This window comes from Cynocephalus volans, chromosome 12 (assembly GCF_027409185.1).
Source record: "Cynocephalus volans isolate mCynVol1 chromosome 12, mCynVol1.pri, whole genome shotgun sequence".
Taxonomy (NCBI): Eukaryota; Metazoa; Chordata; class Mammalia; order Dermoptera; family Cynocephalidae; genus Cynocephalus; species Cynocephalus volans.
The window spans coordinates 107,887,451-107,959,539 of record NC_084471.1 but is presented as its reverse complement, the minus strand read 5'-3'; the positions used below and the strand labels follow the sequence as shown (position 1 = coordinate 107,959,539).

The 72,089-nt window shown below is 42.9% G+C and overlaps 1 long non-coding RNA gene and 1 pseudogene across 2 annotated transcripts; one reads left to right on the top strand and one right to left on the bottom strand.

Annotated features, from left to right (window-relative positions):
* The first annotated feature begins 24,241 nt into the window (after positions 1-24,241).
* Positions 24,242-32,833, top strand: LOC134391866 (annexin A1-like; annotated as a pseudogene).
* A 2,008-nt stretch (positions 32,834-34,841) lies between these two features.
* Positions 34,842-57,829, bottom strand: LOC134361203 (uncharacterized). 2 transcript variants are annotated; one of them, XR_010021394.1, is made up of 5 exons: positions 57,745-57,829; positions 56,995-57,102; positions 54,703-54,849; positions 50,759-50,909; positions 47,310-47,764 (listed from the first exon to the last, which is right to left on the bottom strand). It is a non-coding gene; the product is annotated as an uncharacterized LOC134361203 (long non-coding RNA). The 2 variants fall into 2 exon arrangements; XR_010021393.1 differs by lacking the exons at positions 47,310-47,764; positions 50,759-50,909 and adding an exon at positions 34,842-34,985.
* Between the last annotated feature and the right edge of the window lie 14,260 nt (positions 57,830-72,089).

Here is a 72,089-nt window from a genome sequence, read left to right as displayed (position 1 = left end):
AAAGCGCCTGTCTCCTCACCCCCACCGCCACCCCAAGGTCCCTAATTCTTTGGGATTCTTTTGTTTGAGGTGCCCCCTACACCTGTGCTGATCCACCTGACGTTCTTCCTGCGTGCCGTGCCATGGGAAAAATGGAACGGGGCAGCCGCACTTTCTCCAGTTTTAGGCTCTTGCTTATATTATTGCAGCGAGTGATTAAAGGCTTAACTCTATCATCTTTGGCTTGTTGCTTTAATTGGCTACTCCAACACCTGGCAGCCTAGCTCTCTATTCCAGCTCATCTGAGCTCCTGATAGTTCCCAAGAGCTAAATAATAATACAGTTAACCCTTCAACAGCATGAGTTTGAACTCCACAGGTCCACTTACACGCAGATTTTTTCCAATAAACATACGTACAGTTCTGTAAATGTATTTTCTCTTCCTTATGATTTTCTTAATAACATTTTCTTTTCTGTAGCTTACTTTATTGTAACAATGCAGTTTATAATATATATAACACAGAAAATATTTGTTAATTGACAATTTATTTTATTGGTAAGGCTTCCAGTCAACAGTACAGAATCAGTAGTTAAGTTTTGGGGGAGTCAAAAGTCATACACAAATTTTCGACTGTGCAGGGGGTTGGCACCCCTAACCCCATGTTGTTCAGGAGTAAACTGTACTGACATTGCAGGAAAATTGAAAAGTGTAAGCCCCATATTCTGTAATTCAGCCTTGGCTGATATCTGTAGCAGAAGCCTGAGGAAATAAGGCTTCATTAGTAATTTCACACTGTGAAGTTTGGGGCTAATAAGACTCTCAGGCCCAAAGGTTTCCTACTTGTACACCAGAAGGTAACGTGTGTTTTAATAAAGCTCTCTTGTATTTGTTAATTTGCTTATTTAAAGTCTTATAAGTGTCTAAAATTAAATCAAGTTTACATAAGTATTTATTATTTTTCCCTTTAATACACTGCTGAATTTGGTTTGCTGATATTCTGTTCATAACGTTCACCTCTCTATTAACAGACTATTGGACTGTAGTTTCCTTTTTCTTTGTTTTAGGATAATTTAAACAATATGGGAATTGGCTGGTGCCCTACCGTCCCCACCCTTCTTGACGGCCTGCCTGCCTGCCAGATTTGGGGTATGACTACCCAGCCCCACATGGGCATAAACCAATTTCTTGCAATGAATCTGTTAATGTAGATCTCCCACTGGTCCTGTCTGTCTGGCAGACCCCGATCAACATACTTGTTCTCTTTTAACATTTGTTCCTCGCCCTGCATTTCTCAAGTCTGCTTTGTTTTCCTAGCCTATCGAGATGAATGCTGAATTCAGATATTCCAAAATGGGCCGGGGAATGAGAATGTTCTGCAGCTACAGAGGAAGACAGACAGACAGACAGACAGACATACAGACATACAGACAGACCAAGGCATGCTGCGCTTGGGCTCGAGGGCAGGCGGGGTGCACTCACTTGCTGTGCTTGGCCCTGAGGGGAGCCACTTGGCCAGCGGCGGAGGTCGTGCTCCTGTGCTCCCTTCTCCGTTTTCCGTGCTCCACGCTCCGGGCTCCGGGCTCCGTGCTCCCGTCTCCGGGCTCTGGGCTCCATGCTCCGTGTTCCAGGCTCCGCACTCCACGCTCAGGGCTCTATGCTCCAAGGTCACAGCTCTGTGCTTTGGTCTCCAGGCTCCGTGCTCCATGCTCAGGGCTCTGGGCTCAGGGCTCCGTGTTCCTGGCTCCGGACTCTGGGCTTCAGGCTCCAGCCTCTGCGCTCCGTGCTCTGCGCTCCAGGTTCTCGGCTCTGGGCTTCAGTCTCTGTGTTCCTGGCTCCAGACACCGGGCTCTGGGCTCTGGGCTCTGGGCTCTGGGCTCTGGACTCCACGCTCCATGCTCCAGGCTCCGTGCTTTGGGCTCTGGGCTCTGGGCTCCGGGTTCAGTGCTCTGGGCTCCAGGCTCTGGGCTCCAGGCTCCATGTTCCTGGCTCCGGACTCTGCGCTCTGTGCTCCGGGCTCCAGGCTCTGGGATCCAGGATCCTTGTTCCTGGCTCCAGACTCTGTGCTCCATGCTCTGTGCTTCAGGCTCCTGGCTCCGGGCTCTGTGCTCCTAGCTCCATGCTCTGTACTCCCGGCTCTGAGCTCCGTGCTTCATGCTCTGAGCACCAGGCTCCATGCTCCGGGCTCCAGGCTCCAGGCTCTGTGCTCCTGGATCCAGACTCCAGGCTCCGGGCTCCGGGCTCTGGACTCCAGGCTCCGTGCTCCTGGCTCCAAACTCCAGGCTCCGGGCTCTGTGCTCCAGGTTCAGTGCTCAATGCTCCATGCTCTGTGCTCCAGGCTCCGGACTCCGTGCTCCCAGCTCCGGGCTCCGGACTCCACACTCTGCACTCTGGGCTCCATGCTCCATGCTCCCAGCTCCGCACTTCGTGCTCCGGTCTCCGGGCTCCGTGCTCTGTGTTCCATGCTCCTGGCTCTGGGCTCCGGGCTCTGTGCTCTGGGTTCAGTGCTCCAGGCTCTGGGCTACATGTTCCTGGCTCCGTACTCTGGGCTCCAGGCTCCAGACTCCGTGCTCTGTGTTCCATGCTCCAGGCTCTGTGCTTTGGGCTCCATGCTCCGTGCTCCAGGCTCCAGGCTCCATACTCCAGGCTCCATGCTCCAGGCTCTGGGCTCCGGGCTCCAGACTCTGGGCTCCATGCTCCATGTTCTTGGCTCCGGGATCTGTGCTCCATGCTCCAGGCTCCATGCTTTGTGCTTCTTTGTGCTCTGTGCTCTGAGCTCCGAGCTCCATGCTCCAGGCACTGTGCTCTGTGTTCCGCACCCCGGGCTCCAGGTTTGGGCATCATGTTCCTGGCTCTGGAATCCAGGCTCCGGGCTCTGCTCCGGGTTTAGTGCTCCATGCTCCAGGCTCCGTGCTCCAGGGTCTGGGCTATTGGCTTTGTGCTCCATGCTCCAGGCATCTTTGCTGCATGCTCTGGGCTCCAGATTCTGTGCTCCCAGCTCAGGGCTCCAGACACTGTGCACGGCACTCTGAGCTCCATGTTCCATGCTCCCAGCTCAGGGCTTCATGCTCCTGTCTCCGGGCTCTGTGCTCCAGGCTCTGGGCTCGGTGCTCCGGGTTCAGTGCTCCATGCTCCCAGCTCCATGCTCTGTGCTCCACACTCCTGGCTATGTTCTTCAGGCTCTGGTCTCCTGTCTCTGTGCTCCATTCTCCTAGCTGCTTGCACCATGCTCCAGGCTCCATGCTCCAGGCTCCAGGCTCTGTGTTCCACACTCCGGGCTCCAGACTCTGTGCTCTCGGCTCCAGGCTCCGTGCTGCATGCTCCGTGCTCCCAGCTACATGCTCTGTGCTCCGGGCTCCGGGGTCGGTGATCCATGCTACGTGCTCCATGCTGCATGCTGCATGCTCCATGATCCAGACTCCAGGCTCCAGGCTCCGAGCTCCGGGCTCTGTGCTCCAGGCTCAACACTTGTGCTCCGGGCTCCATGCTCTGTGCTCTGGGCTCTGGACTCTGTGCTCCCGCCTCCAGGCTCTGGGCTCCAGGCTCCATGCTCCGTGCTGTGTGCTGCATGCTCCGTGCTCCAGAATCCATACTCTGGGCTCCTGGCTCTGTGCTCAGGGCTCAGTGCTCCATGCTGCATTCTCCGTGCTCCATGCTCCAGGCTCAGTACTCCATGCTCTGTGCTCTGGGCTCTGGGGTCCATGCTGCATGCTCCATGCTCTGGGGTGCATGCTCTGGGTTCCTTTCACCCTACTCCAGGCTCCGGGCTCAATGTTCGTGGCTCCGGACTCCATGCTCCATGCTACGGTCTCTAGGCTCCGTGCTTCTGGCTCCGGGCTACCCACTCTGAGTTCCATTCTCCTGGCTACATGCACGATGTTCCTGGCTCCGGGCTCTGGGCTCCCAGCTCCGTGCTCTGTGCTCCGACACCAGACTACGTGGTTCCGGCTCTGATCTCCTGGTTTAACTGGCTTACACTGGATTAAACCGGATAAAACCGGATTGAACCGGTATAACCTGGATTAAACCGGATAAAACCAGATTGAAGCGATTTAAACTGGTTTAAACTGGATAAAACCGGACTAAACCGGTTTAAAATGGACTAAACAGGATAAAACCAGACAGAAGCAGTTTAAACTGGATAAAACCGGATTGAACCGGTTTAAGCCAGAAAAAACCGGACAACACCAGAATGAACCGGTTTAAATCGGTTTAAACTGGATAAAACCGGATTGAACCAGTTTAGACCGGTTTAAACTGGATAAAACCAGATTGAACTGGTTTAAACTGGATTAAAACGGATAAAACTGGATTGAACCGGTTTAAACAGGATAAAACCGGATTGAACCGGTTTAAACTGGTTTAAACTGGATAAAACCAGATTGAACTGAATAAAACCGGATTGAACCGGTTGAAACTGGTTTAAACTGGATAAAACCGCATTGAGCAAGTATAAACCGGTTTAAACTGGATAAAACAGTATTGAAACGGCTTAAACCGGTATAGACCAGATAAAACCGGATTGAACCAGTTTAAACTGGCGTAAACCAGATAAAACCGGACTGAACCGGTTTAAACTGCTTTAAACCGGATAAAACCTAACTAAACTGGTTTAAACTGCTTTAAACGAGATAAAACCTGACTGAACCGGTTTAAACTGCTTTAAACCGGATAAAACCGGACTGAACCGGTTTAAACTGGATTAAACCAGATAAAACCGGATTGAACCGGTATCAACCAGTTTAAACTGGATAAAACGGGACTGAACCGGCTTAAACCAGTATAAACCAGATAAAACCGGACAGAACCGGTTTAAACCGGATTAAACCGGATAAAACTGGACTGAACCGGTTTAAATTGGATAAAACTGGATTAAACCAGATAAAACCAGACTGAACCGGTTTAAACCGGTTTAAACTGGATAAAACCAGATTGAACTGGTTTAAACTGGTATAAACCGGATAAAACCGAATTGAACCGGTTTAAACTGGATTAAAACGGATAAAACCAGATTGAACCGATTTAAACTGGTTTAAACTGGATAAAACCGGACGGAACGGGTTTAAACTGGATTAAACCTGATAAAACTGGGTAGAACCGGTTTAAACCGGATTAAACCGGATAAAACCGGACTGAACCGGTTTAAACCGGTTTAAACCGGATAAAACCGGATTGAACTGGTTTAAACTGGTATAAACCAGGTAAAAACGGATTGAACCGGTTTAAACTGGATTAAAACTGATAAAACCGGATTGAACCGATTTAAACTGGTTTAAACTGGATAAAACCGGACTGAACCGGTTTAAGCTGGACTAAACAGGATAAAACCGGACAGAACCAGTTTAAAGTGGATAAAACCGGATTGAACCGGTTTAAACCAGAAAAAATCGGATAAAACTGGAATGAACCGGTTTAAACTGCATAAAACCGGATTGAACAGGTTTAAACTGGTAAAAACCGGATAAAACAGGATTGAACCGTTTTAAACCGGATAAAGCCGGATTGAAATGGATAAAACCGGATTGAACCGGTTTAAACTGGTTTAAACTGGATAAATCTGGATTGAACCGGCTTAAACTGGTAAAAACGAGATAAAACCGGATTAAACCAGTTTAAACCGGTATAAACCGGATAAAACCGGATTAAACCAGTTTAAACCGGATAAAACCGGATTGAACCGGTTTAAACCAGATAAAACCGGACTGAACCGGTTTAAACCAGATAAAACCGGACTGAACCAGTTTAAACCAGATTAAACCGGATAAAACCAGACTGAACCGGTTTAAACCGGATAAAACCGGATAAAACTGGACTGAACCGGTTTGAACCGGATTAAGCCGGATGTAACCGGACTGAACCGGATTAAACCGGATTAAACCGGATAAAACCGGACTGAACCGGTTTAAACCGGTTTAAACTGGATAAAACCGGATTGAACCAGATAAAACCGGATTGAAATGGTTTAAATCAGTTTAAACCGGATAAAACTGGATTGAATCAGTTTCAACAGGTTTTAACCGGATAAAACCCGACTGAACCGGTTTAAACCGGTTGAAACTGGAGATAACCGGACTGAACCGGTTTATACCGGTTGAAACCGGAGACAACCGGACTGAACCAGTTTAAACTGGATTAAACCGGATAAAACCGGTTTGAACCGGTTTAAACTGGATAAAACCGGATTGAACCAGATAAAACCGGATTGAATCGTTTTAAACTGGATTAAAACGGATAAAGCCAGATTGAACCGGTTTAAACCAGTTTAAACCGCATAAAACCCGATTGAACCTTAACCGTAACCCTAACCCTAAACTTAACACGAACCCTAATGCTAACCCTAACCCTAACCCTAAACCTAACCCTCTATCCCTAACCCTAAACCTACCCCTCCCCCTACACCTCCCCTCACCTTCACCCTTACTCTAACCTGAACCCTAAACCTAACCCTAAACATATCCCTAACCCTTTCCCTAAGCCACTAATGGTGATGGTGAGGGTTAGCAGGATGGTTAGAGTTAGGTTTAGTTTTAAGGTTAGCCTTAGGGTTAGGGTTCGGGCGACGGTGAGAATGAGGATGAGGACTAGGTTTTGGTTTTGGGTTAGGGTTAGGGTTAGTGTTAGGGTTAGGGTTAGGGTGAGGGTGAAGGTGAGGGAGAGGGTGAGAGTTAGGTTTAGGGTTAGGGCTGGGGTTAGGATTACAGTTAGGGTTAGGGTTGGTGTTAGGGTTATTGTTACGGTTAGGCTTAGGCTTAGGGTTAGGGTGAGGGTGTGGTTTAGGGTGAGGGTGCATGTGAGGTTGGGGGTGGGGGTTAGGGTTAGGGTTAAGTTTAGGGTTAGGGTTTCTGTTAGGGTTACAGTTCGGGATCAGGATAGGTTTAGGGTTAGGGTGATGGTGAGGGTGAGGGTGAGGGTCAGGATTAGGGTTAGCGTTCGGTTTCAGGTTCGGTTTAGGTTTAAGGTTAGGGTTAGTGTTAGCGTTAGCTTTAGGGTTAGGGTTCGGGTTAGGGTTATGGTTGGCATTAGAGGGTTAGGGTACGGATTAGGGTTTGTGTTAGAGTTAGGGTGAGGGTGAGGGTGAGTGTTAGGGTGAGGGTGAGGGTATGGGTTAGGCTTAGCGTTAGGGTGAGGGTTAGGGTTAGGTTTAGCATTCGGGTTCGGGTTCGGGTTAGGGTTAGGGTTCTGCTTCGGTTTCAGGTTAAGGTTAGTGTTAGGTGTAAGGTTAGCATTAGGGTTAACCCTAACTCTCACCCTCACACTCACCCTAACCCTGAACGTAAACCTAACCCTAACCTATCCCTAACCCTAAACCTAACGCTAACCATCCCCCTAAACTTCACCCTCACACTCACCCAAACCGTAACCCTAACAAGAAACTGAACACTAACCCTAACCCTAACACTAACCCTAAACCTAACCCTAACATTAACCCTAAACTGAACCCTAACCTTATACCTAACAATCACCCTCAACCTAACCCTCACTCTCACCATCACCATAACCCTAAACTTAACTCAAACACTCACCCTGACCCTGAACATCACACTGACCCTCACCCTCACCCGCACCCTAACCGTAACACTAACCATAAACCAAAACATAACACTAACCCTAACCATAACCCGAAACGGAACCCGAACCTTAACCTGAACCCTAAAGCTAACCCTAAGCCTAGCCCTAACCCTCAACCTCACCCTCAGTCGAACCCGACCCCGAACCCTATCCCTAACCCTAAGACTCACCCTCATTCTCACCCTTACATTCACCCTCACCATTACCCTAACCCTAAACCTAACCTGAACCATAACCCTAACCGAAAACCTAAACATAACCCTAACCCTAAGTCTAACCTGTATCCAAATCCTAACCCTAACCCTATACCTAAAGTAAACCTCACCCTCACACTCACCATCACCCTAAACATAAACCTAACCCTAATCATAATCCTAACCCTAACCATAACACTAACCGTAACCCAAACCCTAACATTAACCATAACCTGAACCCTAACCCTAACACTAACGATAACCCTAACCCTAACCCTAACCCTCAACCCAACCCTAAACCTAAACCTAGCCCTACCCCTAAAGGGAACACTAACCCTAACCCTAACCTAAACTCTGACCCTAACCCGAACCCTACCCCGAACCTGATCACAAACCCGAACCCTAACACGAACCTGAAACCGAACCCTAACCAGAAAGCTAACCTAACCATAACGCTAACTCTAAACCTCACCCTAACCCTCACCATAACCCTCACCCTAACACTAAACATAACGTAACCCTAACCGTAACCCTCACCCTCACCCTCACCCTAAAAGTAACCCTAACCCAATTCCGAATGTGAAAGCTAATTTTAACTGTAACCCTAACTCTAACCCTAACCCTAACCCTTACCCAAAACCGAACCCAAACCCTAACCTGAATCCTAACCCTAACCCTAGCCCTAGCCCTAACCCTAAACCTTAACCTCACCCAAACCCGAACCTGAACCCGAACCCTATCCCTAACCCTAACCCCAAACTTCACCCAGTCCCTCACCCTCACCCTCACCCTCACACTCACCCTCACCATTACCCTAAGAATAACCCTAAACCGAACCATAAGTTGTACACTACCGCTAACTCTAACCCTAATCTGAACGCTAACAATCACCCTCAACCTGACCCTCACCCGCACTCACCCTAACCCTAACCCTAAACCAAAACCTAACCAAACCCTAACCCCAAGCCTACCCGTAACCTTAACAATAACCGTAACTGTAACCCAAACCCTATCCCTCACACAAACTGTAACCCTAACCCTAACTCTAACCCAAAACCAAACCCTTAACCTAACCCTCTAACACTAACCCTAAACCTCACCCTCACACTCACCCTAAACCTAACCCTAACCCAAACCGGAACCCTAACCCAAACCCTAAACATAACAATTACCCTAACTCGAACCTGTATCCTAACCCTAACACTAATCCTAAACCTAGAACTAACCGTCATCTTCACCCTCAGCCGCACCTTAAACCTAAACCTAACCCTAACCCGAACCTTAACCCGAACCCTAACTCTATTTCTAACCCTAACCCGTAACCTAAACCTAACCCTAAGCCTAACCCTAACCCTAACACTAACACTAGCCCTAACCCTCACCCTCACCCTAACCCTAACCTCAAACACAACCGTAAACCTAACCCTAAGCCTAACCCTAACACTAACCCTAACACTCACCCTCACCCTAACCCTAACCCTAACCTCAAACACAACCCGAAACCTAACCCTAACCCTAAACCTAACTGAAACCATGACCCTAACCCGAAACCTACCTTGTACCCGATCCTGAACCCGATCCCAATCCCGAACCCTAACACGAATCTGAACCCGAACACTAACCAGAAAGCTAACCCTAACCTGAACGCTAACCCAAACCTCACCATAACCCTCACCTTAACCCTAACCCTATCCCTAAACTTAATGCGAACCCTAATGCTAACCTTAACCATAACCATAACTCTAAACCTCACCCTCTCGCTCACCCTCACCCTAACCGTAACTGTAAGAGTAACCCTAACCCTAACGCTAAACCTAACCCTAACCTGAACCCGAACCAGAACCCGAACACAAACCCTAACCCTAACCCTAACCCTCACCATCAAACTAAACCTCACCCTCACCCTAACACTAACCCTAACCCTCACCCTCTCCATCACCCTCACCCTCCTCCTCACCCTCACCCTAAACCTAACCGTAACATTAACCCTAACCCTAATGCTAACCCTAACCCTAAACCTAACCCGAACCTCGAAACCGAACCCTAAACCTAACCGTAACACTAACCCTAAACCTAAGCAGAACCCAAACTGGAACACTAACCGTAACTCTAACCATAACCCTAACCTTACAAATAACCCTAAAAATAACCTTAACCATAACCCGAAACCTAACCCTAACCCTAACCTTAACCCTCACCCTCACACTCACAATTAACGTAACCCTAACCCGAATCAAACCTGAACGCGACGCTAAGCCTAACCCAAAACCTAACCCTAACCCTAAACCTAACACTAAACCTAACCCTAACCTTAACAATAACACTAACATTAACCCTAACTATAACCGGAAAACTAACCCTAACCCTATCCCTAACCATCTACCCCTACCCCTAACCCTAAACTTAACCCTAATGCTAACCCTAACCCTAACCCTAAACCTAACCCTAACCGAAAACCTAACCCTAAACCGAACCCTGAACCTAACCCTTATCCTAACCGTCACCCTAACCCTAAGCCTAACCCTACCCTAACCCTAACCCTAACTCTAACCTTACAAATAACTCTAACTCTAACCCTAACCCTTACACTACCCCTCACCCTCAAACTAAACGTCACCCTCACCCTAACACTAACCGTAACCCTAACCTTCACCCTCTCGCTCACCCTCACACTCATACTCAGCCTCACCCTAACCGTAAACCTAAGAGTAACCCTAACCCTAACGCTAAATCTAACCCTAACCCGAAAACGAACACGAACCCTAACTCTAACCCTAACCCTAACCATAACCCTAACCTTAACAATAACCCAAACAATAACCCTAACCATAACCCAAAGCCTAAACGTAACTGTAACCCTAACACTATCCCTAACCCGAACCCGAACCCGAATGCTAACTGCAACCATAACCCTAACCCTAAGCCTAAGCCTAACATTAACCGAACCCTAACCATAACCCTCACCCCAACCCTGACCCTAACCCTAACCCTAATAGTAAACCTAACCCTAACCCTAAACCAATCCCGAACCCTAACCTGAATCCTAACCCTAACCCTAAGCCTAGCCCTAATCCTCACCCGCACCCTCAGCCGTACCCGAATCCGAACCCTATCCCTAACCCTAACCCTTGCTCTCACCCTCACCCTACCCCTAAGCCAAACCCAAACGATAACCCTAACCCAAACACTAATAATAACCCTAAGCCTAAATCTAACCTTTAACCTAACCCTAACCCTAATCCTAACCCGAACCTTAACCCAAAACCTAAGTCTAACCCTAACCCAAAACGTAAACCTAACCCTAAGCCTAACACTAACCATAAGCATAACACTAACCCTAACCTTGACCCTCACCCTAAACCTAAACCTCACCCTAAACCTAAAACTAACCCTAAGCCTAACCCTAACCTTAACAATAAACCTAACTCTAACCCTAACCATAACCCGAAACCTAACCCTAACCCAAACCCTAACCCTAAACCTATCCCTAAACCGAAACCTAACCCTAACCCTAATCCTAACCTTAACCCTCACCCTCACACTCACCCTTAACGTAACCCTAACCGGAATCAAACCCGAACGCAAACGCTAAACCTAACCCTAAACCTAACCCTAACCCTAAACCTAACACTAACCCTAACCCTAACCATAACCCAAAACCGAACCCGAACCCTAACGTGAACCCTAACCCTAAACCTAAGCCTAGCCCTAACCCTCACCATCACCTTCAGCTGAATCGGAACCCGAACCCTACCCCTAATCCTAACCTTCACACTCATCCTCACCCTTAACCTCACCTTCAACATTACCCTAACCCTAACCCTAACCTGAACCATAACAATAAGCCAAACCCTAACCATAACGCTAACCCTAACTCTAACCTGTATCCTAACCCTAACTCTAAACCTAAACCTAACCCTCACCCTCACCCTAACCCGAACCCTAACTCTAATTCTAACCCTAACCCATAACCTAAACTAACCCTAAGCCTAACCGTAACCCTAACGCTAATACTAACCCTAACACTCACCCTCACCCTGACCCTAACCCTAACCTCAACCAAAACCCTAAACCTAACCCTAAGCCTAACCCTAACTCTAGCACTAACTGTAACCATCACCCTCACCCTAACCTCAAACACAACCCTAAACCTAACCCTAACCCTAAACCTAACCGAAACCGTGACCCTAACCCGAAACCTACCTCGAATCCAAAGCCGAACCTGATCCCAAACCCGAACCCTAAGCAGAAAGCTAACCCTAATCCTAACACTAACCCAAACCTCACCATAACCCTCACTTTAATCCTAACCCTAACCCAAAATTTAACATGAACCCTAATGCTAACCCTAACCCTAACCCTAACCCTAACTCTAACCCTAACCCTTAACCTAATCCTCTAACCCTAACCCTAAACCTCCCCCTTCCCCTCCCCCTCACCGTCACCCTCAGCCTCACTCTGACCCGAACCCTAATCCTAACCCTAAACATATCCCTAAACCTATCCCTAACCATAACCCAACCCTAACCCTAACCCTAACCCTTTCCCTAACCCACTAATGGGTGATGGTGAGGGTTAGCGGGATAGTTAGAGTTAGGTTTATTGTTAGGGTTAGCGTTAGGGTTAGGGTGAGCGTGATGGTGAAGGTGAGGGAGAGGGTGAGAGTTAGGCTTAGGATTAGGCTTAGGGTTAGGTTGATGGTGTGGTTTAGGGTGAGGGTGAGTGTGAGGGTTAGGGTTAGGTTTAGGGTTAGGGTTTCTGTTACGGTTATGGATCATGGTTGGGTTAGGTTTAGGGTTAGGGTGAGGGTTAGGGTGAGGGTGAGGGTCAGGGTGACAGTTAGGGTTAGGTTTAGGGAGAGGGTGAGGGTGTCGGTTGGGGTTAGTGTTAGGCTTGGGGTAAGGGTTACTGTTAGGGTTAGGTTTAGGGTTACTGTTAGGCTTATGTTTAGGGTTAGAGTTAGGGTTAGGGTTAGCATTCGGGTTTTGTTTAGGGTTAGGATTCGGATGAGGGTGAAGATGAGGATGAGGGTGAGGACTAGGTTTAGGTTTTGGATTAGGGTTAGGGTTAGTGTTAGGGTTAGGGTTAGGGTGAGGGTGAAGGTGAGGGAGAGGGTGAGTTAGGTTTAGGGTTAGTGTTGGGGTTAGGATTACGGAAAGGGTTAGGGTTAGGGTTGGTGTTAGGGTTATTGTTACGGTTAGGGTTAGGCTTAGGGTTAGGGTGAGGGTGCGGTTTAGGGTGAGGGTGCGTGTGAGGGTGGGCGTTAGCGTTAGGGTTAGTGTTTGGGTAAAGGTTAGAGTTAGGGTTAGGTTTAGGGTTAGGTTTCCTGTTAGGGTTACAGTTCGGGATTGGGATAGCTTTAGGGTTAGGGTGATGGTGAGCATGAGGGTCAGGGTCAGGGTGAAACTTAGGGTTAGGTTTAGGGTTAGGATGAGGGCTCGGGTTCGGTTTAGGGTTAGGGTTAGGGTTTCGGTTAGGGTTAGTGTTAGGGTGAGGTTAGGGTTAGGGTTACCCTAATCGTAATCCTAACCCTAACCCTAACCATAACTCTAACCCTCACATTAACCATAACCTAAACCCAAACACGAATGCTAACCGTAACCCTACCCCTACCCCTAACCCTAACGATAACCCTAACCCTAACCCCAACCCTCACCCCAACCCTAAACCTAAACCTCGCCCTAACCATAAACCTAACACTAACCCTAACCCTAACCTTAACAATAACATTAACATTAACCCTAACTATAACCGGAAACCTAACCCTAACCCTATCCCTAACCATCTAACCCAAACCCTAACCCTAAACTTAACCCTAATGCTAACCCTAACCCTAACACTAACCTTAACCCGAACCCGAACGCTAACCCTAACCCTAACCCTTAACCAAACCCTAACCGAAAACCTAACCCTAAACCGAACCCTGAACCTAACCCTTATCCTGTCACCCTAACCCTAAGCCTAACCCTACCCTAACCCTAACCCTAACTCTAACCTTACAAATAACCCTAACCCTAAACCTAAACCTAACCCTAGAAGCCTAACCCTAACCCTAAACCTAACTCTAACCCTAACCCTAACCCTTACACTACCCCTCACCCTCAAACTAAACCTCACCCTCACCCTAACACTAACCGTAACCCTAACCTTCACCCTCGCCCTCTCGCTCACCCTCACCCTCATGCTCAGCCTCACCCTCACCCTAACCATAATCCTATGAGTAAACCTAACCCTAACGCTAAATCTAACCCTAACCCAAACCCGAACCCTAACTCTAACCCTAACCCTAACCATAACCCTAACCTTAACAATAACCCAAAAAATAACCCTAACCATAACCCAAAGACTAAACGTAACCATAACCCTAACACTATACCTAACCTGAACCCGAACCCGAATGTTAACCGCAACCCTAACCCTAACCCTAACCTAAGCCTAACATTAACCGTAACCCTAACCCTAACAGGAACCCTAACCCTAACCCTGACCCTAAAACTAACCCTAATCCTAAACCTAACCCTAACCCTAAACCAATCCCGAACCCTAACCTGAATCCTAACCCTAACCCTAAGCCTAGCCCTAATCCTCACCCGCACCCTCAGCCGTACCCGAATCCGAACCCTATCCCTAACCCTAACCCTTGCTCTCACCCTCACCCTACCCCTAAGCCTAACCCAAATGATAACCCTAACCCAAACACTAATAATAACCCTAAGCCTAAATCTAACCTTTAACCTAACCCTAACCCTAACCCTAAACCTAACGCTAACCCTCATCCTCACCCTCACTCACCCTAAACTTAAACCTAAACCTAAACATAACCCTAACTGTAATCCTTACACTATCCCTAACACTAACGGTAACCCTAACCCTAACCTGAACCCGAACCCGAATGCTAACCGTAACCATAACCCTAGCCCTCACCCCAACCCTAACCCTAAACCTAGCCCTCACCCTAACCCTAACCGTAACACTAATCCTAAACCTAACATTAACCGTAACCCTAATCCTAAACCGAACCCTAACCATAACCCTCACCCCAACCCTAACCCTAAACATAGCCCTAACCCTAACCCTAACCCTAATCCTAACCCGAACCTTAACCCAAAACCTAAGTCTAATTCTAAACCTAACCCAAAACCTAAACCTAACCCTAAGCCTAACACTAACCATAAGCATAACACTAACCCGAGCCCTGACCCTCACCCTAAACCTAAACCTCACCCTAAACCTAACACTAACCCTAAGCCTAACCCTAACCTTAACAATAACCCTAACCCTAACCATAGCCCTAACCCGAACCCTAACCCTAAACCTATCCCTAACACTAAACCTAACACTAACCCTAAGCCTAACCTTAACAATAACCCTAATAACCGTAACCATAACCCAAAACCTAACCCTAACCTTAACCCTAACCCTAAACTTAACCTTAACAATAACCCTAACACTAACCCTAACCCTAACCTGAACCTGAAACGTAAATCTAAAACTAACCCAAAACCTAACCCTAACCGTAACCCTAACACAAACCCTAACCCGAACCCTAACCCATGCCCTAATCCTAACCCGAACCTTAAGCCAAACCCTAAGTCTAATTCTAACCCTAACCCAAAACCTAAACCTAACGCTAACCCTAACCCTAACACCAACAGTAACCCTAACCTTCACCCTCACCTTAAACCTAACCCTAATCCTAAACCTAACCCCAACCCTCACCCTAACCCTAACCCTATCCCAACCCTCAACCTAACCCGAAACCAAACCTGAACCCCAATTCTAAACTTAATCCGAAACCTCGCCCTCACCGTCTCCCTCACCCAAACCCTAACCCTAACCCTAACCGTAACCCAAACACTAACCGTAACCCTAACTCTCACCCTCTCCCTCAACCTAACCCTCACCCTAAACCTAACTGTAACCCTTCCTCTAACCCTAACCCTAACCTTAACCCTAACCCGAACCCTAACCCTCACCCTAACACTAACCCTAACCCTAAACTAACCTATCCCTAACCCTAACCCTAACCCTCAGCCTAACCCAACTCCATTACTAACCCTAACCTCACCCTAACCCTCACCCACACCCTAACCCTAATGCTAACCCTAACCCTAACTCAACCAAACTCCAACCCTAACCCTAACCCTAATCCTAATCCTCACCCTCACCCTTATCCTCACCCTAACCTTAATCCTAAACCTAAACCTAACCCTAACCTGAACCCTAAACCTAACCCTAATTCTATCCCTAAACCTAACCCTAACCCTCACCTTAACCCTCACAATCACCCTAATCCTCATCCTCACCCTAACCCAACCCTAACCCTAAACCTCACCCTAATCCTAACCCTAAACCTAACCCTCACCCGAACACTATCCCTAACCCTAACTCTAACCCTCACCCTAACCATAAACCTAACCTTAACCCTAAGCCTCACCTTCACCCTCACCCAAACCCTTTCACTAACCCTAAGCTTAACCCTAACCCTAACCCTAGCCCTCACCCTAACCCTAACGGTCACCCTCATCCTCACCCTTACCCTGACCCTTAACCTCACTGCAACCCTAACCCTAACCCCAACCCTAAACTAACCCAAGCCTAAACCTCATCCTAACCCTCACCCTAACACTCACCCTCACTCTAATCCTCACCCTCACCCTAACCCTCACCCTCACCCTAATCGCAATGCTAACCCTCACCCTCACCCTAACACTAAACCTCTAACTCTCTAATTCTCTAATCCTAACCCTAACCATAACCCTAACTCTAAACCTAACCCTAACCCAAACCCCTAACCCTAAACCTAACCTCCTAACCCTAACCCTAACGCTAACCCTAAACCTCACCCTAACCAGAACCCAACTCCAATCCTAACCGTAACCCTCACCCTCACCCTAAACCTAACACTAACCCTAACTGTAACCCTAACCCCCACCCTAACCCTCCTTAACCCTAACCCTAACCCACTTACCCTAACCCCTATCCCTAACTCTAACCCCTAACCCAACAGCCCTAACCTTAACCCTCTAACCCTAACCTTGATTCTAAAAAGGCAACCTCCAGTGATTGTTTCTGGCCTAGATATACAACACGCTTTTCGAAGCCTGTTTAAATGCCTTTTGCAGTGTGATTTTGCATAGACTTTACGAAATTAAACTCTTTGGAGCTCTACCTCTGTTCTAAGTACCACTTCTTTGGTTCAGTGAGTTATGCTAGATTCTAAACGGGGAAGCTTCTCTCTTTTTCACAGAGATTTTGAAACAGACTTTGAAACCTTAACCGTAACCCTATGCCTAACCCTGACCCCAACCTTAACCCTAACACACTAACCCTAACCACAACCCTATCCCCTTAACCCTAACCCTAACTCTAATCCCCAACCCTAACCCTAACCCTGTCTAACCCTAACCCTAACCCTGTCTAACCCTAACCCTAACCCTGACCCTAAACCTCTAACCCTAACCCTCTAACCCTAACCCTTACCCTAACCCTAACCCTAAGCCCCTAACCCTCATCCCCTAAGTCTAACCCTCTAAACCTAACCCTAACCCTCAACTCAATCCTAACCCTCTAACCCTCTAACCCTAACCCTTTTGTCTAACCCTAACCCCTAACCTCTAACCCCTAACCCTAACCCCTAACCCCAGCCCTGACTCCTAACCCTAACCCCAACCCTAACTCCTAACCCCAACCCTAACCCTAATCTTGGGACTGTCGCGAAACCACCGCCTTTGGCGTCTCCAACTGACGCCCTGCGCTGCGTGCCCGCGCTCTCTCTGTGCCTGTCCTGTCACGTTACCCCGTGTGACGTAACACGCACGGTGCTTAGCAACCGGTGCCCAGCTGCCCAGAGCTTGCTCGGTCCTGAGGAGACCTGGAGGCTGCAAGCGGACTGTCTGTTCCTGCCTTGGTTTCTCTTGATCGTTCCACACGTCGCCTGTTCAAAATGGGCAACTGGTTTAGTAAGCTTCTTCGTCCCCCTTTCCGCCGCCATCCCCGGCCCCGGCCCCGACTCCGGCCTCGCAGTCCGCAGCCACTCGAGGCCCCCAGCCGCGACCCTCTCCCCCCTGCCCAGGGTCATCCCGTGGCTCCTGCACCTGCTCCCAGCCCTGATGGCCAGAACCCCAGCCTGATGCGGGGTCTGGTGCCTTTGTCAGCTGGCATTTCCATCACCGCCAACTATCCCCCTTCCCGCCACCGGGCCCGGCTTAGTCCTCTTTGGTCACTCGAGGCCCCCGGACCCAACTCTCTCCCCGCTGCCCGGGGTCACCCCACAGCTCCTGCACCTGCCCCCAGCCCTGATGGCCAGAACCCCAGCCTGATGCAGGGCCGGGTGCCTTTGTCGGCTGGCATTTCCATCGCCACCAAGTGTCCCCCTTCCCGCTGCCTGCCCTGGCAACTCGAGGCCCCCGGCCCCGACCCTCTCCCTACTGCCCGGCGTCACCCCGCGGCTCCTGCACCTGCCCCCAGCCCTTATGGCCAGAACCCCAGCCTGATGCGGGGTTGGGTGCCTTTGTCAGGTGGCTTTTCCATCGCCGCTAAGAGGCACGACCCCATCGGGCGGGCTAACTTCTCCTCTGTGGGGATCCTTCCCTGGCCATTCAGGGGGGACACCCCAAAGAAGCCGTGACCTCTGATACCAACTCCCTGATGGTCAGACGCTCGGGCGTCCTAAGGATCCCCACTCCCCAGTGCCTCTTTCCTTCTCGGCCCAAGAAGGAGGTCCCTGCTATGGGATCTGGTCTCCTGTCCCGTCATTGCCTGAAGGTGATTGAGGCGAGGTCTCCCACCAGCCGCCTCTGGGAAGGCCACGCCGTTCTCAGCACAGACAGACCTGCTGGAGGTGGCCTGTCCCTAGGGAGGCCGCACCCAGAGGCAGCGGCAACCCCCTGCCCCAGTCCCGGGCCGCTTGCTGCTGCCCGGGCAGGAGCCGCAGGGGCCCTGCAGCAGGAAACGTAGGAAGCCGATGCCACCGCCCCTGCCCCTACTGGGGAGTCCAGGTGAGCTGCCCCCACCGCCAAAGGTTCCCTGTAGAGTGGCCAGCAAGACCAGGCCACCTGGGAGAGCACCGAGGGCGGTGGGAACAGCAGGATCTTGGAGGATGAAGAGGAGGCCTTTCAGGAGGGGACAGAGGCCAGGGCAGACTCCAGCGCCCCTCAGGCCAGCCCTCCCCACCTGTGCAGGTACCAGCTACTCCCACCGCCAGCACCACGGACTCCAGCCTTCCCACCCGGGCCCCAACCCTGTCTGTCCCTCTCCCTTCCCCCACCACACACCAAACACTGAACACTAGGGAGGAAATAACCTGCACCTTCTCTAACCCTACTCCTTTGGCTGTCCCTGCTGACTCCCTTCTTCTCTTTAGGTCCAGTGCTGTTCCTGGGGCTCCAACTAATGAGAATGGAGGTCCTTTTCCTTTAGTCACAGCTGCAGGGCTTCCCATCTCTGCCCTCTCCACACTTCCCATTCCCGCTCCCTTCTCCTTCAGGCCTCCCACCTACAACACAATGGAGCCCCCTGCCCATCGTGTGTGTAGACCGCCCCCCCTCTCTTTCCTTCCCAACCCCGCCTCCCGTCCCTCCCACCAGGACCTTTGCATTCACCAGCAATCCCATTCCTTCCACAGTGTCCTCCATCACAGCCAACGCTTCTGCACACGTGACCCGGCAGCCTACTCTGGACCCTGGGGTCGAGAACATGGATACGACTCCTCCTTCCATGGCTGTAATCTTCACATCTCCCCAACCCTCCAATATGAGATTTCCCCTAGTTTACCAACTCCACCTCAGGAGGAGGCAGACACACTCTGCACAGCCAGGAGACAACAGCAGCCCACCTGGGGTCGAGGACATGGACACGACCCCTCCTTCCATGGCTGTAGTCTGTAGATCTCCCGCACCCTCCATTATGAGCTTTCCCTCAGTTTACCAAGTCCACGTCACGAGGAGGCAGACGCACTCTACACAGGCAGGAGACAACAGCACCCCACCTGCCTACACAACAGCTCCCATGTGCCTCCCCAAATCTTAACCACCCCTGTGGCCCACAAACCACCCCTCAGCCCACATGTGGGACCCCTGCTGGGCAGCAGCACAGACCTTCTCTCCCCAGAGCCCCTAGTGTCACAGGCCTTCCCATCCCAGCTCCTGCATTCACCTCCGGCCTGGTAGGCAGTGCCTCTGAAATAATGTCATCAAGGCTGCTTTTGGCACCGAGGCTATGGATACCACCCCTCCACCCAAGGCTGTCCTCTCCCACTTTCCCCCCATCTCCAGTAAATATCTACAATTAAGTGCAAAACAGTTCCTTCCCTCACACCCTGACTTGCACCCGTTTCCAACAGGAATTAGAGTTGCCATTGCCCCCCATTCAGTCAAGATGGAAGAATGTAGAAAGAAAAGGAGGAACTGAAACCACCTCAAATAAGTTCAAACTGTTTTTCCCCCTATCTCAAGTTGTCTCACAAGTTGTCTTGCAGGATGTAAGCTTACCACACACAGGGAGAAGGGCCCTGCTCACCAGAAGACCTCGAGCCCCTCAGGAACCACTCTTCTTTCATCTGTGGAAGTCAAGGGCAGGAAGGTGAAACACCAGAGCCATTCTGAAAGCCAGAGGTCCTTCAGCAAGGACAATCCAGCATTCATAAGTTTCAGCACGATGAATGGCCTGACTTGGAGCAGAGAATCAACTTACATCCTGTCGTGTGGACTGATTAGGAGGTAGCCAATATATTTTGCCTCATTGTTACACATGGCCAACCCAGAGATTGTCAGTCCATTCTTGCCCAGGCATGTGGCCTGACTCAAAGCTAGCCAATCAATCTTACCAAGTGACAGTTAAAATCAGCCCAACCCTGGGTCAGAGAGATAGATTTGAGAGCACCTTGACTCCAGTCTCCTCACTGGTCAACCTACAAAAAAAAAAAAAAGCCTTTTCTTTTCTCAAAATTTGACACAATACTACTGAGTTCTGTGTGTGTTGGGCAGGAAACCCTTGCTTGGTAATGGCTCGCTTCTATTTAGAGTTTATTGAGGGATTTTGATCATGAAAGGGTGTTGAACTCTGCCAGATGCATTTGCTGCATCAGTTGCATGTAGTGTCCTTTACCTGATTCATCCTTCTGTCAGTGTGGTGTACTTAATTGGTTTTTACATATCAAACCACAATGCATTCTAGAAATGAACCCCACTTAGTCATGGTGTATAATGCTTTTAATATGCTGCTGAACTCAGTTTGTTAGCATTTTGCTGAAGATTTTTGCATCGATATTCTTGAGGAATCTTGGCCTTATGGTTTTCCTCTCTTATAGTGTTTTTTTCTGGCTTCAACATCAGGGCAATGCTGGCCTCGTGGAATGTGCTAGAACATTATATCCTTTCCTTCAATATTTTGAAAGAGTTGGAGTTATACTGTCCTTGAGTTAATGCTTACAATCCTTCTATTTCAATCTGCAGGGCTCCCTTTAACATTTCTTGGAAAGCAGCTCCAGTGTTAATAATCTCCATCAGCTTTTGTTTATGACTATCTAGAAATGTCTAAGGTTTTCCCTCATTTTTGTTGGACAGTTTTGCTGTACATACAATTCTCACTTGACAATTTTTTTGGCACTGTAAGTGCCAGTATAAGTATCCTTTTTTCAACATAATTTGCTCAAAATTCCATCATAATTTAATAGCAGATGTGAAACTAGACTCAGAGGTTTTGAGCAGGTCCTCCTTACAAACCAATGAATTATTAATACCATTTTAGTCTGTCGCTTATAACAAAATACCTGGAATTGAGTACTTTGTAAGAAAATGAAATTTATTGCTCACAGTTTCAGGCTGGAAGTCCAAAGTCCAGGGAACACATCTGGGGAAGGCTCTCTTCGGTGTTGGCTTCAGTGATGGCAGGGTATCACATTGCAAAAATGGTGGAGCAGAGAGAGAGATAGCTAGAGAAAGACAGACTCTTTTCTGTTAAAGCCCTCAGAACCACACCCCTGACCAGCATTTTTAATCCATTCACTAAGGCCTACTCCTACAATTTAATCACCTCTTCAAGGCCCCACCTTTCAGTTACTATACTAGGATTTCCCACCCACAACACTCACAGTGAAGATTAAGGTTCAGTGAGGTTGCAGAGGCATCCAGTCTACAGCAAATACAATCCTGGCAACCCACAAAGATTCATTCAGCTTCCAACAATGCATACATTGCCAATCCAATTATGGGCCATCCATTTTAAAGAAGAGTAAAAGAGATTTAGCTAACACAAAGCAAAGAAAATAGTAAGTGTTCCTTTCCATTAATTGTGGAGATGGAAAAGTTAGGACCCAACAACCTTAAGGTAGCCTAAGACCATTATATCTACATTTTGGTCATGGGGATGTTCATTAAGCCTGCCTTTCTCTGTCACTCCAAAAAATGTCTATAATATATAATTATGCTTATTGAAACAGAAAACGGACATTTGAGTACTTAGAAGTAATTCAGCTTGATTTTCCCACAAATTTTGCCTATAAAATGAAGATAGTTGATCTGGACACTATCAGCTATAAAAAAAAAAGGTTGTTTAGATCTTAATTTTCATGGTGAGAGAAATGGGCTTCTTTCAGCTCTGCAGCCTCCTATATCTCTGTCCAACCTGTTTTGTGTTTGGAAAGAATCGAGTAGATGTTAAAAAGCAACATAAATAACAAATGATACGGGACATATTCTGTGACTTATGAGAATGTGGAATGAAATGGGATCTAGCACAAATGTTTGTTTTATTTCAGTGTTTTAAGGAAGAGGACAATGTTCAAGGTGCCAGAAAACAAGAATTTCCCCATCCTATTGGGACCTGAACTCCCCTCACACCTTCAGTAAGTCGCCCTCAAGGGCAACTCTAACCTGGTATGTATCTTACTTAGTTTTTAGATAAGGGCCTCTGATAAGTACCAAGTAGGGGCCACACTAAAAGATTTGGGGGAGGGTCTCAGACAGGCGAGTTTCAAATCAGGTCCAATTTAAGGGGTGCCCCAGCATACTGAACTCACTAGGGAGTTATTGCTAAATTTTGCTTTATTTCTTGCTGGGATAATTAGGGTTTGGAGAAGGAAAAACAGGTAAGGAAATTTGGGAGGGAACCGAGAGCCTGAACTTCAGTTGTAGAAACCAGCACCTTGAATAATGACCAGGAGAGCCCCAGGATGCTTCTGCTCATGGCACCTCATGTGCGAGAACAGGCCGGTGAGGACGAGGGACCCCGGGCCCTCGTGCTTCCCATTCTGGTCCAGGGTGGCTCCCCCTGCTCACCTCTGCCCCCACCTCCGCTGCCTGGACCTAAAGGCCTACACAGTCAGCGCCTGTCGCCGCCGACCTCATGCCCTCGTCGCCCCTCACCAACTGTGCCCTGGTCACTGGGACGCCCGGCCAAGCTCAGGCTCCCGCTGGTCAGGGCGGTCCTCTGAGGACCCCGACTTTGTTCGCTTCCGAGCTCGGCTTCAAGCAGGCCATGGCCCTGGGAACAGGGACGGTCCCCACGCAGCCCCTGGGTCCCCGAGCCAGGTCCCTGCTCCTGCTCCAGCACCGAGGAGCCTGCACAGCCCGCGCCAAGGCTGGACGAGCTCTGGCTGGTCCGGAACCCGCAGTCCCCACACACAATGTCATCAGGTGCCAGACACCAGAAGTCCCCAGGCATTGGAAAGTCCGCCTGGGGACTGTGGCGGAACCACGACCTTTGCCCTCGGCGCCTCCAATTGACACCCCACGCTGTGCGCATGCGCCCTTCCTGTTTGAAGTAGGATCAGACACTGCAACGTGGGGAGCCAGAAACGATTCATGGCCTCTTCCTTTCTCATTCCAATGAATGGAATGTCATCCCTTTTCTATGTGTGTAACATCTATTTCCAAACTTGTTTGTCAAGAACTTCACTTGCAATGTCTTGATCATAAATCATTTTTTGTCAATTGATAGTGAAGGAAATTGACTTTAAAGTCTGGCGGCCCTGTGTTTGCAGGTGTGGATGAAGCAGCCACCATTGACGTTCTAACTAAGAGAAACAACGCTCAGCGTCAACAGATCAAAGCTCATACCTCCAGGAGAAAGGAAAGGCAGGTTAGAGCAGTCACTGCAGGTATTTAATTTCAGTTGTATTTGAGTTTAAACACGGATTCTGAAGTGTAGTTACCTAGTTCTTGATCTAACTACGGTTGTTCCATTGTTTCCAAGACCGGGATTGCAGTTTTTATCCACTTTGTTGCAACTGAATCGACTTTATCAAATGCACTGGTTTTGTACATTGGTCATCTTTGAAAGAAAACGAGCCAAAATGCCGGTATCATTCAGGCTTTATTAAAGGAGGAAACACCTGCCGGGCAGGGCTCACAATTGCGGGGCAGGAGCTAGGAGGAGGACAAAACGTTTATATGGGTTGGTGGGCGCCAAAAACGCAGACGTGGAGGGGGAGGGAGTGCTGGTGTGTGGGATCAGGGTGACTGCTGCTGCGGGCCTGGTGGGCAGGGGTGACGGAGTCAAGATGGAGGTACCTCTAGTTGGGAGGGGAAGGGTCCTTTGGGAAACCACGAGGTAAAGGTTTTCTTTGTTTGAAGAAACCACGATGTAAGAGTAAAAGACTGGTGGCCATATTGCACTCAATCGTATCCAAGGTGATGTGACCGCGTCCAAGATGGGCCAGTCACATCTGTGATGACGTCGGTGACGCAACCGTATCCAAGACCGCGCAGGACACGTCCAAGATCTATCACTCTTATTGTAAGTTCCTTGCATATGTGATGTTCTGAACACAAAACTTTATTTTGAACATCAAGATTACTATTAGTAGTAAGAAATATGTTCTGATTCAAATGTGTCTTCTGTTAAAATTCAGTTTGAGCTGTTTAATGCCTCAATGTAAAATTTATGTAAAATTTTACTTTAAAAGCAAGCTTTATATCTTGTATATCAAATATAGAATTTTTTTCTTTTCTCTTTTAAGCGGTGCAATTAGAAAACTATATGATGGCCATGTCTGATTGTAGTGCTTTTTGAGCAGTGAAAACTGCAAAGGTTGGAAACATTATTGATACATTACTTTTAAAGTATTTTTACTGCTGTTTTCTGCTAACACACAGCCCCTATGTTTTGCACTTTGTGATTTCTCCCCTGTATAAAAGATTAAGAATCCTATCCTGTAAGAGGTTATCAAAGAATTCAGTAAATTTTATTCCAATTCCTCTGGGTCTAAAATATTAAGATAACATTCCTAAATATCTTGTATGCTTCTCTACGTGAAAGGAAGTCAACTCTAAAAGATGATTGGGTTCAAAGATGAGTAGAAAGATAACCTAAAGACCAGGAATACCACCATTGCATAACCATTTAAAAGCCCTTATGCTAATCTCTTTTCTACAGCCCCTGGATGAAGCTCTGAAGAAAGCCCTTACTGGTCACCTTGAGGAAGTTGCCTTGGCTCTACTAAAGACTCCAGCTCAGTTTGATGCTGATGAACTCTGTGCTGCCATGAAGGTAAACCATCCGATTTAAGCAAAACTCCCTTACTCAAGAGAATGTATAGGGCAAGTCTGGTTATGCTATTGTACTTTAAACCTCTAGTACAGTGCTTGTTAACCAGTGGTAATTCAATGAATGAACAAATCAATAATTCAATGAATAAATTAATATGTACTTGAAAAAAAGTGTTGGTACTAACACCCTCACTGTGATGTTATTGCATCCAATTGCTCAAATTTTGTTATTGCTCAAATTTTGCCATGCTGTATTTTAGAATTATTTGATAAGATGCACTTACTCAACTTATTCTTATTAGCAAAAGCTTTATGACTGTAACTTTTCATTCACAATATTATCCAAATTGCTTCCACTGCCTATGGGAAATAAATGTGATGATCCAAAATTTCACCTCCTCTAATTTCTCTATTTTTATTAAAAGATGATAATATTTGGAAGTGTCCCAAAAGCCATTGTACATTATGGCATTGTAAATTATAAGCCAATATAGAGATGCCAGATATTATCATATTATCATCATTGTTTATCAGCAGTTTACTGCAAAATCTATTTTTCTTATTTCTCAGAACTGAAAAGAGATCTAGCCAAAGACATCACCTCAGACACCTCTGGAGATTTCCAGAAGGCTTTGCTTTCTCTTGCTAAGGTATAACTCAGATACTTCAGGAAATGCCTCTTCTTTTATGAAGAGTCAAATTTTAGGTTTGAGATTTCTCACTTTCTCTAGAAATGAGTAACTTTTTTTGTTTATTTCCTTACTAATATTATTTTTAATTGACACATTGTACTTATGTATATATGTATGTGAGGAACAATGTGGAAGGATTAAATCAATCTAATTAACATATCCATCATTTTTTGTGGTGGGACATCTGAAATGTACTTTCTTAGTTACTTTGAAATATACAACGCATTATTATTGACTATAATCACCCTGCTGTGCAACAGATCTCGACACTTATTTCTCTGGCGTGTCTGAAACTTTGCACTCTTTGGCCAACAACTCCCCATTCCTTCCCCCCCTCCCCACCCTCTTACCCCCATCATTGTGTGCTCCACTTCTGTGAGTTCAGCTTTTTTTAGATTCCACATATAGGTGAGATTGTGAAGTGTTTGTTTTCCTGTGTCTGGATAATTTCACTTAGCATAGTGTCCCTCAAGTTTATTCATGTTGTCTCGAATGACAAGATTTCCTTAGCTCTCTTTTTTCTCATAGAATATTATTTATCTGGTTTTAAGAGAATGAAGTAAACCACGTGATTACATGTTACAGAAGAGCTCTAATGGGATTGCTTTTTCAGGGTGACTGATGTGAGGATCTTGGTGTAATGAAGACTTGGCTGATACAGACACCAGGGTGAGCAAGCAGTTACGAAATGCTGCTGGAGTCATTCCCCCTGCCTTAGGTGGGCTTCCCACCAGATGCCTTTCATTTGAAAGGAAATATAAGATCCTCCCAGAGGTCAATGGCTCCTTAATGTTCATTCCCTGAATAAGGGACACCTTCCAAGAGAAAAAAATGTAGTCTTTAACTTTTCAATAGACCTCATTATTCGTAAAGCCCGAGAGGATTAAAAGACCACAATGAGAATTTGAGTTTTCATTCCAAAGTAATTGTTTTGTTGAGAAAACTCTGAATTTTCATTTTACCAGGTATAAAAAGGGGAAAAGTAATTTTTTATTAAGGGAAGTGAAAAGAGTAAGCACATCTAACATTGTTTTAACAGTGAATGTTGGAATGGATTATAGATGTTAGTTTCTATTGTAAAACTATTGTAGGATTAATGTAATATATATATAATAACATATTTATATACTCTCAAATATATGGTTTTATAGAGTGAGATTGCTGGTTATTTATGTACCAATCCGTTGGCAACATTAGAAAAATGCCACTTTAATAAAGCCTGGGTTTGTGTTTTAAAAAAACAACTGCTATTTGTATTATGCCTTTCTTGTGGAATTGCATTCACTATATAAATTCACCACAATGAGTCAATAAGGATAGAAACTTACTTATCTGCCACCACCTCCTTCAATATACCAGGACATTATTTTGCACATAATAGGCACTCATTAACTTTTTGTTGAATAAAGGCATACATCAGTTTGCTTGAACAGTCCAAAATAACTTTTTAGGTCCTTTGGAAGTTTCATTATTTTAATAGAAATTTTGCAAGCACCTCAAAAAATAAGAGTTAGCATTTGAATAATTGCCCACAATAAAAAATTATTCTTATTTGCTGGTGACATTTCTGAATTTACTTTCCATTTTAAGACAATCAAGGCTCTTAGATGTATATTTATGGAGGCTACATGGATTAGTGTGATCCAGGAGGATGGTAATTAACATTTCAAAGTTAACAGAGAGTGTGCTCCTGACAGTAGGGCAGGGATTAGCTTTTCTCACTTACAAAAGGGAAAAATCAGTAGTGTAGTAGGGGTAAATTTTTACAGCTTTTAAATTACAGAGTCAGAATTTGAATTGAGAAATTCTAACATCAAAATGCAAGATCTAGAATATATATGGTTGAATTATTGATTTATAAGTACCATTTGCTAACAATTACTTTGGACAATAAAGAGTAAAAAATCTTTTTTAGAGAGTTCCTTAGAGTTATCTTGATATGGAGCATAATCTTAAAGCAAATTAATTCAACAAGCACTTATTCTGCAAACTCATGTTTGTCTTAGTGTTTACAAGAGATAGAGATATCCCTTTAGAGATAGTGTGGATGATACTTGACAAACAAAATAAGGTCCCTATCTTTAAAGAACATGCAGTCTCAGTGTTGCCTACTCTGTTGTATTGGGCACAAAACAGCTGCCTGGGAAATCTTTAAGGAGACCTAACATTCCTGTGCAGATACCACTTCAGCAGATAATCAAGTGTTTACGTTTTTGCCTCTTGACAGGCTTTATATGAAGCAGGAGAAAGGAGAAAGGGGACAGATGTGAATGTGTTCACTACTACCCTCCCCACCAGAAGCTATCCCCATCTTCACAGAGGTAACAAGAAAAAATTTGGTTTGTGGAGTTCTTTTATCGGTGTCACTCCTATATCAAATGGGCATAGTGCGCCCTACACATTATTACTATTTATTCATTTCTCCAAATTTGTACAGCCACTATTTTATAGTATTTGAAACACTTTTTGTGACTTTGGCTTGTCAGACATCATTTCATTATTTTCACTGTTTTTATTCATCTAAATGATTTGGAACAAATGTGACAGAAGCCATATATGAAACAGAACAAATAAAATTACAATGAAGAAAAACAAAAAAACTCAGGGCTAAATGAAGAAAAGAATATGTAGGTATTCCAGAAACAAACAAAGAGCCCAAAAAGAGTTCTGGCCTTTGAGCACAAGATTTAGTTAGCTCTGTGCTTTCTGGAAGCCAAGAGGAAAGTCATGATGATTACCTGAAATTCGTTATACTAGCACACTGTTTCTCCCATGCTAAACTTAAGAGAAATTTACTGCACAGAGATTTCTGTAAGGGAAGATCAATTTGCTATGGCACTTAGCACTGCGGTAGTAAGTGTATGGTTGTCAATCACGTGCCATTTCTACTACTGTCAACACTTACAAACATTTCCCAAAACATACAGGAGTACCAAAATGGCCATGCGAGTTATGTTCCCAGGAGAAGATGAAGTATCCACATTATGCTTATGAAAATAGCTTTAAAATGTGTGGTTGAAGTTCAGTTATCCCAAAGAATTCTCAGAACCAGTCTCCCTGATTTTGCTAAAGTTTGCTAAAGAATAGGATTTTTTGTACATCTCTTAGTTTAAACTTAATACTCAGTTTTTCAGAAATACACCACATACAGTCAGAACAACATGAACACAGTTCTGGACCTGGAGCTGAAAGGTGACATTGAGAAATGCCTCACAGCCATCGGTATGTAGTCCTAGAGCTGAGAAAGTTTCTAACTAGAAATGGTATTTTCAATGCTGCCCCATGCCTAAAAAAAAAAAAGAAAAAAGAATTCAAAAAGCAAAACAAAAAACAAGTCCTCAGACATGGTGCATCTGTGTTTCAAATAGAGGCAACATGTAAGATTGACAAAGCCCTGTGATAACCTTCTTAATAACAGTAGATATTATTTCCCTTTCAAAAATATGGAGAGGTGGAATGTACTTATTGAGCACCCACTTATGCCAAGCAGTGCACCAAGTGGGGCACACTGCAGAGGCCACACTGAATAGTCATTAAGAGCATGGGATTTGGAATTAAATCTAGATTCAAATCCTGGTTTACCACTGCTTAACTGTACCATCTTGGGCAAGTCCATAAGTCTGATTCAGTACGTCTGGGTTAGCTTCTGAAAATCTGTACATTTTAAGGGTCTCGCAGGTTATTCAGATGACCACTAGGGTTGGGGAACCTATGTTCTCAAGCAGTGCCTCTCAAACATTACCAGGCACATGAATCCTCTGGAATTCTTGTTAAAATGCGTATTCTGATTCAGGAGGTTTGGGGTGGATCCTGTGCCCTGGTTGACTGGTTGACGTCAATGCTTTTGGTCCACAAATTTCACTTCAAGTTGCAAGATAAAAAGCACTGTGAAATTGTCATGTGCTATTATTTGGGTGCTGCTTTATATTTAAGTCTGTCCTATACCAAGGTGGGTTTTTTGTTTTAATGTTCTTATTACAACATGAAAAAAGTATTTATTTGTAGGCCTTTAATAACTACTGGTTTCTCCATTTCCAAGAAGAATATATTTAAGATAGTAATAACTATTAAAGTTGTTTTAGGTGGATTTAAGGTAGAATAGGTGACAGATATCAGGGGAAATGATATTCAAAACCATTATCTGGAGAGTCATCAATGTCTTCTCATAAGCCAAATGTCTCCTTTGGTGTGGGTGGGGGGTGGCAGTGAGGAACGACATGGGGAACAGAATCCTGTTGGCAAAACTCTGTATTTTTTGTTTCTCTCACATGCGTCTTTCTTCTTTTGTGGTGAATATGTTAACTAAAATTTGCCTCTCTTACAGTAAAATGTGCCACAAGCAAATGAGCTTTCTTTGCTGAGAAGCTTCATCAGGCCATGAAGGTACCATTCTACTAATATGTTGTACTCAGAAAAAAATTAGTTTGTAGAGAGAACAGAAAAGTTCATTTTCTTAGCAAATCACACATTTAATATCTTACCGTTAAAGAGAGTCATTATTCTATTGAATGTAAGAGGTAATACATTACCTTCTCAGAACAAGCTTCTGCTGAATTTGGGATTTTTTAAAATAGGTATGATTATAAAATGAGCTTGTAAGTGATTTATGGCTTACCTGTGATTTGCTTAAAACCTGAGTCACTGGGGTAAGGGCGATATACTTTCACTTTTTATGTGTGATTTTAGTAACCCACTTCTGCTAAGCTTGTGAGTTTTCTGATCTCCCACTTTCTAAGTTTCATTTGTCTTTCATTGTTCTGTTTTTCACGCCATGGATTAATAGCTAAATCTTTTAAAATATCATTCAACGATGATGGATGTAGAAGGTGTTATATGTTTTTGAGAAACTTCTGTATTTCACTTTAACTTTACTCTCTAGCATGCATGGTATTATATAAGATACCACTTCTATATTTATATTTTGAGCCCCCAAATGTGTAGTTATAAAGTTGTCTTTGTTTTTTTCTTTGCAACTCCAAGACAGAGAGGTCTTCAGAGCAAGAGAGATCTAACGGTTCAAATAATATTAAGGAGCCTCTATGAAATGAGAAGCGTGATAGCTGCGGTCACATAGGAGGCAGCACAGTTGCTGCCCTCCGGATGCTGTGTCTGGCGTGGTATTTAGCTGGTGATGAGGAATACCTGGTACTATGTATGGAACCACAAAGGGAAAGAGGTGCCCCAGATTTGGAAATGAATGTAGCCATGCTGTCCACTAAACTAAAACCTGAAGTTTGAGTGAAGTTTAAGTGAAAATGAGCCAGGTGAGGATGAGGGTGGAAGAGATGGGGAGACACAGCAAGGGTGGTCCAAGAGGTGGGAACAAAGTGCACACAGGCTTGAAAGCAAAAGGTAACACAACCCTTTCAAGGCAAGAAATATAACTAGAGCAATGGTGCACAGTGGAAGAGATTGTAGAATTAGGCAGGATATTATAATCCTCGATAAAGTGATTGGTTTTCATCCTAAGAGCAACAGAAGACCATTGAAGTGTTTTAAATACATGACTTAGATGGTCAGATTTACAATTTCTAAAGTTCGCTTTATTTGTAATTATTGTGTGGTTTAGGCAGAGGAAAGTCTGGATGGTGGGAGACCAATTAGGAGGTTGTAAAAAGCTCTCTGTATCTACGGCTAATGTTTCTTGTCATTTCATTACCACGTGTGTGCTGTATATGTGCTGTGTATGTGTGTGTGTATGTTTTAATCTGGAGATGGTTTCTACAAATTACATGGAAGAGTAAAAAGAGCTTCACTTTAAAATCCATGTTCTTTAGTAAGATTATTTTCTAAATGACAGGCACTTATGATTATTTGTTTTGGACAGAGTGCTGGAACGTGTCATAAGACATTGATCAGGATTATGGTTTCTCATTCTGAAACCGACATGAATGATATCAAAGCATTCTATCAAAAGATGTACGGTATCTCTCTTTGCCAAGCCGTTCTGGTATGTTGTGATTTTCATAATGCCATTGCCACAAATAAAATTTATTTTTTAAGTCTTCAAAGAGAAGAGCTGACTTGCTCTATCTGTGAATTTCATATATTAGATTAATTCAATATATCAGGGTGCATACTTCATAAGATAATCAAACTTTCACTGTAAAATTTACTAGTAAATTTTCTACTGGAAAACCAGGTACATTTTCAACCAAAATCATGGAAATGTTCAGCATAATACATACATAAGCTTATCAACAAAATGTGGTAGAGTTTCTGCCACTGTAGATAGACATCATGATTTATTTTGTGATGAGTATTGGTGAGGGGATTAGGAACGTATTTGCAAAATATTTTTCTTAATTTTGTCATATGTAAAACTGTTTAAAATATACATTCATGTTATCTCATTAGCATATTGAAAAATAAGACAGAAAATTCAGGGGTTTTGAACTGACTGAAAGGTAGATAACTGTTTAAATTCAATTCATTATTTGCCTTGGATAACTAAAGTCTGCCAAGAAAAAGTAAAAAAAAAAAAAAATCACAGGCTTACAACTTTCTTTCTGTTCAGTGAATTAGGTATTATATTGTGTTATTCAATTCTGTGTGAGATTATATTTCATTATTAGGAAATAATGGCTCTAATGTAAAATATAATGAATTCAAAGAAGTTCTTAATCTGAATCTTGAAAGCTATTGCTCTTTGTACATTAATCAAGAAATATCAGTTATCTGCTAGACATATTTAATTAAGTGAACGGTATGATCAAAGATCGCATGTAATTGATGTAGTGTAATGTATAATCTGACTTAATGTCTACAAATACAATAATTCTTCTATAATTAAAACTATCTTATGTTTATTATGATTGGGGTAATATTAAGTGTACTTATTTTTGAATCAACAGGATGAAACCAAGGAAGATGATGAAAAAAATTCTGGTGGCCCTTTGTGGAGGAAACTGAACATTCCTTTGATGGTCTCAAGCATTACGATCAGAAGACTTTTTAATCATATCTTTTCATTCTATGACAGGCTAAATAAGAAACTTTCTTTAGCAGGATTACTGTCTAAACCTGCTTTCTGAGAAATATAGCCTGTAAATCGTTTTATATTACAACTATGTACAATAGAGATAAGTTTTTTAAAAAATATATTTACCCTAAACTATAAAACCCCATAAACAAGTTGCGCTCGTAACATTACCTGAGAAAGATGTTCCTGTAGCTGAAAATGAAATGATGTTACAATACAGTTGTTATCGTTGGGTTTTCTATTTTGATTTTCCTTTCTTTGTTTAATTTGATCTCAAAGGACAGGAGACTTAATCCTAAATTACAATTATTTAATGAAATAGATTTCACATGCTGAATTGAAGAAAATATTTACAGAGTTAGAAAATGTACTCATGTTTTATCTCCTGGATACAGATTGTTGAGAGGATGTCTTTGTATAATAAAGGGTTTACTGTACCAGCATTATAATAATTTGACGTGTTACATTTCATGAACCATGATAAAGATGAAATGGTGACACACAAAAAAATGTCTCGCTTTTGTTTCATGGTAATTGTATGTTTAGTTTTTCCAAGAAAGTGCCAAACTATTTTTCAGAGTGGTAATACTATTTTACTTTCCTACCATAAAAGCAACAGTATTCCAGTTTCTCCACATCCTTGCCAGCATTTGGTGTTGTTACTATTTTGTATTTTAGCACTGTTTAATTTTTATTGTTGAGTTTTGAGAATTCTTTATACATTGTAGATATTAATTGTTAGGAATGTGGTTTGCAAATATCTTTTCAGTAAGTAGCTTACCTTTTTATCCTCCTTGAGGGTCTTTCATTGAAACAACATTTTAAATTTTAATGAGGTCCATTTTTCCTTTTATAGATCATGCTTTAGATATCATGTCTACAAACTCTTCACCCAACCTTAAATCCCCAATTTTTTCTCTTGTGTTTTTCTGCTAAAATTTTATAGTTTTCATTTTACATATAAGTTTTTGATTAATTTTGATTTAATTTTTGTGTGAAGTGTGATACTTAGGTTGAAGTTCTTTTTTTTTTTAAATTCTTATGAATATCCAATTGCTCCTGTACCATTTGTTGTTTGTTAAAAAGGCTATCCTTCCTTTATCAGATTGCTTTTGCACGTCTGTCAAAAATAAGTTGGTTATATTTGTGTAGGTCTTCAAGTTTTAATGTTTACATTAAGTCAAAATATAAAACCTTTTGATTTCTCGTGGTCCATGAATAGATTGTAGATATCAATTAGTTAAGTCCTTTACTCCAAGGAGAACATCAGCCATGGTACAAACTCTCTTTTTAAAAAGGCAATGGGGAAAGTTCCTTTTCCATGAGAGTCTTCTTAGCACACAGAGCTGGATAAAGATGTTAACTTAATTTGTTTGTCCCAGAGACACTTGGGTTGGGTGTTTGATTTTCTGACAATCCCGAGCTGCATTCAGGGTAAACCGTCCTTCACCTGATCATAGCTTATTCTCCGTGACCACTGCCCTTGACCACCTCCACACACACATTTCCCCTGCATCCTATGGCACAGTCGCACTCACCCAGCCCACCACATCTCAGCCAAATGACTTGGCAGATATGCTGCCTCTTATGGTCTCTAGATTTCTTTGTTCTTTTGCCATTATAGCTCTTGCCCATGTGGTTGACTGGAAAGGAGTAGTATCCAAGTGGGAAGTCAGAGGGAGCCTGCAGCTGGGGCACTGAGGCAGGATGGAGTTGACACATTTTGTCAGCACTATTCTAACAAAAGGGACAAGGTGGTATGAATATTCCCACCAGTCAACCAGAGAACTACCTTGTTCAGATTGCATCTCCACCTCTTCGTCTTCCAAATTAATTTTAAAGAAACTGCCTGAGCTGTTTGATCTTTCTTTCCCTTCTTTCCCTCCCTGCCTGTATTAGTCCATTTCTGTTGCTTAAAACAGAATAACTAAAACGGGATAATTTATGAAGAAATAAAATTTATTTCTTATCTCACAGTTTTGTAGGCTGGGAAGTCCAAAATCCTGGGGACACATCTGGTCAGGTCTTTGTTCTTGGTGGTGGCTCTCTACAGAAGTGCAGGGTGTCACATGGCGTGAATGGCTGAGCAAGAGAAAGAACCTTCTCACTCACTCTCCTTACAAAGACTTCAGAACCACACTCATTACTCTATGAATGGATTAACCCATTCACAAGGACACAGTCCTAACAACCTACTCACCTCTTAAAGGCCCCACCTTTCAGTTACTGTAATAAGATTTTCCAACCTCTTAACACTGTTACAATGGAGATCAAGTTTCCAATACATGAACTTTTGAGGGACACATTTGACCCTCAGCACTATCCATCCTTTGCTCTTTTCTGCTCTTCTCTGGAGGGTGATTTCTTCTGATTCCTGCCTGAATTCATTCCATGGGAGGACCTGGAGAAGATGGGAGATCAGGAGGAGGTATTCCCTCTATTCGCTCCCTGATTCTACACAGGTTAATTAGTACCTGTGTCCTTCTACAATTATAACTCCTGACAGGTGACACCTTGTCTGTGGCTTTAGTTCTCATGTTTTCTCTTATGACCCCTTGAGCTTGAGATTCCTGTTGCCTGGGGTGCTGCAACATTCCACACTGGTTGTCTTAAACTGCCTTCACTTCTGTAAATCTCTTAATTAAAACATCATCAAAATGTCCAGCTTGGTAAGCTGCCAATCCTTTCCTGCTACGACCCTGTCTAACGGGCCTTCCAAAAGTGCTGAACTCACATTATCAAAAACTACCGAGAGGCTCCTGACTAAATTCTAAACACTGCAATAGATAAGTGGGTACACAGTTGAGTAGGACCACCTCAGTAGCAGTAGAAGGAAAAATTCTAGAAGGTAAAACATATAGCTCTTTACGATCCATGAAAAAAAGAATTGGCAGTTGGACTTTATTAAAGAACTTTATTAAAATTAAAAATGTGTGCTTTGAAACACCTTTAAGGAATTGAAAAGATAAACCACAGCCTGGGAGAAAATCTTTGTAGAGCAAATATCTGATAGAGGGATGGTATGCAAGTAGGCAAGGAACTCTTAAGACTCAACCATAAGCAAACAAAGAACCCAATTAAAAAATAAACAAAAGATCTGAATAGGCAACTCACCAAAGAATAAATACAGTTGTGAAATAAGCATATAAAAAGATCCTCACATCATACTTATATGCCAGTAGGAAACTGCAAATTAAAGCAATGAGATACCACTACACATCCATTAGAATGGCTAAAACCCATTCCACTCCGAGTAACAGAATTCTCATGCACTGCTGATGCAAATGCAAAATGTCACAGCCACTTTGGAAGATAGTTTGACAGTTTCTAACAACGCTAGACATACTCTTATATGTCCAGCAATCACATAAAGCCTGCATACAAATGATTACAGCAGGGTTATTTATAATTTCTAAAACATGGAAGAAATCAAGATGCCTTTCAAAGGGTGAATGAATAAACAAACTGGGGAACATCCACACAATGCCATATTATTCAATGATAACAAAGAAATGAGCTATCAGGCCATGAAAAAGCATGGAAGAATCTTAAACAAATATTGCTGAGTGAAAGAAACCGGTCTGAAAAGGCTACATCTTGTATGATTCCAACTATCTCACAGTCTGAAAAAGGTACAGCTAGGAGACAATGTAAAGATCACTGGTTACCAGCGGTTAGGGCACATTGATACTGCCATGGGATATACACAGCATATGCATTTGTCAACACCTATAGACTTGTACAACCCAAAGAGTAAAACCTATATTAAATGTGGACTTTAGTTAACAATATGTATCAATACTGGTCTGTCAACTTTAACAAATGTGGAGCTAATGCGAGACACTACTACCGAGAGGGAAAACCGTGAGGGGGAGGCAGACGAGGTGCATGGGAAATCTGTATCTTCTGAGCAATCTTTCTATAAACCTAAAATTGCTCTAAAAATTAAGTGTACTAAAAATAGTTATCTACTTTTGAAGCTTATATTGAGAGAGACAGAACCATACAAAAGATGATAGTGTAATGTAATACAGATCATGTAATACATACATGTGAAGTACAGTACTTCATACTTTATAGAGTAACAGAATTGGAAAAAGCTACAAAATGGGGAAAACCTGAGAGATTAGTGGCATTTCATCTTGCTGAATGAATTAATTTGTGTATAGAGACAATTTCATAAGTTAAGAACTAGTCTTAGATTTTTTTAAAAAATTATTTAGTGTTCAAATAAACTTACGAAGGTGTTATTTCCTTTTTATGGGAATCCAAAATTTCTAGATTTCACTTGACTTGCCCAGTGGATGTGAATGAATGAATACAGGTTTGAACACAGGACTTCTGACCCCAGTCCATTTCACCAAAGTTACAGGAAGAAAGTTATAGGAAGAAAGACCAAATATATGGGGAAGGAATGAGACTGAATATACTGACAGGATAGTATTTTAATTATAAGTACACAAAAAGTAAAAACCAAACAGATGCAGTGATTTTTTTGCTAACAGATACAGTGAACTTTTTTGTATGAATCTAATAAATAAGACCATGAAAGTCAATTTTACATTGTCAATTTTTTTTTTTTTGGATGGCATATTAGGTAGCAGGGGAAGCCCAGCCTGGGATGAGGTTACTTACCTGGGAATTAAACAGTGCTTTGTCCTCTGACCACTGCAAGAAAGTGATGGGCGGAGTGAATGGGGGATGAGGATGGGAGCCAAGGCGGAAAGGGTGTGTAGAGCCCGGTTTAAAGGAAAAACACAAGAGGTAAATGTCAACTATTATATAACAGAAAGAAGAATAAAAGACTATAGTCTCAGGTTCCATGACAAGATATTCGAATTAAATGTGATAGATACTAAGTAATAAGGTTTTCTCTGTGGGCCAGATGTTTCTCTTGGTAAACTGTAGTGTAGGTTAAACTTCCCCAAATATTTTGCATAAAATGGTTAAACCCTAGAAAAATACCCCATTCCCTACACTTACCATTCTAACTTTTATTAATGTTTCTGTTCTGTGTTAAGACATTGGTTTTTCTGAAAAGTCTTCTCTGGTTTTCATAAAGGCAGGGACTGCATCTGTTTTATTCACTTCTGTGTTTCTAATACCTAACCAAGTCCCTGGCAGATAATATGCACTTAAATTTTTAAATATATAAATGAACGAACAAACACATAAAGCAAATAGTCAGCATTCTGCATTTGCAGAAAAACTATTCTTTCTCCCTTTTTTGCCTGATACATGACTTTTTTAAGCCTATGGTGACTTTGTTAACACACAATGCACACACACACCCAGAACATTTGTTAGTTTTGGCATGAAAGAGTAGAAACTGTCTGCTGTCAGTGGTAAATTTCTCAGACAACACAGTAATCATATTTTCAACAATCTGCATAAATCTAGGAATAGTACATAAGAAAAAGTATTTAACACTGCAAAACCAGGCCTCCCCCAAGCATTAGTAAGTGGTCTTTCAAACCTTTCTATCTAGGCTCAGCCCACATATTCTCTTTATGCTTCATCTATGGCTAAACTATCTCACAAAATACTTGCTTCTTGCTCCTATATTAGTTTTATCTACCCTCATTTGTTTGTTTTTCTTATTATTAAATGATAAAGCAAATACCCTTTATAATGACCCATTTCTGCTTTTTGTATCTTGTGTGATTCTGATTCTACTGTGTCACCAGACTCTCTAGCTTAATTTCCTTGAACACCACTCCCTGTTGACTCCCTGCTTCCTCTTTGTCTTTTTGTTCCTTTATGCCTGATATGGAAGTAACAGGAAGAGTTTCTACATGTGTATCAATTAAGTTTGTGGTCTTCCGTAAGTAACAGGAAAGATGACTAATGATGGTTAAATAAATAGCATTTACACACACACACACACACACACACACACACACACACACACACACACACCCAGCCCGGGAAACACTGCTGCTGCTGCTTGCATTTGTGGTCTTCCGTAAGTAACAGGAAAGATGACTAATGATGGTTAAATAAATAGCATTTACACACACACACACACACACACACACACACACATTTGTGGTCTTCCGTAAGTAACAGGAAAGATGACTAATGATGGTTAAATAAATAGCATTTACACACACACACACACACACACACACACACACACACACACACACACACACACACACACACACACACACACACACACACACACCCAGCCCGGGAAACACTGCTGCTGCTGCTTGCATTTGTGGTCTTCCGTAAGTAACAGGAAAGATGACTAATGATGGTTAAATAAATAGCATTTACACACACACACACACACACACACACACACACACACACACACACACACACACACACACACACACACACACACACACACACACACACACACACACACACCCAGCCCGGGAAACACTGCTGCTGCTGCTTGCATTTGTGGTCTTCCGTAAGTAACAGGAAAGATGACTAATGATGGTTAAATAAATAGCATTTACACACACACACACACACACACACACACACACACACACACACACACACACACACACACACACACACACACACACACACACACACACACACACACACACACACACACACACACACACACACACACACACACACACCCAGCCCGGGAAACACTGCTGCTGCTGCTTGCATTTGTGGTCTTCCGTAAGTAACAGGAAAGATGACTAATGATGGTTAAATAAATAGCATTTACACACACACACACACACACACACACACACACACACACACACACACACACACACACACACACACACACACACACACACACACACACACACACACACACACACACACACACCCAGCCCGGGAAACACTGCTGCTGCTGCTTGCATTTGTGGTCTTCCGTAAGTAACAGGAAAGATGACTAATGATGGTTAAATAAATAGCATTTACACACACACACACACACACACCCAGCCCGGGAAACACTGCTGCTGCTGCTTGCATTTGGTTAGAGACTGAATGGTGTCAGGAAATCCTGTGTTCTAGCATTTCCCTGGTGTTGGTTGTCTCATGGTCTTGAGGTGGCTGCTAGAGCTCCAGACATCATGTTTGCATTTAAGGCAAAAAGAGAGAGAAAGAGAAAAAAAAAGAGAAGAATAAAGACAGGTGCAGTCAATTATACTTTTTATCTTTTTCCTGCCCAGAAAACTTTTCCCCATCACCGCTAAAAGACTGCAATTTAGAACTCACTGGTCAGATTGAAAACAGATGTTAGGACTAGTATGAATTAGAGGTTTTCAACCAGGGACAACCTTGCCCCCAGAAGATGTATGACAATATCAGGAGACATTTTCTGGCTTTTACAGTTAGGAGATGGGTGCTGCTGGCATTAAGTGGGTACAGACAAGGGATTCTGGATTCTGGTAACATCCTACCACATACAGGGTGCACCCCCACCCCTTTACAACAAAGAATTATCCCACCTCAGATCTCTATTGTGTCAGGGTATGAAACCCTGGTCTAACTCGATCCCTGGATGCTGGGCACAGTGTACCCCAAACAAAATTCGGGTATTTTGAGAAAGAAATAGGCGGAGCTATCAATACTAAACTAATAGTTTTGACCACCATAAATTCAGATCTTTTCCCAAAATATTCAAAACATTGCTCAGGCACAGACTCTATTTTGGCAGAATATTAGAAAACATGATCCTGATTTTCAGTTGGTCTGTATTTTTTTAATTAGGAAAAGATAAAAGTTTTGGAAGAGATTCTAATAACTATACAGCCCAACTACTTTATCTACTTTATTACAGAGGAAACAATTATTAATTTTGTATTTTACAAAAGCACAAAATAAACACTGAGACTATATTTATATTAATTAGAGACATAAGGTTACTGGCTAACCTGAATCATTAGTTTTCTCAAGGATCAATATCTATTCTCCCAGTTGTGTGAGTTTTTCCCCTTTTATCATCAGGCTCTGAGACTATGCCTTTACAATGATAAATATAAAACTGAGGATTTTAAATACATTTTTAAAAATTATACATCTATGGTAATAACTCTTTTATTTGGACCCCTGGGAAAACTACATGTGTGTACTATTTTGAAAGGGTTTTAAATATCAGCTCTACTTATCTTAGAGCTGGGGAGGGGTTATTAACTCTATTTTATACATGAAAAAACTGAGGCTCAGTGAAATTAATTGGCTTGTTCAGAGTTTCAAGGCTGGGAAGTAGCTGTACCTGAGACTTCTTGCTAAAAGTTAAGGCATATAATACTTTCATCCATTTTGTGTTCTGGATTATTTAATCAGAGAAAATCAAAGAACATATTAGAGTTACTGTGTTTTGGAGTGATCTGATCCTTGAGGGCTAAAACTGTTACAAAAATATCCCTGATTATTCTCCATGTTAGTTAGAGAATTTTATTTACTTATTTTTGTTTATTTACTCTTATCTCCATGACACACTCTCTCTTTTCTCTACCCTCAAAGGCTACCAACCATTGTCATGCATTTAATGTTCATCTCTAATGACATATTTTTGCCCACAGTCTTTAATTTTACATTTATTGTCAGAATTGAACACACAGTCAGTTGCCTTTATTTCAACAAGAATGTGGTTGAAACCAAAGTTGTGTTACTTTGGACTACATTAAGAATTTCCATTTCCATTGATTGAATTTGAGATGTGTACTTATTACCACTAGAATCTGCATTTCATTCTTTCCATTTTGCACTCCTCTTTAGAAAATAATATTTGTACAATTAAACAAAATATTTAACAAATGGCAAAAATGCAAGTACAAAACTGGTCACCTTATCAAAATGTAAATCTGACCATCAGCACCACAATCTCGCACACGTGCACACACACACGCATGCACACACATGCACATTGTTAAAGCTTCTTTAATCACTTCCCATTGCTTTTACGATAAAGACTAAGGTTTGTATGAAGGCAAATAAGTCCTGGCATAGCTCGGCTCCCACTCAGCTCTCCATCCTGACAGGGTACTGTGCTGTCTGGCACTTTCTGTGTTGCACCCACTCTGGCCTTCCACAATCCCTGCTTCTCACATGCTCCCTCCTGCCTCAAAGCACTTCCTCAGCCTAAACACCATCTTTTCTCACCTCATCCCTGTCAAGTTTATTAGTCCTACACATACCTGCTCAAATACTCTGATGGGAGTGTTTAGCACTATATACCTCTGCACTACAGTCCATGCCAGAGTTGTAATTTTACATTTGATTTAAGTGACCTTTTACTTAATATTAGTTGCCTCCTCTAGAACACAAATTGCTTGTTAACAAGGACTATTTCTTTTGGTCTTTCCTTGTATTGCCACAGACTGGCACAATGTCTGGTGCTTAATAAAATAATGACAACAAAGGACAGTTTGTCCTATTATATGTTAACTCAAAGTGTTTATTTTTCATTAGTAAGGCATTTGATGGGCATCAATAAATTGCACTCAAATGCCAAATACACAATACTGGAATACTGCTCTGCTATATGCTCTCTCTTGTTCTCTTTTCTGGGTCACTCCAACCTCCTGGGAAATTGATCCATTCTAAAGGCGCAATTACGGCCACCAGGGCAACAGTAAAGTCGCTTTACATTCAGTGACTGGCATGCTTCTTGTAAGATCCCTTGAGATGGGGTGACTGTGCCATTTCAAAATAGCCTCAATGGACAGGGAGTGTTTTGTTTCCAGAGTTTTGGTTATTAGTAATCATAAGATAGGTTGAATGAACATCATTGCCAAACACCTTTGAAGAAAGGGGCATGGGCAAGATCCAGGCTGATCTGAGACAGATTCACAGAGAGCAAAATATTATCAAAGAGACTGGGGAAGTGTTATGAACACAGCTTTCTTCTGGTCCCTGGGAACATCCCTCTTACATTCACTGGGACACTGGATTTAAAGAATCATTTATCTACCACTATTCCTATAACTCTTTTAAGACCACGTGTGTGGCCTGTATTTGCTGTTTGGCATACATTCCTTTATTCTCCCACATTCACAAACAATGGAAGAAGCTTTCATGACCCTCTATAATAAGTCAAGGGTTATATTGTTATGTATGTATTAGTCATTACACATAAACAACTCTGGGGATGAATATTATCTAAGCCAAGCTATTTCATTCTCTATTTGTTGAATGGCATGTGTCTTTCTTGTTTTTTTAATCTAATGACATTTATTTGTACCCTTTGCAGTCTCTGAATTTATAAAATCGTGGCTAATTCTACAAAAACATTCAAAAATTATCTTTTATAGGAAATCCCATCCATATTTTGGGGAAATAATTTAGGTACTTATGAAGAGTTTCATACAGCTCTAGAAGTGATGGCTAAGTGATAGCCTAAACTAATCCTTTTACTTAGAAATAAAACTGAATAATAATATATTTATGTGCTGATATTAAGCAATAGGCCTCTATAAGCTTAAATGTTGGGGGTATTAATTGGGTCCTTGGTTGCAAGCAAGAGAAACTGACATGCTAATTTATGAAAGAGAAATTTATACAAGATATGAAAATGTTTGAGTAAGGATTGAGAATGGGTGGAAGATCAGAAGCTCAGGTTTGCAAATAGGGTAGAAACTTGGGAGCTGTGAAAGGACAAGAAGCGGGGGGAGGATGGGATGCACAGCAACCTTCTAATTGCCCACACATCCTGAGCAGGAAACTGCCACTCTGCTGTCACCAAGACCTCTGCAGGGAATTACATCCAAACCTCTCTCTTTCTTACTGGGTGGTTCTGCCTAAGGAAATCTGCAGTTGCACTTAGACGGTGGCTCAAGCTGGAAAAATAGGGGATGGAGCAGCTGCGGGCTCACCAGGCATCTCTCTTTATATAATAATGGCAGAGCTTCTCTGAGTCGACTAGATGGAGCTTCCTCACAGCATGGTAGTCTCAGGGAAGTGAGCTTCCTGAGACAGCAGTTCAGGGCTCCAACACAAGAGTTCCAGCTACCAAGGCTTCACCTCAGAAATCACACAATATTATTTTCACAAGTCACATGCCTTCTCAGACTCAAGGGGACAGTAGTTAGACCCCACTTCTCGAAAGGGGAGTAGAAAGGTCCTAGACACTTTGGAAAGAACAGAGACATTGTCCTAGCCATTCTGGGAAAATGCAATTTGCCATTCATAGGATAATAGTATTTCATCACTGCTGTAGATTGGATACCACCCCCCCACCTACTTAGTCCCCACTGTAACTGCTGAGGGTGGGAAATCCTATTATGGTAAATGAAAGGTGGGGTCATGAAGAGATAATTGGATTGTAGGACCATGCAGTAGTGAATGGATTAATAATGGTGGTCAGGGCCGTGGTTCTGAGGGCTTTAAAAGAGAATGCAAGAGAGGTTTTTCTTTCTCTGCTCTGCCATTTTCTGCCATGGGAGATCCCTGGGTAACTGTCACCACCACCGAGACCCTCACCAGGTGTGTTCCCTGGACTTCCCTGAAAGTCCTTCAGACTTCCTGGCCTCTGAAAATGTAAGCAGTAAATTTCATTTTCTTATAAAGTACCCAGTTCCTGGTATTTTGTTATAAGCAGGAGAAATAGACTAATACAATCACATTCCATTTAGCATTATTTACAATATCCTCCATAGAGTGACTATAAAAATTCACATATTGTTGGAACTTTAAAAAGAAAGTCATCGTTCTGTTATTCTGATTATTTTAATGCAAGAATCTTGGGAAATATTAGTGTGAGTTTACTGATAAGGTATGTTCAATTTACTGGCATAACTACTTCAGGTTCAGAAGATTGCGCTTAATAAATGAGGGTTGAAATTAATTATGACTTTTTCTGTGACAGTTATAAAATACTGCTATCCAGAAAGACAGAAAAGTAAGACATTTGTAAATATTTGCTAAGTGTTTGTTATAACGTGAAAGATTGGTTCAAAGGATACTGACTTTGGAGGCAGAGAGATATGAGCTCCAATCAAGCCCCCACCACTTATTAGTTAAGTGACAACAAAGACTGTAATTGTCTTTTCTAAGCTATAGCTTTTCATCAGCAAAATACTACTCCTACCACCACTTGCCATGTAGAGTTGCTATAAAAATTAGATATAACGGAATTCAACTAACCCTAATAGGTCCATAGGCAACTGAAGAAAAGCCTAACATCAAGCCAACTAACAGAAAGTGGGAAAAACCCCAATGCTTCCAAGTACTAAGATAATGGATAATAATAGGACAAATGGTCAATAAAATAGAATCGGTTTTTACTTTTCATCCATCTTTGTTGTTATAGATTATATGAGAGGACTTCAAACAGTTAATGACAAAGGGAATCAAAATATAAAGGTAAAAATACAAACTTTATTTCTCAACATAAACTCCATCAACTTCAAGACACTTTTGTAAGTGATGACACCAGCCATTTAGTCTATCCCTAATAAACTGTGTATTCTGGGAAATCATGTCAAAGCAGTCTTTTTTACATTAAATGAAGAAAAATGGCTAACCTTTAAACATTTTTTAAGATTAGAAAACAAAAAGTCAAAAGGAGATGAATCAGGACTATAAGGTGGAAGCCTAATGATTTCCCAGAGAAACTCTCACAACATAGCCCTTGTGTGATGAGAGGAGTGAGCAGGAGCCTTGTTGTGGTGGAAAAAACTCTCCATTGAAGCTTCCTGGGCATTTTTCTGCTAAAGCTTTGGCTGACTTTCTCCAAACACTCTCATAACAAGCAGATGCTACCATTCTTTGGCCTCTAGAAGGTCGACAAACACAATTCCTTAAGCATCTAAAAAACTGTTGCCATGATGCTTGCTCTTGACTGGTTTACTTTTGCTCTGACTAGAGAGACCACATCCACCTTTTGGTGGCCATTGCTTTGCTTTGTCTTCAGGCTTGTACTTGTAAAGCCATGTTTCCTCTCCTGTTACAATTGTTCCATAAAATGCTTCAGGATCTTCATCTCACTTGTTTAATATTTCCATTGAAAGCTCTGCTCTTGTCTGCAGCTGATCAAGGCACAACAGTTTTGGCTCCCATCGAGCAGAAAGTTTGCTCAACTGTAATTTTTCAGTCACAATCGTGTAAGGAGAAACAGTTGAGATGTCTATGGTGTTGGCTATTGTTTCTGCTATTAATCTTCAGTCCTCTTCAATTAGGGTATAAACAAGATTAATTTTTCCTTGCAGATTGATGTGAATGGTCTGCTGCTGTGGGCTTCGTCTTCAACATTGTCTCATTCCTTCTTAAAATGAGTTATCCACTTGTAAATTGCTGAGTTCTTTGGGGCATTGTCCCCATACGTTTTTCATAAAGCATCTTTGATCACCATTTTTTCTCCCAAGCTCAGGATAAATTTGACGTTTTTGTTTCAGTTTTAGTAGAATTTATGTTGCTTTGATAGGGACTCTTTTTAAACTCCTCTCTTAACCTTCTTAGTGCCTCAGACTAGATTCTGTTCAGACATGTTATGAGAAGTTAATATGAGTTTATTCTGGTGCAAAAATTTTTTGAAATTCATCAATAGTTTTTTTCATAATGCGCATTTCCCATGAACTTTTTGAGAACCCATTGTACAGATCTTGCGGTGATTAAACCTAGGCCAAGCTAATTCTTAGCTGCAATCAAAATGACTTTAAAAGACTAACTGGTCTAAGAAGAAATTCTCGTACTAAAGTTTGTATGCCTGCTACAGACTGAGCCATAAATAAAGGAAGAGAAAGGACTTTCAGGATCTGGAAACTGAAAATGTAGTCATGTGGAAATGGTTCTTTTTCCTTCACTTCAGCAGTAAGATTTGGGATGTTGACCCAGTAGACAAAGTGATATACCTTCCAAATCCTTTCTTTGACTTTGAGGTGTAAACAGTGTGTCTTCTTGCCATTATTATCATGGCTTACTTTTTGACTCTGAAGACTACTGACTCAGAAGAGTTCATGTCTTCACAACCATGATTTAAAATTAGTCGGACTGCTTGATTCAAATCCCAGCCCCACCACTCAATGACTGTGGGGCCTGGTCAAGTTTCTTACCCTCTCTGTGCCTTGGTTTGCTCATCAGTAAAGTGAGAATATTGATGGTCATGAGGAAAACTAAATGAGACAATCAGCATCTAGCACACAGAAAGCACTCAAATATTAATACACAGTAGCTGCTACTACATTAAGGAGCTATTATTGCATATGCAATGAAGAAACCTTCCTTAAAATGATAATTAACTATAAAGTGTCCTATAATATCAAAGCATTAGATCATTTCCAGCTGCAGCAAAAATAAATGTAATGACATTTCTCATATGTAGTAAACTAAGTTATAGATTATACTCTTTACATCTTATGTCACTGCAGAATATTAAATTCAATAGTAAGTAGAGAAAAGCTTATTTATAGACTGTCCTTTCCTGCAAAAATGGAACTGCAAATGGATCCAATGTAGAAAGAGGGAAAGTGTGATAAAGTTCAGAGTAGAAAGCAAAATGTAGATACAAAAGAAAAGGAAAGGAAAAAGCACTGCATATATCTGCATGTCAAAAATTTCAGGGGGTGTTTCTTTGTTTTGTGTTTTTGTTGTTGTTGTTGTTGCTTTGTTTTGTTTGCCAAAGCCGAGCAGTCCACAGACACTCAGGCTGAGTCCCGAGCAGAGTCATCGACTAAACAACCATCTGGAAAGAAGACCGGTTTGGGCCAGTCTAATGGAAATAAACTTTTACTCTCTTGCTTCTAACTGGAAACAATTATGTTGTTCCATTTTCATGGAGATGGTGACCACTAGAAAGTTTGTGTTGTAAGAATAGAAACCAGCTATTTCTTTCCAAAGCCTCCATTTTTATACTTTAAATATCCTTGTCCTGGTTTGTGTAGCCTCTGTGCGGCTTTCTTCAGGTTCCCCACATTCACTTCTCTACTTCAATCCTTTAAAATCAATTTCCATAGAAAAGCATCAGAAACATCCACACACAGCACTTAGCTAAGTCACAGAAAAACACCTCCTGTGTTAATTTTCAAGAGAAAAAGAATAAAAGAAAGAAACAAACAAGAAGAGAAGGAAGGAAGGAGGGAAGAAAAAATATATCTATGGTGGAATGACAGATTGAGGTGACATCAGAATTTGAAAGGACACAGTAAACACAGTCGAGCTCAGCTACACAACTTGCGGGGCCAGTGCAGGATGAACATGTGGGGGCTTTCACCCAAAAAACTATTAAGAATTTCACAAATGCAGGAGGAGACCATAAAACCAAATGGGGAGCTCTTCTGTGCATGGGGCCCTATGCACAGACTGCACACCCCGAAGGTGGCCTCGAGTGTAGTTTCTTTGTCTAAAAATACTCCTCTTCATGAACCTTCATACTCCGCTTAAGGAAGAGAGACATTAACTGTTAGTGCCACCCGGGGTGACTCTTACTCTGATCTGATAAATTGCTTTTAGATGCTCCCACATTTGTCTAGGAAGAAGAGCTGAGTTTCCCTTCTACCTCTCCTCCTCTGACTAATCTCTAAAAGTTTTTAGGGCCTCCTGGGGGAAGAGTGGCACTGTACAACATAAGGAGCGAGGTCTCTGGCCCAGTGTCCCCTGGTCCTTCTATTTGCTGGTTAACATCTCCTGTGCGTCTGCGGCATACTCGATATTGGAGGCCAAGTCTGCAGCAGATTCACTTGGGATCTGAGAGGCTGCCAGCTCTTAGAGGGACTGTCATTACTAGATTTTTAAAAAGATAGGATACAAAGTTAATTTCTTCTTCTGTTTGTGGGAACTTGGGAGAAATATCACATTAACCAAAGACAAAACATAGGGGTTGTACCTTTCCTTTACGTATGAATACAGGCTGTGATTCACAAGAAATTTATAACCTAGTCAAGTACGATAGATTGTGTATGTTGAATGATTCTTGCATCCCTGGGATGAATCCTATTTGATTGTGATGTATAACTCTTTGTACGTTATTCTACTTGTGAATATTTTATTCATGGTTTTCCCATCTATATTCATCAAATATATTGGCCTGTAGTTTTCTTTTTTGGTGGTGTCTTTATCTGCTTTTGGGATCAGGGTGATGTTTGCCTCGGAATGAGTTTGGGAGAACGACATGTACAGGAAACTGTAGTTAACATTATTATTCATGGTGAAATACTTGAAGCTTTTCCAGAAAATCAGGAACAAGGAAATAATGGGCCCTCTCACCACTCACAAAATTGCACTAAAGTACTTCATACTTCAATAACAGAAGAAAATGAGATAAAAGATTACAGACTGGGAAAAAGAAATCAACAAAATTGTCTTCGGTTGCAGGTGATATGAGTATCTGCGTAAAAAATTCTAGTAAATAAATGAAAAAACTCCTGGAATTAATAAGTGAATGCAGCAAGACTGCAGGACACAAGGTTAATAAACAAAATTTAATCACATTTCAACATACCAGCAATGACCAAGTAGAATCTTAAATGAAAAACACAATACTATTTTTCAGCACCTCAAAAAATACAATAGTCGCAAATCATCTACTGCAGAAGAAATTAACATCAAGAACATACCAAATGTTTCACAGCTACACAACAAAACAGATAACTTGTTTAAAAAACAAGCAAAGAAGGTGGCTGACTGGTTACTTCCATTGGTTAGAGACAGAATTGTAACACCAAGTTCAAAGGTTCAGTTCCCCATACCAGGCAGCCACTCCAACACCACCCCCCAACAAAATAATAGCAAAGAAATTGAATAGACATTTCTCCCACCATGATATACCAGTGTCTAACAAACACACGATAAGATGCTCAACAGCATTACACATTAGAAAATGCAAAACCACAATGAAATATTGCTTCACACTCAATACGGAATAACAGGCTTCAGTGAAATTGGAACTTTAGTATGCTGTGGGTGGCAATATAAAATGGTGCACCCCTTGTACCATTTAAAAATATATATACTGGCTTCTCAAAAAATTAAAAATGGCATTACCATGTGATTCAGAAGTCCAAGTTCGATGTATATATCCAAAATAATTAATAGCTAAATCTCCAAAAGATATTTCCACACCAGTGTTCATAGCAGCATTAGTCACATAGTGAAGTGGTGCAAGCATTCCAAACGTCTATCCAAGAATGAATGGATAAATAAATTGTGGTATATACACAGAAAGGAATATTATGCAACCATAAAAAGAAATAAAATCTTGACATATGTTATAACAAGGAACAGTGAGGACACTATGCAAAGTGAAATAAGCCACTCACAAAATCACAAGTATTGTATGGTCCCAATGATATGAGTCAGATTTTGAGAAACAAAACTAGAATATCAGGTGCCAGAAGCTACAAGGAGGGGAAAATTGAGGGTTGTCGTTTAATGGATATAGAGCTTCAATATTCCAAAATAAAAAAAGTTCTGGACATCTCCTGCACAACACTGTAAAGTATACATAATACTACTTAAAGGTAAAAAATGATTCAAATGCTAAATTTTTTGTTATGTGTATTTTTCTTTACCAAAACTAAAATTAAAATAAATATTTTAAAAACCAATAGATGGAACAAACTAAAATATTTAAAAATATATGATTAATGAAAAAAAAAACTTGGGGAAAAGAAAAAGCAAAGGATTAAAATGTAGATGAGACAACAACAAAGAAAAATAGCAAAACGGCAGACCTAAATCTACCCCTTTTAATAAGTAGATTAAATGGAATTAGTCTAAATATTCTACTTAAGGCGAAAACTATCAGATTCGATAGAAAAGTTAAGACCCAATAATATGCTGTCCAGAGACATACACTTTAAATACAAAGACACAGACTGAAAGTTACAAAACAAAATTAAATTAAAAGTGCTACACAAACACTAATTATGAAAAGCTTAAGTGGAAATATTAATACTAGCCAAAAGAAGCTTCAGCACAAAATATATTACCAGATATAAATGGAGCACTGAAGGATGTGGGCCACAATATTGCCTATCACAGCATGGAAAATGGAAAGGAAATCTCAACCTCTCAGGGCTCTGCCAAAGGAGAATTCTGTCAACAATGGGAAAAGTGCTAGCTGGTCTCCTCTCTCTGCCACTGAGAAAATATGAGAAGAAAGATAAATTAAAGAAGGTTGAGTAGCCAGATCACTAAGATGGTTAGAGCACAGTTTTGATAACACCAAAGCCAAGGGTTTGGATCCCCACATAAGCCATCCATCAGTCAATAAATAAGTAACAATAAAATAAAGAAAGATGTTCAAATTCAAACCAAATTTAACGAAAATGTAAAGGAGCCAAAACTTGCTGAGTTCAAAAGAAAACTACTTTTCACCCCAAGTTTTTTCCAACAAAATATTTTCAAAGACACAAACTACTTTGTTTCAAGAATTACAGTGTTTTGTTTAAAAAAAAATTTCCAGTATTCTAAGTACCATAGGGTGTGATACATAGACAGTGCCTGCTAAATAAAACTCCTTAAGAAATAGCTGCCTCAGAGAGAAAGCGAGGTCAGGAAAAAAAGGGCCTAATACAGAGGTAGTAGCATTGGTATAATGGATTACAGTACACTGGAAGCCCGTGTTTTTTAGAGATGTACAACGGTAATTTCCTGTATCAAGAGAGCGTGATTAGAAAACAAATTTTTTAAAGGGTCATTGGATTTTCAACTATTATAACTTAAAAATAGGCAAAGAAATTGGTCAACTGCAAACAGGCTTTTAAGAAAAATGGATTTCGACACAGAATAGTGAGAGCCCAGAGGGCACAGTGTAGAAGCAGGAGACATTGTTTGCAGACATAAACACGGGGCCCTAATCAAAGAACTAAACCAGGTGCCTAATGCACACAACCTACTGCTCAAACCAGTGCCTGTAGGGTACTGCCCCTTACTACCCACTGTGTCTGAAGGGAAGTGCCCACATGTTTATGCCATTCTCCTCAATGTGAGCTGGCCACATGTTCAGGAGATGAAGATAACAGGTCACTGGACATGATTTACTTGGCTTTTCAGTCAATTGTATAACTGTAGAACATTTCCAGGGCTCTTGACAGGGGCAAAATACATTTTGCATGTGCTAGAAACTTGTGGCCAGAGAGCCAACTGTGGTCTATTAAAGACCGCTGCAAAGTCTTACTATTCCTCTTATTGAGAGGTGGAATCTAATTGTCTTCCTTTTGAATCAGGGATGCTCTTAGTGATGTGCTTGACTAACAAAATGTGTTAGGAGACATGTTTTGGTATCTGAGTATAGATAACCAGATGCCTCACAGCCACTTCCTGGGCCTCTTGGACAATTGCCGTGGGAGAAGCCAGACAAACCTGACTACCCTGAGACTGCCAGACTCTGAGGAAGACCACCTGGCCACAAAGAGAGGGCTGGATGTCTGTCCCCAGCTGCTAGTGTTCTTCCATGTGAGACCAGACACATCATGCAGCAGCCAACCTACACTGCCCTTTTACAGTCTAAGGAAGAAATTCTTATTCTAAGCAACTTGGTTTTGTATCACTTTGTTACACAGCTGACCACTGGAACACCAAACATGTCATTAGAGACCACAGACAGTACTCTGATATCCAACAGGAAGCATGTAGGTTCACATTGAACATTAGGTCCAAAATAAAACCAGCATTTCACATCTTACGTTACATCTCAAACTCTAACTGAGAATGTCAACCTTCAGTTAACTATTTTGTCACTTTTCTTTCTTAACCGACTGTTAGCTATGGTTGTAGTTTATAAACATACTGATGACTAATGCACACATCCATTTTTCTCATTCATTTCTAAGTCATTACCTGAAATAGAATAAAATACAATATGTAAAAAAGTTTAAAAACATGACAAGTCTTCTTGAACTAGAAACAGAAAACTGTACAGTAAGAAAAACTACACGTAGAATCACTGACATAAATTTATTGAAGCAAAATGTACACATTATGAAAATTTGCAATTTCTGTTATTATTCTTTGCATGCCTTTTTTTTTTTTTTTTGTCTTTTTCGTGACCGGAACTCAGCCAGTGAGTGCACCGGCCATTCCTATATAGGATCCGAACCCGCGGTGGCGGCGGGAGCGTCGCCGCGCTCCCAGCGCCGCACTCTCCCGAGTGCGCCACGGGCTCGGCCCTTTGCATGCCTTTTTATTGGCTCTTCATGAATGTCCCACTAACTCCTGAAAGCTTTCTCCCCTCAGACTCTTAAGGATGTCACCACAGGTGCTTGTTACAAGCACAGGTCACCAGGGGTGGAACCTCATCACCCAGGAAACTTGCCCTTCAGGGTTTTACAAGAATATTTCCAATGGAACAAAGTTATTGTCTTTCTAAGTACCAACACCTCCTCCCCCATATAGGCAGTGTATACAGAAATCTGAATAAATGAAAACAACAAGCAAACAAAAGTAGCAAGAACTGACACCACAAAGGATTAGACATGAGAAACAGGGAAGAGTCCAGAAAACATCCCATTTCACTGGCTTGGGTCACTGCATAGATCATAGTGATACCACATGTAAGAGAAAAGAAGTAGATGTCATTTTCATTTTGGATTTGTTGACCTTAAGGTACCTTTTGAATAGCTACAAAAAGCAGTCAACAGCGAGTTGAACCTATGACCCTAGGAAAAGAGTAGAAGTAGGAAAGGGTGGAAGCTAAACAGAACCAAGAGTGCAAACTACAGAGGAAGGAATCAGTCAACAAGAAGAACACAGTGAGAAGAATAGCACCCAGAATGAAGCCCTGTGATGAGCAATGTTTAGAAGAATTCAAAGAGAGAAAACCATCAGTAATGGCATGAGAGAAACTAACTAACACAGAAGAATTTCCATGACAAGATCATGAACAACAGCTTCAAATGTGTCAGAAGATTCACGTTAGAAAAAGACTACAGAATAGGCACTGTATTTCGCTGTAATTTATGTGATAATTCCATGTTTTATCCATGAATCAAGTAAAGTCTTCCAAATCTGTACACAAACCACAGGACTTATAAGTGAAGCCATCCTGAACCAACAGCCTCAATCACAGAACCACATCACTAAAGCTACATTTGCCATCCAGGTAACACTAGCATGAAAACTGCCCAGCTGAGGACATTAAGCATGTCGATCCATAGAACTTCAAGGAAATAAAATGGCCAAATATTTGAAACAATTGCATTTTGATTTGTTCTTACACAGCAAATGCTAAATAATACAAGAAAGCCCCCAGAACTTGGTATATTTAAACAAAATTCTGTAGGTGAGAAACTCTTAAATTACATGAAACCTTACAGTCTGCTTATTCAGCAACATGTGCCTTAGCACTCACTAACCATTTCCGCTGTGGAAAGCTATGTGTTTATTTCCAGGTGGGCAGTCAAAAACATTCTAATAGAAATGGAATTTCAGAATTTAGTGCCATGGCCAGCCCGTGACTCACTTGGGAGAGTGTGGTGCTGATAATGCCAAGGCCAAGGGTTTGGATCCCCATATATGGATGGCCGGTTAGCTCACTTGGGAGAGCATGGTGCTGACAATACCAATTCAAGGGTTAAGATCCCCTTACCAGTCAGCTTTTTAAAAACAACAAGAAATTTAGTGCCAATAAATCCTCATATCCCATGAGAATTTGGTATATTCTCTTCTCAGGTTCCATTCCAATCATGTAAAAAAAAAAGTGTCAGCCTTTTTGGCATGACATTAGAAAGACCAGAGACAAATTTTTAGTCAACTTAGATACTCTGAATTATTATATCTTTGTATATCTACATGCAAACTTGACCTCATATATATGTACATTTCCTTCAAGCTAAGGTTTACTCATTTCTACTTTTCCATTTTAATTCATGCTCCCCATAATACCCAGGTAATACAGTGAAAAAAATGAAGAATAAATAAAGAAACAACTCACCAGAGATTTATCTACCTTTTCTTGCTCTTGGAAATGCACAGTGCACTCTGGCAGCTTAGCTGGGAGAAGAGGGAATGGAGTGGATTAAGGAGAGAACTGTTGTGGCTCGACCCCAGATTCTCCTGACCAAAACTCTCAACACATTAGCTGAAAAAGACAAACAAACAAGAAGCCACCCTGTGAGACAACAATCCTTTATGGTCAATAAGTTGCATCAAAGAACCATTAAATGTGCATCTGCAAGTACATTAATTGGTACGCATTAGACACACAATTTATTTTTGGAGTTAATAAAAACATACATTACCTACTGATTTAGCAAGAATCAACATTACCTAAAATAAAACTTCACCATTTAAACTAAAGAAAAACACAGTGTGTCATTGCTAAAACTAATGCCATAGAAATATAGTTAGGCTATATTAACTATTTTCATATTAATACAATGACTCCACACATGACTCCAGATAAGTGTTTCCACTACAACACATCTTGTTTGTATGTACCTAAATATTTGCTTAGTACGCATCATGCAACCCAACATCTTTTACTCAAGATCATACAGGTAAAAAATGTACATTGTGGGGCCAGCCCATGGCCCACTTGGGAGAGTGTGGTGCTGAAACCAAGGCCAAGGGTTCAGATCCCCTTCCCGGTCATCTTTAAAATAAAATAACATAACATAACATAACATAAAATAACATAACATAAAATAACGTAACATAACAACATAAAATGAAATAAATAAAATAAAATAAAATAAAATGCACATTATGTGTATTTCTTTTGGTACACTATTCCAGTAATAATACTTAGCGATGGACCTCCCAGCACCCAAACCCTCATGTAGTATGCTCTGACAATGAACTGGGCTTTCCTATGTGACTTGATTTCGCCAACAGCACATTAACAAATGTCATGCAAACATAAGTTTGACAAGTACTGGCCACTGGTGATTGCCTTCTTAAACACAATCATAGAGTGAGGAAGCTGGGGCTACACTTTTGGAGACAAAGGGCCCAGCCAAGAGTCAGCACAAACCACAGGATACGTGAGTGAAGCCATCTTGAACCAACCAGCCTCAGTCAAGTCACCAGGTGACTAAAGCTGAACTGCCCAGTTTAAACACAACCAAAATATGGATTCATAGAACTTCAACATGATAAAATGCCTAGGTTTTTAAAGACATTTGGGTTTTGATTTGTTCCTTACATGGCAAATGCTAAATGATACACCTAAGACCCCAGAACTCAATATGTTTTGAACAAAATTATGTGTGGGAAAACACCTTAAATTATGTCAAATACAATCAATAAACCTTCAAAACCCCACGGACAAGTTGTGAAAATTACAATGAATGTCAATTAAGAGGACTTCATTGAGGTTCCTGGCGCTAATGCAGGCTATGTGAACCGATAAAACCAACTGCTTGCACAACAGTAAACTATCGTTCAAGATTTTCTGTTTTTTGTTTTAATATCATGTAAAAGTTGTTTACTTTAAAAACATAAAAAGTGTCAGTTTCTTATAAGTTAGTAGTGAACTGTACCAGAGTACTTTCAAAAGTTCATGGAAAAATATAATTAAAAGAAAACTGGGATCTCTCCATGAAGTGTTTGAAGCACACTAGTATTCTAATTTTCCCATTTAAGTAATGTAAAATTGACTCCTATATAAATATATCGGCAAAATTTGTGATTTTCAACAACAGAATACTGACATTAAAGGAAGTACTTGTTATTTACTCTTTGTGGTGACATGATCCACAGAAAGCGATGGAGATCAAAAAAGGATAAGGATGCCTAAGGCAATGTATGTTAAAGCATACATTGTTTTAAGTTGACTTCAGCATTACAGAAGTAATCTCAACAGTGAACAAACAGTTGTTTTGATGGAAGTGTGGCAAAATGGAGAACAAGCAAAAAGTCAGGATATGTAAGATCAACAAATCATGTTACCCTGGGCAATCCACATTTCCTCATATCTAAGAATTTTCACTTTTCTTCCAAGATAGAAATACCTCGCAAAATATTCCTGAACTACCAGAAAGAAACTATGAAGATATAAAACCATCAGCATATCTCTAGATGCCAAAATTGGCGATAGGCTGGGTTTGAGAGAGCTCAGACACTTGGAACAATGAGGGAAGATTGAAGGAATGAGAGTGTGTTCAGAGAGCACTGCAGACAGATACTCTCAGCTGTGACATTCCTGCACCCCACAGAAAGCCTTCGAACCTCTTCAGTGACTAGCGTGGGCTATGAAAGCTGCGCCTTTCTGGGACTCTTTTACCTCTGCTCTGAAGCAGTCCTGAGAGGGTTCAGGCCACAGTGATCTTCTCTCAGGTGGGATTCCTCTTCCTATTCATAGGGCGTCCTCCTTCAAACTCTGTCACAGCTCCTGTACCCCAAAGAAAACCAGACTGTCATCCCATGCCCCAATGTCCCTCCTAGAAGTCACTGTCCTGGAAACAAGGTTGTATATCAACTTCTGTAAATTCAAACCAGGAGTGCTAGGCAGGCTGCATAGTGCAGGAGGGACCAGAAACGACCTCCTGAAGAAACAGAGACACCCACGACCACAGCAGCCACAGAGGAACAGTCTGCACACACCTCACAATCCCAGATTCAACTCTGGGATGTCCACACGCTCACGTTACGGATGGCGAAGTGAACTTCCCATAGGTCGGTACCAGGTTCCTGATGGCGGAGCTGGAACGTGACCTCCCCACACCTCCCAGGCTCGCTGTCTTCACACACCCCCACCCACGTTCCCGTCGCCACCTGTGACCTGAGCCCCCGTCCTGGGACATCTGGAACCGGCTTCTGCACACCCAGCAGCGCCGTCCTCTGACGGAACGTCTGGAAAGCTCAGCCCGGGCGCCCCTTCCCCGGCTCGGCCCGGCCCAGGTCCGCGCTCCCGCCGCACGTCAGGCCCCGCACGCCCCAGGCCCGCGGCGCTTCTGCCCCCAAGTGCCGGGACAGCGTCCCGCTCCCCAGGGCCCCCGAGGCCCGCGGGCTCCTCTTTCTCCCTCTCACCCACCTTCAGGGACGGACAATCCAACATCAGGACCTGAGGAGCAGCGCTGGGAACAGCGGCAGCATCCGGAATCCCCACACAAAAGATGGCGAGTGCTCGGAGCCGCACATGCGCAGAAGGAACCCGGAAATCCCTGTCCCATAGGCGTCCTGCGAGGGTGACGTCATTGGAAGGCAAAACTACATTTCCCAGAAAGCGAGGGGAGCGAGGATGCACATGCGCAGAAGAAACACCCAAGCCCTATACTCCTGTGCCTGTTCCGTTAGTGGTCAGTGAGACTACATTTCCCAGAATACTCTGGGGCTTTACATTAGGAAACAAACGAGAAATTTTTAAAATTTTACCCTGCACGGAGTACTGCTACCGGGAGTTCAGTCCTCGTTAGATCAGGACTGGTCTCCAACCAGTCAATAGACTAGTCTCTATTCCACAGATGTGGAATTCTGATTTTCTATTAGATGTTGGTTTGACAACTTGAGACTTTGTGGCAGTGATGGGGAAATTCAAATGGGGGCCTAGTATAGCCGTTAGAGACCCATGTCTATTTTATCCATGCATTTTTAAGTACGAAAAAATTGAGTCCCAGTCAAGATGTCAGAATGGATGGTTCCCAGCGTCCCTCTCTCTCACAAATCAACCAATTTACAACTACAAAAATATAACAACAGCCAAGCTACGGCTGCTGGAGCTCAGGGGAATAGGAGGAGGACAGACTGTACAGAGTTCATGAAGGCAGGAGAAGCCATGATGAGACAAAGAGAAAACTGTTCATAGCGTTTTGGGCCACAGCAGCTTTAAGGCTGGAGCTGCTGAGACCATTGGTAGAAGCCAAAGCTGTGCCATTTGGATGGAGTTGCTTAGAGGCAGCAGGGGGGAAGAGGACATTGGTGGCCCCCAGGACAGCAAGACCACTAATAGGGCTCCCATGGACCCACGCATGAGCAAGGAGCAAGAATAGCTGAAAAGGGGGAGCCATTCAGAAGCTGGAGAGTCACTGCAAGGGACCAGCACAGGACCCATCACATGGGAAGTGATTGGAGCACAGGTGGTAGGGGAGAAGGGCCCACTGAGAGAACACTGGGACACAGCAAGGACAGCCAATCCTCCTTTGAGTTGGTGCAGGACCACTCAGAGGAGACTGGTCAGGAATATAGGATTGCATTGGGTGCAGTTTGCTGAAAAGACTCAGGCCCAGATCAGAGTTTGTACACAACCAAAGTGCACTGGTTCTCTGGAGAGCTGGAAGTACCTATAAGGCCAACCATTAAACCCTGAACTGCAAAAAAAGCCTTCCCTAGGCAAACAGCAGCAAAGCAGCAATTTAGCTCAACAACACAGCTCAACTACTGGTTCCCACAGGAAGATCCACCATTTTAGAAGTAAGCAAGGACAAAAAATTAGTTCTGGCCCAGGCACACCACCAGCACCTCGGGGTGGCCCAGAGTCCCAGAGCACGGATCCGGGGACTGGGTGCCCTGCCCACAACCAGGCACACTGCCAGGGCCAAGGAGAATGCCAAAAATATCACCTCCATGAGGGTGGCCCACCACAGCCACCACAGTAATCATGGCTGCTACAAAAGTGGTTACATGTCACAACCACCATGCAGATGGTCCACCAGCCACTGGAGTGCATTGACACAAAGAGAGTCACCGGCAGAGAACATAGAAGAGGATGTCTCTCTCCACAAAGCCCATTCCAGAGTGATAGAAGAGACATCTGCTCTACAATAATATTGGGGGACATGAACACAAATCTCAGCATTGGACAGATGATCTAGGCAACAAACGAACAGAGTAACCATTATTCTTTCACAGGGAGAGAAGAAATCTAGGGTTATCAGAGATGGCAAGGGGAGAGAGAGGGAGATAGGAGGGGATTGCACAAGGGGCATAAAGAATAGGTACATTTTGTAACAATATACATACTAGTAATATTGATTTGATCCACATATGTCAACACTGAATTCCAAAAATATGTATAAATCAATTATGATTCAATTAAAAAAAGAAGAAATAATAATAAAGTATGAAAAAATCATGCCTATTTTATTTTAAACATTCTTAAAATTTTACATTGTTATTTTCTTTCAAAACATTGAGATGTTTGTTCTCATCTGGTAAACTAATTTGTTAGTCTCAATGCATTCTATTACACAGATAGAAAAACTGCTCTAGTGTATAGTGAAATAAAATAGCAGGGTCGCAGGGTAGGTGCAGTTCTTAATCCTTGTGCCAGTTTACACTTGCAGAGTTTGATAATTAATTGCCCAGAAATTCCCATGTCCCATTAACCCATCTGTCCCTTTATTAAATAAAATTTTAGTACTTTGGGGTGTGTGTGTGTGGTGGACATGAACTTTGCCTTTTCTTCTCCGGTTTCTGCAGCAAAACAGGCAAGGAGATCATTACACGGGTTTATCAAAGTTTCTGCTATGATGAAGTTCCTCTTAAAACAGGAACTAGGGCTGGCTGGTTAGCTCACTTGGGAGAACGTGGTGCTGATAACACAAACATCAAGAGTTGAGATCCCATTATTGGCCAGTCACCAAACAAAGAAAAACCACAAAAAAAGCAAAAATGCCTATCTTGAGTCATCAGAGTTGATATGGACTTGAGTGTTAGAATTTGGGGCAGCATAAAAGAAGGACCAACGTTGGAGGTCTGTGGATGGGATGTGTGGGAGTCTGCAGTCATGCCTAAAACCTATCCCTGGTTTTCTCTTTTCCTAATGTATTTCCTGCCTTGTTCAAGTTCCCCTGTTCTCTTTGATTCTTCAACTTTCCCTCAGTGATTCTAATTGCAGATCCAGGGAACACAGCCTTGATCTTCCCACAGCCTTCCTGTGTCATACTTTACACTCTATAGACCCCCAACCTTGAACTCCTAAGTCCCATGCCTCTCTCTTAAATGCTTATGTGTATGGGATGTGGGAATCCTTTAAGCACAGGATGATTGGCAGGGATTGGGTGGCAGGAGTCCCTGCCTGATCTTTCAGACTCTGGATACAGTTTATCACTCCCTGTCTTTGTATGTCTGCCTCCTGTCCATAAAAATGGAGACAGTAATACACATTTGGATGTGCAGCCCTCACCCTGAGCCCACCTCTATTAACATAAAGGCCAATAATGCAATCCCTTTCCTTCCCCTATGAAGGTAAAGTTCTCTCCTCCAAGCACAGGAGGCTCAGGGATGATACCTAAGTGTTTCCACACTAGCCATGTGTTGTAGCTTTACCTGTCCAAGTATACACTCCTGTGGTTAAACTCATTTCTAAGGATTTTATTTTGATTCAATTATAACTAGAATTGTTTCTTCGGTTTTATATTTCTATATTTATATTTGTGTAGAAAAATACAGTGAATTTTTGTATACTGATCTTGTCTTCTGTTACTTTTCAGATCTCTAACAGTTTTTCATTATATCCTTATGGTTTTCTACATATGAAACATGTCAACTGAAAATACAGAAAATTGTACTTTCTTTCCCATCTAGATTCCTTTTATTTCTTTGTTGCCAGTTTTTCTGTCTAATACAATGATGAAAAGATGTGGTGAGGGTGGATTGTTTATCTTGCTTCTAATCTCAGAAAATAAGCGTGTGAACTTTCACCACTAAGAACAGTGTGAGCAGTGGGTTTTTCATATGCTCTTCATAAGTCTGAGGATGTTCCCTTCTATTCCTATTTCGCTGAATGTTTTCTTCATTGAAGGATGTTGGCTTTTGTCAAATTTGTTTCGTCCATCTATTGAAATGTCATGTGGCTTTGTTTATTATTTTATTGATATAGCGTATCATACTATGTAATGTTTTTCTGTTAACCAAACATGGAGTCCTGGCATATATGAAACATTGACATGGGGTATAATTATTTTTACATGTTGCTTGGTTCTATTTACTTTTACATTTTTTACCAAATTTTGCAACTATAGTCATAAGATACATTCTTCTGAAGTTTTCTTTGCTTATAATGTTTTTTGTAGAATCTCGGTACCGTGGTAATACTGATGCAGGCAGTGAGTGGAGGAGCAGCTCCACAGCGATTATCCTGGAGAGAATTTGGGAACAGTTGATGGTAAATCTCCAAATGTTTGATAGTATTCATCATGAAACTCTCTGGACACGATCCTTTCTTGTTATTTAGTGGTTTTTCATTGTTAATACAATCACTTCACCTGTACTAAGTCTGTTATGATGATTCTTTTTTTCTTCACTCAGATTTTACAGGTTGTTTTTAGGAATTACATTAACATGCCACCCTTCATATTATTCTTCTGTAGATTGTTTTACGTGTAAGGATGGTACTAATGTCTCCTTTTTAATTTCTAAATTTAATTATTTGTGTCTTCTCTCTCTCTCTCTCTCTATGTCTCTGTCTCTGTCTCTGTCTCTGTCTCTCTCTCTCTCTCTCTGGTCTAGCTGAGGATTTGTCCATTACTTTAATCTCTCATGATCCTAACTTTGGGGTTCTATTCTTTTTTTCTTTTCCCATTATCTATTCATTGATAGCTCCTGCAACCATGATTCTTTTTTTCACTCAGCCTACTTTCAATTTTATTTGCTCTTCCTCTTTCAGTGCCTTCACGTATAAGCAAAGATTAGTAATTTGAGGTCATTCTTTTTTAATATAAATAATTACAGGTAGCGCTCAAAAGAGTTTCATTTGGAAAACTATGAGGAATCACATTAGAACGGGCACTGAAACAGGCTTCGAAAACTCTGTGGTATATCTCTGTCACAAAAGCTCACTGGAGGTTGCCCAGTTAAACGCTAGTTTTATTTTAAGGAAAAAAGCAACAGAATGTGAATCTCACTTCTAGCCTGAAGGAATTCAGGTTTGGGAGTTTTATGGGACAGCCCATTGGAGCCTATAGTGGAAATAGCTTGTGAGAATTCTGTTCCAAAATCTCTGCGAAGAAGAGTCAGAGAAGCTTCCCCATTTAGAATCCAGCATAACTCACTGAACCGAAGAAGTGAGAGTTAGGACAGAGGTAGAGCTCAAAACAGTTTCGTTTCATAAAGTATACGGGAAATAACACTGCAAAAGGCCTTCAAACAGGCTTCGAAAAGTGTGTTCTATATCTCTGCCAAAAACACTCACTGGAGGTTGCCCTTTTAGAAGCAAGGTTAGTGTAAGGGTTTGGGTTAGGGTTAGGGTTAGAGTTACGGTTAGTGTTAGGGTTAGGATTAGGGTTAGGGTTAGCTTTAGGGTTAGGGTTAGGGTTGGTTAGAGTTAGGGTTAGGGTTAGGGTTACGGTTAGTGTTAGGGTTAGGGTTAGGGTTAGGGTTAGGGTTAGAGGGTTAGGGTTAGTATTAGGGTTAGTGTTAGGGTTAGGGTTTAGGTTTAGTGTTAGGGTTAAGGTTAGGGTTAGGGTTAGGATTGGTTAGGGTTAGGGTTAGGGGTTGGGTGTTAGGGGTTAGGGGTGAGGGTTAGGGTTAGGGTTAGTGTTAGGGTTAAGGTTTAGGTTTAGTATTAGGGTTAAGGTTAGGGTTAGGGGTTAGGGGTTATGGTTACGGTTAGAGGGTTAGGGTTAGGGTTAGGTTTACGGGGTTAGCGTTAGGGTTAGGGTTAGGTTTTGGGTTAGCGTTAGGGTGTAGGGTTAGGGTGTTGGTGAGGGTTATGGTTAGAGTTAGGGTAGGGTTAGGGTTAGGGTTAGTGTTAGGGTGACGGTGAGGGTGAGAGAAAGGGCGAGGCTGAAGGTGAGGTTGAGGGTGTGGGTTATGGTTAGAGGGTTAGGGTTAGAGTTAGGGTTAGGGGTTATGGGTTATGGTTAGGGTTAGAGGGTTAGGGTTCTGGTTAGGTTTACGGGGTTAGCGCTAGGGTTAGGGTTAGGTTTAGGGTGTAGGGTTAGAGTTAGGGTTAGGGTTAGGGTTAGAGGGTTACGTTTAGGGGGTTAGGGTTAGGGTTAGGGTTTAGGGTTAGTGTTAGTGTTAGGGTTAGTTTTAGGGTTAGGGTTACAGGTAGGGTTAGGGGTAGAGTTTCAAAATCTGTTTCAAAATCCCTTTGGAAAAGGGTCAGAGAAGCTTCCCTGTTTACAATCCATCATAACTCACTGAACCGAAGAAGTGGTAGTTAGAACAGAGGTAGAGCTCAAAACATTTTTGTTTCGTAAAGTCTATGCGAAATCACACTGCAAAAGGCATTCAAACAGCCTTCGAAAAGTGTGTTGTATATCTCTGCCAGAAACACTCACTGGAGGTTGCCCTTTTAGAAGCAAGGGTAGGGTAAGGGTTAGGCTTCTGGTTAGGGGGTTAGGGTTAGGGTTAGGGTTACAGTTAGGGTTAGGTTTAGGAATAGGGTTAGAGTTAGAGGGTTAGTGTTAGGGTTAGGGTTAGGATTAGGGTTAGGGTTAGTGCGTTAGGGTTCAGGATAGGGTTAGGGTTAGGGTTTGATGGTTAGGGTTAGGTTTTGGGTTAGGGTTAGGGTTAGGGTATGGTTTAGGGTTAGGGGTTAGGTGTTTGGGGTTCGGGGTTAGAGGTTAGGGGTTAGGGTTAGGGTTAGGATTAGGGTTAGACTTAGAGGGTTAGGGTTAGAGGGTTAGGGTTAGGAGTTAGGGTTAGGGTTAGGGTTAGTTAGGGTTATGGTTAGAGGGTTAGGGTTAGGGGTTAGCGTTAGTGTTATGGTCAGGGTTTAGGTTTAGTGTTAGGGTTAGGGTTAGGGTTAGAGTTGGGTTAGGGTTAGGGTTAGGGTTAGGTTTAGGGTTAGGGTTAGGGTTAGGGTTAGAGGACAGAACTCTACGCGTCGCTGAGAAGCTCTTCATGCCTGGTTTAAGTTTCTAGGGTCCTCTTGCTCCATCAGCACATTAGGGCCTCACTATCAGAGCAAAGGGGAAGCACTGGGCACCAATGCAGCTGAACCCCTTCTGAGCCAAGCGCCATCCTAGGAGGGGAATCACACATGCTAGCTTCCTATGAGCATTCAGCAAAGTGAACACTTTAAAACTGAAATAGATTATTCTGACAAATATGTGGTACATGTTATGCATGGAAACATAGCAGGGTAACAATGTGACATACACTGATGTCATAAGAAACTGGAAAAAATGTTGGAGCTACTACCCAGAATGAACTAAAACTGATTACTGAATAATTTTAACAAAAGCACCTGTAGGGGTTAGGGGGTGAGATGTGGGAGGCCAGGGCCCCTGGGAGCTAAGGAGCTCAAGACTTCGTGGAGGAAGTTGTCATGCCCTCTTGATCCTGCGAGGAGAACACCACGCAAGTCCTGCACATGCCTGAGAGCTGCGAGCTTCTTCCAGGGAGCAGGGGGGAGTCGTGGAGGCTGGCGGAGGCTGCAGAGAGCAGAGAAGCTGCATGCCTGGCTTGGGAAGAGGGTGCTTCAGCCATCAACAAGGCACAGAGGGCAATGAGCCAGGCTGGCACATTCAGGTCCCTGCAAGTTTTTCAGGGTGGGTAGAGACAGGTTGAATGTGCCAGTCCCAACCCCCAGGTGATTAGAGAGGTAAGCAGGGGCCACCACAAAGCGTGTCTACATCAGGAAGGGTGGCTTTGATACTGTAGGCCAGTCATTCCCAAACACCTGTGCTCAAGTGTCCACTGAAAAGATTTGGAAATCCCACATCCCTCACATACATTTCTCATGTGAGCTCTAACATTTTTCATCGTAAGCAAAAGTAACTGCAAAGAAAATAATTCCTGGCATATTGTAAATACTAACGTTTTAAAACTGTTACATCACTTATTATATCCAGTGGAGTCTAAATATTAAACAATTGGATACCTACCCCATTATCTGTTTTCAAAATTATATGAACAATGTCTAACTAGAAGTCATAAATTTTACACCATTTCTTTTTTTTCCCTTGAATTTACTGACAGTAACTTTCTTTTGTTTGGGAAAGTACTTTATTGGGTCCCTTGGTTATGCAAAGAGAAGCCCCAGGCATAGAAGGGAAAGAAAATTGGGGCAGGTGGCAGTTAAATTGCTCATAACTGATATTCTCAAGCTCAGGCATCAGAATCTCCTGAAGGGCTTATTAAGACACCGTTGGCCGGTCCCCTGCCACCCCTCCCCCTCCCCCACCCCAAGATTCTGACCCCATGGTCTTCTGCCTTCCTAATAGGTTTCCAGGTAATGCTCAGACTGCTTGTCTAGGGACAACACTGTGAAAACTACTGCTTGCCAAAATCAAGTAAAGAGGTATTTTTCTTGGACAGATTTTTTTTATGATTTAAAGGAATTTTCTGTTTTCCTCTGACCCACTGAGAATAAAACGAATTCAGGGAGACTCAGGATCCAAGCTGCAAAGGATACAATAGAAAGGATTCTACTCTGAAGGTCCAGATCCCTATCAAGGCCACATCAGGCAGGGGGAAAAGAGAAGTTTCCTTTGTGATAAAAGGTACTAGCCCTAAAATGGAAGGTCCCTGAGGATAGTGACTTTGTTTTGTCAATTGCTAAATTGCCAGCACCCAAAACATTGTCAGGCACACAGTAAACTTTGAACAGATGTTGCATGAATACACACTGCCATCTGGCCATGTGCTGGGTTTCTGTGCTACAAGACTGTCATCACAATGCCAGGAAAGTAAAGGGAAGGCTCCAAGCCCTTAGCGAAAAGCAGTGTGGAAGGCCATGGCCTTGGGTGTGAGGATGATCGAGATGCGAGGGGCACAGCTGAGGGTGAGCAGAGACCAGCAGCTGCCAAGGGTCACAGGTATGAAACCTCCACAGTAACTGTGGGAGGAGCGAGGCTCCCAGCAGTATCACAATGCAGCAGTGAGTAATTCTGTCTTTGTGGAATATACTAAAAAGCATATGTACTTCATGGGGCCTGGTTTTCCAAAGTCTTGCAGTTTCAAATATTGACCTTGCAGAGGACTGGAAATTTTCCTCAGGCTATAAGTCTCTGGTGTAAGATAAAGATCTGTGGCACAGCAGGGTTGCTGGCTCAAGAACAGACTAGTTACTGATTGTTATGTAAAGATACTGAGAAATTGATATAAGAAGGAATGTTTGCTAAGATCGAACTTTTGTTAATTGCCTTAATGGAATGTCATCTGGCTTGTTTCACTGAAAGGTACCAGCCTATACTGTTAGACTATAACCCCACCTATGTTCTCTTCCTGTAACTTCCTGGTCTAGAAAGTAAATGCTGGAAGGGAGCCCCAATTTGGGGTTAATTTCCCAAGGAAGGGTTGCCTCTTGCTGGAGGGTCCCAGGGAAGTTAACCACTTCCAGGCTTCTCACTGCTCAGAAGAGATGGGCTTTGAGTAATCCTTTGCATCTCCATCCCCCAGGGGAAGTGGGGTGACAAATCCACAGGGGACAAAGCAACACAAAGCAACACATCTTCATATCAAAGAGAAGATGAGAGAAATTCAGGACTCCAGTGAAACATGGATTAGGCTTGAGAGACAATCTCACAGGATGACATTGAGAGTGTCATTTCACCTGCCTAGATGGCAGCTTCCTCATCTGCAAATCAAAGGTTTTAAACCAGTGGACCTCTGTGTGCCCTTCCAGTTCTAAGGCTGGGGTTTGCTAGAGGTTTTTCACTAAAACAGCAGTAACTGGCCCTGTGCATACAGACCTGTGTGGAGGCAAAGCCAAATGTCTTACTTTCCTGTTTCAGGAGAAGCTCTAAAACCAAAAGTAATTCACGGCATGCACAACACCAAACTAGAGGATTTACTAACAGTTAAAGGAACTGTTTCTAAAGTTTTTGGAACGTTCTTCTTTTTCCATGTAAATTAGCACAGATGGGCTGTGCTTTCTGATGGAAGCAAGCAATCTCTCCCTGGTGAAGACAGGTAGTGAGAAGAGAAGCATTTCAGACAGTTTGGTCAAGTGTGAAAGGAGGACTCCAGATGCTGTGATGGAAGCTTGAGAAGTCCGCTGTATGTGTATCTTCCAAGAGCATGAGACACCTTCTCCGCAGCTACCAGCACTCAAGCACTATCCATGAGGAGAGGCCTTGGCCTGTGCAGAGTCCTCCCGCTGCAGAACTAGGCTGTTGTCCCCAATGGAAGCAACACTGTAGAGCACTCCCAGTGCTCATGACAAGGGCGGGGCTGGGAGTGGTGGAGGCGGGCTCTGTGACAAGCACAGGTGCTGCCTGCGTGCAGAGCTGGGAGGCCCGTGCAGAGCTGGGAGGTCCGGGCAGAGCACACACGCCAGGCGGCAAATACTCTGCCTGCGATATCTGCTTCTCCCAAGCCAGCTTTCACCGAACTTGCCATCTATGCTGTCAAAGAACAAAATCTCAACAAATTGAGTTTAAAGATCTATTAGGCTTTTATCCAGGATTTATGAATCGGGCAGCATCCCATGTATGGAATAGAAAGGTGCCCAGAAGGGCTTTACAGGTAGAAAAGTCTGGAGAAAGCAGAAATGGGGAATAGAAAGCAGACGGGTCATTTCAAAGTTCCTTTCCTATGGGGTGAAGCAGAGGGGACTTCCTTATCATGCAGACTCAGCTTGACTGGGCCCCTTAGGACTCGGTGCTGTGAATTTCCTGTTTTTTTGAAAACTGGACCATTTCAAAGTTCAGTTTGCTTATGTGGCACCTAGCATGAGCGACTCCATTCTGGTTTGGTCCTGTTGGGGCCTAGTGAAGGAGCTCTGGCCTCCCATTAACTGTATTCAACAGTGCAGGAATCTCCCCTTCGTCTCTGCAAGTCCCCTGCCCATCCTCTTTCCCCAGCACTGTGTCCCGGAGGCTGAGCAGGAGGGACACACCAGTAACTGCCTTGCCCTCTGGCTTCTGGTTGGACTGTGAGTCCGAGCAGCACATCAGAGGAGGAGTGAGGACGAGTGTTCCTTGCAGGGACACCACAGCCTGGATCTGTCCCTCAGGCCCAGGGCTGCTGCAGGCACAGCTGTTCCCTGAGCTGCTCTCTCCCTTGGGCTTCTCATACTCTGCCCTTTTCTCAAACTCTTCTCACATAGTTCAGTCTGAGCAAGCCATTCATTCTGGGACCCTGCCTGTTTTTGTCTAACCAAACATTCACCTGGGAGGAAGACGGGAATACTAGAAATGTCCAGGAAGAGGGGGAAAAAGTGAGTTTTGGGATAAAATGAGAGAAGGCAGAAGAACCAAGGTTCTTTGAAGAGAAGCCTGAGAGAAGGTGCTCAGTCATGTGGAGACACAGCTCGGCAGGCAGGGGCCAGGAGAGGAGCTGCCACCCCTTGGTGCCGCGGAATGGCCCTCGGACCTGGGGCAGGCCAGCCCTTCTAGGGCAGTCTCTTCGTCCATGCAAGGAGGAGGTCTGTGCAGAGATGAAGGATTCCAAAGTCCCGTTGCGCTCTAACCACACTCTAGCCATGTTGACTTCATGGCCTGCTCTTACTGTCTTCATTCTGCAGCTTCCCCCACCCTAAGGGCAGTCTGCACACAGAGGGGACAAGGCATGAACCCTGTTTCCAAGACGGCCACCAAGCCCACTCCCCCGACTATCACTCAGCGATGAACCCACATGGGCTGTGTTCGCTAAGTACTGGCTGCATGGTGGCACTGACTTTGCTTTCTCTGTCCATGCCAATAAAATATTTACCTACTTCTACTACACTCCTCTACTTAAAAATCAAATTTCTTCATAAGGCATACAAGGTTTTTCACACTCCAAATTTTGCCAGCTTCACTTACCCCCATGTCCTCATCATGACCCACCCTCTATCCTTGCATTTAGTTCAACAAGCTCTTATATAGCACTCCCCATATGCCAGGTGTTGTTCTTTGGCTCATTTGATCCTTATTACAGCAATGACTGGTAATGTATGAGTTAGGATAGGGCAAGCTAAGTTGCAGTAACAAAATAACCCAAAATCATCAATAAACCTGTAACACGCACAGGTTTATTTCTCATGATATGTACAGTGTGGGTCAAGAGGGCTCCACTCTATAGTGTCACTCAGGGATCCAGGCTGGTGGGCTCCTGGAGCATTTATCACATGGAGCACTGTCCTCCAAGGCCCCTGCACAGGAAGAAAGAAAGCAGTAGGAAGGCATGCTGGCACTTCAACCTGCTTGGAATCAATGTTCATCACAGCACACATGTCCACTGGCCAGAACCAGCCGCACTGTCACTCCTAACCTAACTGTAAGAGAAACTGGGAAATATGGAAGAACATGAGATGTTTATTGAGCACAGTGTTTCTGCCGCAGGTAAGAAATGTTAATATCCTTTTAGAGAGAAGGAAACTAAAAAGCCAAAGGCCTGATGAAGTCAGCTAACTGGTTAAGGTCACAGAGCTAGTCAGTTGCAGGTGTTCCCAGTCCATACTGTTAACTGCATGTCAGGATACTTCCCTCTCCATCCTTCCCGACTCACTCCACATTCTTACTAGACCTCTCACTTGGCTTTCATAATTGCTTTCCTTCTTTTCCTAGAATACTCCTCCCAACAATATCTACTTACCGAAATCCTATTTACCCTTCACGGTGAAACATAAGAAACGTAGGAAGACGTCCTTATACCAATGTGGTGGTGGAAGAGGGACTTTGGCATCAGAATTCCCCAAATGTCTTATGTGCACTTTGGATGTAGCACTTATCACACTGTGCTGAGCGCTTATACCTATGTGGTCCTTCTTCCCAGCTGGATATTGAAGATCACGAGGTGAGGCCATGTCACACACATCTGCATCCTCAGCACCTGGCATCGTGCCAGGAGTATGGTACATGTTCATTAAATGAGAGCTGGACAGATGAGGAAATGAAGGGGTAAGTCTTTGCCTTCCTTTTTGTAATGCAGGAGGTACTTGTGAGGACCACAGTAGCTTAATGCATACGAAAGTGCTGATCAACAGAAGGGCACATAGAAAGGCAGGAACAGAACAAGAACCTTATTGAGCACCAATTCTGTGCCAAGCATTTTTTCTGGGCTTTTCACCAGTAGAGGTGTTCTACAGATAGATTTAAAAGTATTTCTTTAAGACTGGAAAGTGGGCCAAAATAGGAAATTTAAAACTGCAAGAAATTTGCTTCCTCTGGTTTTACAGATGGGAGCTAAATTTGTGTCTGCGGCTGACCCTCTTTACTCAGGGTGGTGTGACTTCGGTGAGCCACCCACCTGTCTGTAGATGAGACTAAGAAAACATTGCCTCCTGCTTCCGTGAGAACATAAGTGATGGAGCACGCAGCACGTGTGCCCGCAGTCTCTCCTGCCCTCCCGCCCTGCTGGAGATCCCCATAGCCACACAAAGTTTACCAGGAGACCCTCTTCTGAGAAGCATACCCCTTAAGCCATATCTGCTCTCCTTCCTCACCTTCTCACATCAGAACTTCTGAAGATCCTTGTCGGTGCCCTGATCTCACTTCTACATAGAATATGAAAAATTCCAATCCACAGAAACAGAGAGTGGAACGGGGATGGGGAGACATTGGTGAAAGGGCACCGACTGTCAGCTCTGCAGGATGAATGAGTCTGGAGACCATGGCACAGCCTGGTGACGATGGGTAACAGGACTGTGCTGTACACTGAAAATCTGCTGAGAGAGACTCTGCACGTTTTTACCACACACACAAAAAGGTAACCATGTGGGCCGATGGATATGTTAATTACCTTGACTACAGTAATCGTTTACCATATATATGTATCTCAAAACATCACGTTGTACACCTCAAATAGATCTAATTTTTATTTTAAAAATTAAAACTAAAATTTTTTCAAAAAGCTTGTCCACTCATGTGATCTCACGCCTCACTCTCTGCCCCCGTCCAGCAGCTGCAGCCAGGCTTCTCCCACTTGCTGCCTCCTGGAGCTCCCCTCATCTCCACGGTGCATCCTCCTGAGCAGCCAGAGGCAGGTCATGCCATCCTCTGTCTGAAACCCCAGTGGCTCCTCATCATCCTTAGAGTAAAATCCAAAGTGGTCATCGGGCCTCTGTCCAGCTGCTGAACTTCTCCCATCCTTGTCTATAAATGGGTAAGATCCCTTCACACACATGTTGTGAAGATCAGATGTCAACATATATGAGACACTTAGAACAGTGATAATGGCTGGCACATGGGAAGTACCATGTCAATTATCATTGCCTGAACAGCATTTTTTGGCAAAGATGTTTGTGAGTTACCTTCCAAACCTCATCATGTTATCAGAACGGCATAGTCCCTCACACCTGAAAGGCAGAACCTGCCCCGTCTCTTCTTTTCTCCTTCTGTTCCCCCTTTCCTTCTCTCTGTCCTGAGTTTCTCTCTCTCTCTCTCTCTCTCTCTCTGTCTCTTTCTCTCTCTTTTATCTTTTCCATAAGGGATATGTAACCCTGAGTAGGGTAGCAGAGTTGTAAAGAGGGGCTGACTTGCTGGATTATATAAGAAGAGGAAAAAGGTGCATATAGCAGCTCCTTGCATATTCCCTAAAATTCCCTTTTCCATTCTATCTCTC